The sequence below is a fragment of the Sylvia atricapilla genome, chromosome 18, assembly GCF_009819655.1.
Source record: "Sylvia atricapilla isolate bSylAtr1 chromosome 18, bSylAtr1.pri, whole genome shotgun sequence".
In the NCBI taxonomy this organism is placed as follows: Eukaryota; Metazoa; Chordata; class Aves; order Passeriformes; family Sylviidae; genus Sylvia; species Sylvia atricapilla.
The window spans coordinates 253,915-326,003 of record NC_089157.1 but is presented as its reverse complement, the minus strand read 5'-3'; the positions used below and the strand labels follow the sequence as shown (position 1 = coordinate 326,003).

Here is a 72,089-nt window from a genome sequence, read left to right as displayed (position 1 = left end):
TGCACTGCCACACGAGCACCCATGGACCAGTCCCCACCTGAGGATTTCCAGAAGCTTTGTCATCATTATTCAATTAAGCCTCAAGACCCTTGTGTGGATGGGCTGAGCATTATCCATCAGGGTTTCCTAGCTGTGGAAAGAGGAGAGTGTCCTTAAGTGCTTTATCTAATATTGCACAGAAATCCTAAAAGAGATTTAGGATTGTCACCCAGATCTTTGGATTACCGGCCTTTTTATATGCAATTTATTCTTGATCAAAACCATACAGTCCACCTCAGGGTTTTGCTCACAAGAAGATTTCTAACCAAGTAGAGTTTACACAGTTGCATTTTTTTCTAAGAAGAAAGAAAAGGGAATAAAAAGAAAAAAAGAAAGAATAAAGGAGCCAACTACCACTTCAACTGGCAATAAAACACAAAGTTTGTGTTTGGGCCAAGAACAGAGTTGATAAACTGTTTTGTTGATAGACAAATCAAAGCTTCCTAAATGGTGCAGGGAGGAGCACCCAAAAGTCTAATTGCTAATCCCAGAATTATCTCCTGAGTTCCATTTATGGAGCAGTAGGGTGAACATCCAACCCCATAAAGCTACAGAGCCATTCCCCTCAGTGTGACCAGGGTCTCACTGGAGGTTGCTTGGTGGGTGAATGCTGTTGCCTTTGGCATGACAGACCTCCCTGGGCCACTGTAAATTATTACAAAACTGTATTAATTTTGGCCTTTTACCCAGAGAAATAAAAGCTCTTTTGAGACTAAAGCCTACCCACATGCAGAAAGGGTACAAAATTCAGTGGTGGGGGGAAAAAGGCAGCTCAGAGCCAGAGGCAAAAAAGGGGATCCTGCTGCTGCCTGGCAGCAAATTCAGAGTCCTGACGACAAAAGGTTTTAATTTGGCTCCTGCTGTCCAAGCACAGCCCCTGTTAGGTCCATCTCCCCAGGCCAGACACTAAATTACGTGTGCCCACATCTGGCCCCTTGCTCCCCGGCCCATATGTCAGCCCCCAGTGCTGGTTACCAGGGCTTGGGAAGCCCCAGCCCCGAATGTCCCCAGCTCCCCCTTGCAGCTCTGGGGGTGATTTGAAGGTATATCATCCCAGCCACCTCCCAGAGGTGTTATTTGCCATCTGGAGCTGGGCAAGCATTCCCAATGAACGTATTATCCATCAAAAACCACACTTTTCTGCAAACTCAAATTGGTTATATTTGAAATAGATCTTGCTTGGGAAAAAAATAATAAAATAAAATTATTGGTGTTTGCAAAGCTAAATACTTCATTTTTCTTTTGAAATGGTGTCCTTGTTTTCAAAGTGACAACAATTGTTATTTACAGAAAGAATTTGAAAAACGTAAAACTTAAATCCAACAGAATATTTTCTGGGTTACTTGAGATCAGATGGTCAAATGGGAAAGAAATAACAAAACAAAACAAAACAAAACAAAAAAACCACACACCACCAAAACCAAACCAGAAATCAAACTCATTGCAATAATTTTCCTCTTTCCATGCCCAAAAAAGTTCACACCAACCCAATTCAGCTTTATCAAGTCCTACTAAAACCAAAACAGAGATTATGGGACACAGCTCTTGGTGCAGTAGGAGAGGTGTAATTGTCCCTATCCCACTCTCCATGGAACTGTGAGGTCCACATCACATTTGATCCCAAGGCTTTGGGGACTCAGGATTTCACCCTGAGCTAATTCACGCACAGACCGCACAAGAGGGTGGCTCTCACCCCACAAGCCTTCCTGGCCATTGATGCTGGTGTTTATCCCTGTCCCTGCTTTTCCTCCTCCCCAAACCAGCCATGGGAGGACCTCCAGAGGTTCCAGCTGCTTCCCTGGAAGCTGCTGTGGGTCCTGCCGAGGCCCAGCCTGCTGCACCAGCACCCGGGGACCCTTCCCAGTGCCCAGGGGTCTCTGCACACAGGGTGCTTGGGGATGGGAAGGGAAGGTCTCATAGCACAGTCCAAGGCTTTCTTCTTCTTTAAACGTGTCTACAACATGAAATCATCATGACTCCAGGCTGTTTACAGCTGTCACATCTGAAATGGATTTTGCCACTGTGGTGTCAGAAGGCTGGGTCTGCAAAGAGAGACGTAACATGCAAACCTTCAGGATAAGGAGCCAAATAATTTGTAAATTGAGCCATAGTCTCTCTGGTGGTGTGACATTAATTTAATTCTCTCACTGCCGTGCTTAGACAGGAACACTCCCTACCTAGATTGTGATCATAGGAAAAAGGGCAATAACCACGTAAGAAGGATCCCCAGGAAAAAAACTCTGGGCTTTTAAAGGGACTGTGCTTCTGAGTATTTACATTTCAATGGATGCAAAATAGTTTCTCAAGTACGCCTTGCCAAAATTCTCTGAAACACTCTTTTCCTTCTGTTTGATTAATCGTTTCATGCTTAGAGCCGTTTAAAATACTGCTACTTCTAGGGAGCAGTTAAATGTGCATCTCCTCAGATAAATGACAAACCTTAAGGCTTTGATTCACTCTTTTACTTTCTTAGCTACTTCAGCTCCTAAATCAGTAAATACACAGCACGGATCTTCTGGCTGTGTAAGGAGAGCTGGTGGATTTGAAAGACTAAAGCAATGTTGCAGGTTTCCCTGCTTCAAGTAGGGCTGAGAAATTACAAAAGCCAATCTAATAAAAAGGCATTTCTTTCCAAGTGTTCAGTGTGATTAAAACCCAGCCAATTAAAGTTGTGATTCAATATAAAACCTGAATGTTTCCAAATGTATAAAACACTTGACACCAACCTGACATCTGCCCTTTCCCTCCAGCTTTCCATATGGAAAAGAGATCTCCTTGCCATCTCTGGGCTGCTCTGCAGCAAAGGAGTTTGGACTGAGCTAAACTAGTTTTGCCTTCAAAGTCTTTGCCTTTAGCACAGGTCCTAAACACAGATTTGTTTCATTCTTCCACAATTCCTGAAGCTGCTTTACATCACATAAAAATGCACTACTGGCTCAACCTCCCTTGGCCTGGACCATCATTGGTCTGACAGAGGCAGCAGGAGATGCTGTTCAGAGAAAGCCCACGAGCCTGACCACTCCTCTGCAGCTCCTTCCCTTTGTACAACAGGCATCTCCAGCTGCTGGACGTGGGATTTTAACGTCATGTTCCTGCTCAGTCTTTTAGTGCCCATTTATTGAGCTGCTGTGCAAGCCATCTAAAAATTCCCCTTTGAGTCTGCTGATTTGCCACCTTCCTCACCTTCAAGCCTCTCCCATACTGCATTTCAGCATTCTCATCTCCAAACTGAAGTCACAGCCACAGGACGCAGGTTTTCCATCTCCATTTTACTACAGCACCTTCTCCAGGTACATTATGGTCTTCACAGGATTGATTGTACTTCATTGTGGAACTAGTTTTAAAAGATGAGCGGTCAAAGTGCAGTTTGGTCTCGTGTGTTGCCAAGGGGACTGCAAGGGCTGTGCTGGCACATCCTCAGGGCTGAGTGAGGAGCCCAAAGGCACAGGTTCAGGTCTCAAATGCTGTAAAGTTTCCTAATCCCAAAGTTGCTTCTTTCTGAGCCACTTTTCTCAGCACCATGAAGTCCTCCAGACACAGGAGGATCGTCCTGCTACTGAGTTATTCCCAGTCCCAGGGGCAGTTTGATCCTGCTCATCAATCCCAGCCCCACACTGGGTTGCACCATGTGGATGTGCCCACCCACAAATGCTGGGGAATCTAGTTCCACTCCACTCAAAGAGAGGAAAAGTGCCATGTCACAAACAACTGGCAGCTTTAGAGATGGCTGACATATTTTTGAACCTCAAGGGAAGTTGAAATGGTTCAAATTTCATTTCAAGCGATCGCTCCTCCTCCTGAGGGCTCACATACATCAATGCCACAGGCGGTGGCAATATATCTGTATTCCACGGGTGTCTACACACTCGAGGGAGGGAGAAAATGGAGCTGAAACCCTGAATAAAGCAGAGCAGACCCCCAGACCAGGCCAAGGAGCCGCTACACCATGTAATCACAGCTCCATTGCAGCCCAGTATTATTTTCATAATAAGGCCCTTTTATTGTATTTTTCATCCAGGTAAGCTCTGAAGGACTGTTTCCCACAGGGCAGCTCTCTCCTGCTCTCAGGGAAACCTCCTGTGTTTAACATCCGCACTGCAGGTTAATAAATGCCGCAGTGTCATTTCCTCCACTTGCTGGTTTAGCAAATGTCAAAGGGCAACAACATTGTAGCAGAAAACGAGTGTTGGAAAGGGAAACAGCAGGGACCAGTAACATCTGAAATGGTTCTACATCCTCATCCAAATTCTTCAAGGTTTAGTTCATATCCATGGCTATTTTGATGAAAAGCTCTGATTTAGTATCACTGCCCAACTCCTTGAAGTACTGAATACCAGCAAGTGGCTGGTGGAAACATTTACATAGAGGTTTTTTAAAATCTACTTTTTTGACACCCCGGACTTCCTGACAGCCTCCCCCTTTTCCTGAGCTATACAAAAAGCAGAGCACAGAAGTGGATTTGATTTGAAGTTTGTTAGAGATTCACAGGTCCATCTGGTATTTCCTTTTAAGAACCATAGAAAAAAACCCTAGTAACAATGACAAACCTCCCCTAAACTAATACTTTAGTAGTATTTCAAAGAGATAGATTGAAACTCTTTAACCATAATTCTCAGGTTACCATGAGATTCATATTGGAAATATCTGAACAATCCTTCCTCCTCTGTCCTGCACCTCCGTAAAAATATTATTATTGCTAATTATAATATTATTATTATTATTGCTATTATTATTGCTAATTATAATACATAACATGCTCTAATGTGTCCAAGTAATTCACTGTGTTTACCAGAAACATGAATTCTACCAAATAAGTGCACGGTGTGATAATTTTTTGGCAGTGGAAAGCTGATTGAGCAGAGATGGCATCAAAATTATATTTTCCCTGACATATTTTAGGGTTATAGTCCTTGAGTGAAAAGGACACTGCCCTAAACCAGGCCAATCCTCACATTGCAGGAGTGAGCAAGCATGTCCCCAGCACCCAGCTCTCCCCAGAGCTGACCCCACACACCCTTTTCAGGAGGATTCTACCTTTATAGAAGTGCTCTAACATAAGAAAGGCTCTTTTACTCACAGCTTGGAAGCAAAAATGCAAACAGGGAATTTGAGTCACTCAGGATGAAGCCCTGGATGGGAGCCCCCCCGTGTAAGGACCAAAACCCCCCAGCATCAGCTGAAATCTTTCAGTGAGGATTGCAGCAGGAGAGGAGCTGTGGGGGAGTGGCAATGGATAAATCATCAGAGAAGGAAGGCTCCACAGTGACTTGCTGAAGCAGAAGGAATCCTCGAATGGCCTTGGAAGGGACCTTAAACAGTATCTTGTTCTGCCCTCTGCCATAGCAGGGACACCTCCCACTGTCCCAGGTGCTCTAAGCCCCAGTGTCCAGCCTGGCCTTGGGCACTGCCAGGGATCCAGGGGCACCACAGCTGCTCTGGGCACCCTGTGCCAGCCCCTCACTGCCTGCAGAGGGAAGAATTTTTCGTATATATCCAATCTAGACCCGCTCTCTGTGGGTGTGAATCCATCCTGTCACTACATGAGCCCTGGGAGCCAGGGCAGCCCAGGAGTTTGGTCCATCCCAGCTTTGGGAAAGCAAAAGCAAAAGCAAATGGGTGGAACATGATCTTCCACAAGGAATAATTTCCCACCCATTTGCCATCTCACAGGCAGTGGATGGGCCACATCCTGACAGGAGCCCAGAAATGGATGCTGCCCTGACCTAACAGGAGCAAGGCCTCCAGGCAGGCTCCAATTAGTCAAAATTAGTCAGCTGTGGCCAGGGTTTGTCTTCCTTTAAGCACCGAATAGTGTGAAAGCAATAGCCCTTTTCTCCCCGTTGCCCACTCAACCCTTTGTGGCCTTACCCCCTTCCCCAGGGAGCCTCCTCCAGTTTTGTTTTTCCCCTTCCTGCGCCACGCCAATCAATCATTAAAGTCTCTGAGCAGACCCATTATCATCCTGGGCAATTCTTAACTCATTAGCCTTTAAAGTTGCTGGACTGCAGAAAAAAACCCCAAACCAAGCAAATGCTGAAGCACGATGAAAGGGTGTTAATGTTTTACCCCACCGACAATTACTGAGTCTGTAGGACAATTATTACGGATATTTCCATGGGTTTACTGTTACTTTTTTTCCTGACGTGAGGTCCTTTGCGTGGCATCCAATTAAAAATAGAGGAGCTTAATCTGCAGCCAAGCTCAGAGGCCAATTTGAATTCTCCCCCTGTGAACTTTCAAACATGGAATCATGCCTGTTTGCACCGATGGGATCCAATATCCTGCCTTTGCAATGGACTTTTTACGTTTTGGCAGGCTGCACGCCCAGGATTGTGCCAGACTGCAGCATTAATAATTCACTACCTGATCTGATCTTTCAGCAGGAAACACAAATAAAGATGACGTTAAGTGCTGCTTGGCTTCCCCTCTTCTGCCATTCTCCTGTTGTGTCTTCAGATTGTGCTTAATCTGATGGGAATTTAGTATTAAATTAACACAAAAAGTCGCATTTTAGGAGGTCAAAACCACATCTACAGCTGAAGAGAGAAACTGAATTTCCTGCTGAATTTCCTGCCAACACTAATATTTTAATTTTTGTTTGCATCTCTGTGTAAGAGATGAAATGTGTTTAGATTAGGATGCAGGAGAGGACAGCAGAAATTTTAGATTCCCAATGAGCAGTGTATTAACACTTTTTTCCTGGCTGCATGAAAAAACAGGTTACCTATGAAGATGAGAGGACATTTTCCTTCTCGAGGGGAAGAACTCCACTCTCTAGCAAGATCTGGAAGTTTTTTCTCAACATCGCAACAGAAGGAAAACCTCTTGTACGGGTAAATTCCAAAACATGTTTGTGTGGCTGAAAATGCTTTCTCCAGTGCCAGGTGTCAGCCAGGCACAAACACATGCTCAGCCAGGGGCTTGTGGGCCCACGTACTCCCAAGAGCTTCCTTCAGTGACAAAGCTGCTCTCTTGGAGTCCCCAGCACCCAAAGTGACCTAAAAGCTTTAGCAAGCCACTAGTTCCCCTTCCCAGAGGCTAGACTTTGCTCAAAACAAAAGAAAACAGAACAACTAACCAACTAAACAAATCCCAAGAAAACTGGAGAAGATAACCTCAGTTTTGCAGAACAGTCTCATTCACATTGTTTTGTAGAATGTGCAGTTTTCCAGGTGGCCCTATGTACTTCCTATTTGATGCCTTAATTATTGTGTCTCAAAAGCTATTAGAAGGAAGGGAAAATACCATGCTTTTTTTTCCAAAATTGACTGTGCTCCTGTTTAGCATTCATCCACTGCTCTGGTGCTGTTATCACATTAACACTTAGAGATCCCAAGCAAGGTCAATGCCTTTGTCTGTCAGCTTTTGTACAGTCAAGAGACAGTCCTTGCCCCAAAGACCTTAAAATATAAATAGATAAGACAGACAAAGGGAGAAAGAAAGGAAACATTTCTATCATCGTCACAGATAGGAAACGGGGAGATAAAATGGTTTGCTGGAGGTCAGTGACACAGAGCTGGGAAAAAAAAAACACTCTCAAGTCTCTGTCAAGTGTCTTTAACCATGAAGCTGTCCAAAATAAGCCTGTATTTCCTCCAGCGTTTCATTTAGGTCCCTACAGAGATGCCCAGAAAAGGAGGCTACAAGGAATCAGTGCAGACATTCAGAGGCTTAGTTTTCAAGAGGAACTTCTGAAAGGGATATGGCAGAAAGAGCAGAAATTTCACCAATAAGCCCAAAGGCAGAGATAGAAACTGGTGAGTCTGGACTCCAATGCTAAGAACACACAGGTCAAGAAAAGCAGCCTCAGAGCTGCTCCTCAGTGCTCACATTAACAGAAAAGAATGGGAAGTGGTGGTCAAGAAGTCACTCTGCAAGAAATATGTGCAAGAAAAATTTAGGGCAGGATGAGATGATGCAAGAGCTTGAATTGATCTGCCTTTGGTGTGCCAATGATAGCACAAGGATGTGCCTGGTTTAGTTCCACATTTCCAATAAAGACTGATACATTGAAAAGACAGTGGAAGATATTTTGGGCAAAATTGAAAGAACTGAAGAATTAAGTTTATTGCTACCCTTTACACTGGTATACAAAGTCAGAGAAGAAAAAAAACAAAGGGGAAAAACTCCCCACCAGACTCCATGGCATAAGACATTCTGTAGAAGGATTTGCACTTCAGCTCCATTCAGTGACTGGTGTCTGCCTTGTCATGTGAGATTTCCCATCCTTTATTCATTTTTCTCCTTGTGTCATGATGTCAGAGAATGCTCCCTCTTTCTCCCTCACCAGTTTCTTTCTGTCCCTGTGCATCTGGGGGCAGCTGGCTCTGTGATTCACTGCGCACAGGGTAGTGGCTCTTAACCTGCCTGTGACATGCCAAGCAGGTAATGTTAGAAGCTTTATGTTGAAACAGAGTTTAAGAGTCTGTTTAATTAACCTAGGTTAAGTTCTGCAGTTTCTCCCTGCTGTCTCTGCCTTCCTCTGAACGTAATCGGTCAAGGGAATTTCTGTGGGTTTTTTGAAAGCTTTGTCCTCACAGCGTTGTTGGTGTTAGACCACAGCAGGGACATCTGTAGTGACACATAAACTATGCAGCAGTGCAGGAAAAAACAAGTCACATCTATTTCACCAAAATCTTTCAGTATGGGGTTTGTGCTCAGCTTTGTTGCAAGACTCTGTGCTGGCACTGGTAATGGGGATTAATGTTGGCATTAGAGTGCAAGAGAGCATCCTGGTCCACACAGCTGCAAGAAGAGCTGGTCCCAGCTCGGCTCTGGATGCTTCCCTGGCCCACAACAAGCAGTGCTGGCTTTTGTCTCAGCCTGGGTGAGTGATGGAGTAAAGCCATGCCTGGATCAGGCTGTGCCTGTTGGACCACGGTTGTCTTGGTTCCATGGCTGTCACTCTGCCAGTTCATGCAGCCCCAGGGGTTTTTGCTTGGCTTTCCAGGGACACTGCAGAGCCACAGGCATGGTCTGCTTTCCAGACCCTTCCCAGCAAGCACAGCACCACACACAGCCCAGTCTGAGAAATAAGATGGCTTAGAGAAACGAGCCCAACACCAAAATGAGAAACACTGCCTGCCTCACATTGCACACTCTCAGTTTCTCCATTCCTAATGCAACTCTTGGAATATTTTCTTGTTTTTTCCATCCTTCCTCACATCTATTACTCTCCCATCCACACTTCCCCCAAACCCTAATATCTTTCAACCCCCATCTAAATTTTTTTCTGAAACAGACGGAGCCTAGGGATCAGGAGAGGGATCCAAGACCCTTCCTATTTCTAATGATCATGAAGATAGTTCATCTTGCAAGAGCAGCACCCAGGGATGCCGCAGTGTTCTGTCCTGCCTGCATACCCACACCTGTCCTTTGTCACAGCTGGGCTGCCCAGATCTGGAATTGAATCCCAGGAGGACTGGGAGGAGGTTATTTTATCTGTTTTCTCTTCAGAGAAAGGCAAACAGGATGGGCATTCATCATTCTTGAGAAGGAAACATTAGCCAAGTCAAACACACGGTGGATTCTGAAGAAACAGGATGTCCAGGATGTTATGCCTGGATTCACCTTGGTCCCTCCTCTTATAATAAGGACAGAATTGGAGGGGAAATAAAGAGATGTAAGTACAGGACGAAGAAAATTTTCAAGAATCATTGGCCAAGTCTGTTCTAATTCAATGCAGGCTCCCCACAAGAGAAAGGGGGCTTGGACTTACTGCTGGCAACCATCACCCTTAGCCACAGGAGTTTACCATCACCCATCCTGATGTCCACTCAGCCTGAGTCCCCCCTTCACGAACTATGCCTGGACCGACTCATCCATCCACCAGAACATCCTTGCAGGGCCCACTGCACAAAGGTTTTCCTCCTATTTACCCTGTGGTAGAGCCCCTGGTAAGACAGAGATATGGCTGGAGGAGGAGCCCACACATCTCCACGTGCAGCCAGACAAGACAAAGGCACCTTGGCTGGAGACAGGAGCAGAGGTGCAGTGACTTGTCCCCACTTCACACATGATTTTGTGGCGGGGGTGATGTAAGGACTTGGCACAGGCTCCCCAGAGGAGCTGTGGCTGTCCCACCCCTGGCAGTGCCCAAGGCCAGGTTGGACAGGGCTTGAGAACATGGGGCAGTGGAAGGTGCCCCTGCCATGGCAGGGGGAAATGAGATGGGCTTTGAGGTCCCTTCCAAGCCAGGCCTTTCTATGATTCTGTGAAAATGTGGCTGCCAAGAGACAGGCAAAGAGAGGTCCAGTGAGCACAGTCAAAAGCAAGGCTCTGGATTCAAGGTCATTACAGCCCTCTGGCAGGAGATGTGGCATTTTGAAGTTTCTGTTGCTTCCCAAGTCTGACCAGCACAGAAGGTCCCAGAAGGAGCTGTGGTCCTGCCCCTTCAGCGAGGTTCTCCTGCCAGAGAACCAAGAAGAAGAGGAAAGTAATTAAAAAGCATTGGGGAGAACTTAATGGAAGTGGAGGATGGCTCTGTTTGAGCTGCAAGTCAAAGTTTTGTTTGACCTCATTTACCAGTTAGTCAATTAACTAGTTCAGAGACCTACCTACTGGCATGCACCTCAAAAGTTTATTTCCTTGCCAATATTCTGGGGCTTGTATTACCTTCTGTAACAATAACACTGTAAAGTTAGACCTGCATTAATGCTGAATTGCAGAGATTTCACAAAAACCAGCAAACAGTCCTAATCTGGCCATCCAGGCACTGGTTAAAACAAACACCCCTGAGACCAGTGCAATAAAGATTTGACACTTGCAGGCCTGCCGTGATAGGCCTGTGTTTGTGCACCAGTTTTCCTCATTTAACCCAGAACTGCAGATCTTTACCTCCACCCTAGACCCTTCCTGCCACTCTAGCAAGTGGGTACCAGCACACAACCCATGGAGGTTTCCCTTGAGCCAATCTTAGCCAGACCTTAACCAGAACCTGCTTCTGGTTTAGATCTTTTAGCAGCTACTTTTAATGCCAAAACACAATGTTTGTCAGCTGATAGGAGATGTGCACATTTCTCATGGGAAATGAGAATTTGTTTTAGACAGTTTTTGCTAGGAGAACACATTCATTAAGTGGGGTGTCATTCCCACTTTTCCTGAAGAAGCAGTTCATGTTTCCTTTGGAAGTTTTCATTCTTCCAGTAAAATCAGTTTGTTTTTAAGCTGGAAGCTTTAGTTGTTTTGGCTGAAGCAGCATGTTATTACCTCTGGGTTTTAACAGTTTAATTTTACTGCTTCAAAAAAACATTTGAGAGAAACCTACCTAAATAGGAGCTTTTATCACAAAAGGCCATTAAAAGTTCTGTAAAACTTTTGCCTGAGTAAAAATTGCTCTTAAATAAGGCTATAGTCCTGCTCAGATTTAACTTCTCCCTGTTTATTTTATTTAGTTTCTGCAGCGTGGTTGCTGGCAGGAAATTGGAGGCAATCCCAACCTCAGATTTATTAGCATACCTTTCTTGAACATGCTACTAGAGATTTATGATTGTCAGCTTTGACTTAGCAAACATTTGAATGACAAAGCTTCCAAATGGAAGAGTTTTCAAAAATCTCTCTCCAGGATCAGCACCTTGTAAATTTCCCTGTCACAACTGATTCTGTTTGCACTGTTCAAATTTATTCTGATAGTCAAGTTTGTACTGGAAATGGAAAGTGAATGTAAGCCATTATTGAGAAATACTATTTTAAAATAATGGGAAAAAACTGAAGCAGGTTTATGGAGGCATTTCTGATTTTTAAATTTAAATAAAGCAAGCAAAATTTGGAGATTTACAGAAGATAAAAAATTTACACAGGAGATTCTCACCACAGGTCATTCCATAGTGATTTTCTGCTTCCAACCAGCTCTAGAAGTTTTTCAAACATAGCAGGAAAAAAATAAGGAGTGCTTTGCAATCTCTCTCCTCCACTACATTTCTATGAATTTTTTGCTAATTGTTTGTCTGTACCAGGACTGTCAGGATTGTCTTTGTATCAGGATTGTCTTTATCTGGGCTCTGGCAGGGGCAGAGAGGGTGTCAAACACACAAACCCCAGCCCACAGCCACCCTGCTGCCTGCAGGGAACCCCTGGGTAAGGAGAAACCTGGTCTTCAGGAGAGCTGCAAATATTCCCCTGAGCAGCTCAACTCACCTTCTCCAAGCCAGAGGAACTGTTGGATTTACCTTGTTTTATTCTGCTAGAAGAGACACTCTAAGAGGTGAGGCAGGGAAGGAGGCAGGAATGGGTTCTTCCACCCCAGGATGCTGAGGAAGAGGCTGGAGAGCTTCTGGGACACCCATGGAACACTGGCCCTCAAGTGCTGCTGGTGCTCTAATCCAGGGGTATTTGAAATTTCAATTATTTATGTGTTCATGCTGTGGGTTAATGCTGACTGACACTAAAACACTGCCTAGATTTAGCTTCATAAAAATTTTATCCCCACTATGAACTGCAAGTCTTTCTCCAATTTCATTTAAAGGAAACAGAGTATTGAAAAGCCTACTGAGGAATTCATGAGCAACTAGCTACAACCTCACTTTTCCTCCTAGCCAAATCCTGGGACTTCATTACCATGGCAACATATCATAATTTTAATTCCCTTTCTGATTGCCACTGCAGAGAAACCAATATGTGTGCTTGCTTTCCTTGAAGCCTGCCATGCACTTTGTAGGGCATGTAAAGGTTCACAGCATTTGCTGCCCAGGGCTCGTGATCCAGAAAAGGATGCTGTCTGGTTTTTTTGGGTTAAACACCCAGAAAAGTCGATAAAATTCAGCAAACCTGGCTCAGACAGCTCAGGCAATGCCTGTGGTGTTCTGACCTCTGGGCATCTCAGTCAGGCACAGCCCAGGAGAGAGGAAGACCCTGGAAAGAACAAGCTTCCTGAACATTGTGGCGTTTTAGGTGTTACACAAGAAGGAAGAGCAGCTTCCACCAGGGAGAGAACTGGAAAAGGCATGAGAGGTCTTGATGAGGACACAGGGTCTCCAGCAACCATCAGTCCCTGGTTCAAGGTTTCACTTATTTTGGAAGTATTCACACTCCAAAGCACTTACAGGATTATAATCTCTCTGCTGGAATCTGAAATAGGGCCTAAAACACCAACAGACTGATGATTATCTTAATTATTTATCTAGTTCACATAAAATCCCTTGTTTGAGGCTGAAAAGCCTCATTCAGACTCAGAGCCCAACAGGGAACTCTGACAAGGGGTCCCAGACATTTGATGCTGCTCCACACATAGGGTCAGTGAGCCCTGCAAGAATCCAGACAAGATGAGCTAGGGGTGCAGAGAGTTGCTCCATCCCTTGGGAAGGCCCCATTAATGCTCCATCAACCCACAGAGCTGGTTTGCTGCAGCACCCATCCCCTTCTCAACTCCTCTCCTGGGCTGAGCTCCAGCCTCAACTCTCAGTGCACCCCGAGGAGGATGGACACGGTGGGTGTGTCTGCAGTCGGCATTCCTGCGGGAATTACACCTCCCTTTGGCGGGAAATCCTGGAGCTGATTCCCACAAGTCTCCTGGAAATTCCCAGCAGCAGCTCTGTGCACCAGTAATTCCCCATGATGGGGCAACCAGAAGCACAGGACCCATGGGTAAGCTTCTTCTAGTGCCCATCACACAGAGGTAAAGGAACAAAGGAACTTCGGGAGCTTGGACCTCTAAACTCACTTGAACTGCATTATACATGTGTATTTATCATGTGCATAGATCTAATATTTAATACATATATGTATTTATAATGCCCCATTTTATTGCAGACATCTGGAGAGTCACAACTCATTTAAGCACAGAAAAGGCACAGGAGATTCACCTTTCTTTAAGGGCAGGAATGAAGAAAAGACCAGGTTGAAATAGTGGAATATATGTAGCTACAAGCCAGCCTTTTCCCTCACCTCTAAAAATCCAGCCTTTCTGCTTATTTTAACCCTTAGAAGGGTTAAAATTTCTGAACAGAAACCACAGTGTTTTCCTTCTTTTTTTCTGAGATTTTTTATTTAGTTACTCTTTTATTATTGTTCTTCTTCATCTAAAAAGTGATCTAAGTAATTACAATCATAAAATGGATGTGAGCAAAATGGGTACTGCGGGGTTTATAAAACATAAATTTCCCTTTTCTGGGAAATTTGGTTTCTCCTGCACTTAAGCCTTTAAAACTCTGCCCAGACTCCTAAGGTGGCACAAACCCCACAAGGCCTGTAAGGCCTGGAGAGGAAATCACTCCAATATCCAGCTCTCCTCAGCAGGCACAGGACTGCAAACACAGCACTGAGCACTGCTGGGGGATGCTGCCCTTGCTGCAGTGGGGAAGGCTCTTCATTCAGCAGAAACTAATTAATGTCTAATAAATGAGTCTGGCAGCACTGGACATGCACAGAAACATCTTTGGTGGGGGTGAATCCTGTAGCTGAGCTGGGCTTGCTCAGACCTCACTGATCACCCCCAGGCTGAGTGTCCAACCTGCACTAGGTCACACACACCAGCAGGAGCCAGCTCCTCAGCCAGCAAAGGACCAGATTTGGTTTAGGCTTTTTAATTATTTTTTAAACTGTTTTCTGAAAATAACCCAAGAAAAACCTTCCTTGATGTTCACTAAGCTGTTACTGGCAAAATATCACTGATGTGAAAACAAGGAATCTTTCTTAAAGGTTGAATATATCCAAAGTGCTCTAGCCTTTTCTTTTTTGCTATTCCTTCATTGATTTTCAAACTGGTAACTGCTCCCTGAATTTTAATTTATGCAGAAAGGGGAAATTCCACTATGATTTATGAATGGAAAACACCAGCTCTCAGCCTGAGAGATCATGTAACCTCCATTAAAAACTAACTTTTATGTCCAAAATACTAGAAAATCCTCAGGGTGTGTCAGGTCTGAATGCTGCCTCCCCTGGCTCCAGAGAAGCTTCTCAACCCCCTGTGCAGTGGCAGGTAAGAAGCTCAAGCCTGGCTTTGTGTCAAAATGTGACATTACTTCTTCCACAGTGTGTTTGTCCCCTCAGCACTGTGGCACAGACAGTACCCATTCACGGGAGATGGCAGCATTGGCAAACTGGGGACTGCAGGTCCTCTACGACTGAAATGGGCTGCAGTACATCCCAAAAAATTCACTCAAGGGTTATGCAGGGGAATGGACCAAAATCTTCTCTACAGATCCTTCCAGAGCTGTTATTCTGCCCAGAAAACCAGAGAGGATTTTTTTTTTGAGAAGACTTTGCTTCCCAGCTGCTTCCTGTCCACCAAGAGGGATGGAGCAGCTCTGCTGAAGGAAAGGCTGAGAGGATTTGGATGGTTCAGCCTGGAGAGGAGAAGCTTTGGGCTGAGGTCCCAGCACCTGAAGAGAACCAACAGGAAAGATGGAGAGAGACTGTTCATAAGGGCCTGGAGTGCCAGGACAAGGGGGAAAGGCTTAACGCTGACAGAGGTAGGTTGAGATGGGATCTTGGGCAGGAATTGTTCCCTGGCAGGGTGGGCAGGCCCTGGCACAGGGTGCCCAGAGCAGCTGTGGCTGCCCCTGGATCCCTGGCAGTGCCCAAGGCCAGGCTGGACACTGGGGCTTGGAGCAGCCTGGGACAGTGGGAAGTGTCCCTGCCCTGGCAGGGGTGGCACTGGGTGGGCTTTGAGGTGCCTTTCAACCCAAAACTTTCTGGGAATCTGTCATTCAATGATGCTCAGGACATGAAGATACAACCCTGAGGTGCCACACAGTCTCCCTGCAGTCAGAGCAGAGAAACAGCCAGTGCCAGAGGATGGTACAGTTCACACTAAAGCAGAGGCCCAAGGTGGAGAAATTTTCCTCCTCCTGATATACAGAAAGCAGTGATTCAGCATGTACTTCTACACAAAACTTCCACCTGCAGCAGCAGCTGAGACAAGTCCCACCTTGACCTCATTCTATCCCATTTCATCTGTTGGGAAGGACCTGCAGGATGAGTTTGCCTCTGTCCTGGCTCTAGGGGTGAGGGTTGCAGGACAACCAACCTCATCACAGGTGACAGCAGGACCCTCTCAGGAAAGCGAGGAGCTCTGTGGAATCCTAGGAATAACACAAGATGCAGAGAAGTACCTGAGCTGACAACAGCATGCCTGGTCTCCACAGCAGCTTGATTGATCTTTGCTAAAGGCATAAATTATCCTATTTTCTCCTCAGGTTTTCTTCCCAAATCCATAGCCAAGTGCAGAGCATACAGTTGTTTGGACCTTCAAGAAACTCTATGAAGGCAGAGGTGGTACCAACAGCTCTGTGAAACAACATGCAATTTTACACTAAGTAAAAATTTTTTTTGATGTCCTGATTTTTTGGCAATGTGAAGCAGCCAAGTCAGTCAGACCTTTCATTTCTCTAACCAGATTTAAGGGATTTGTAATATTATACTCAGTTATTGGAGAACAGGAGAAAATTGTTTGTGTGATTACAAGCCTGTTATTTATTGTACATTAAGAGCACAATCATCTAATGCAGGATATTTTAGCCCAGTCTTAGGGAAGTGGGAGTGGAAATCAACAGTCCTGTCCCACCGAATGACATAAACCCACTCTGATCTCAGAAGTCACCTCTCGAATACTAAAGAGCTGGAACATAAAGGCTTTTAAAGAATATAGTTTCCAATTAGGTCATTGGTTTCAAACAGAGGGTGTACTAAATTAGTAACATTTGGTGGCAAATTTCTTTGAAGTTCTCATTAATCTTGGTCTTGGATTTGAACTTTTCTTGGCAATGTTCCTTATAGAATTTGGATCCCAGTTATGTCAAAACAACTGATTAGCCCCACGGTTTGAAGGCAGGCGGGATTAGGTAGGGCGGGTGTTAGATTTCATGAAAGGCCTATTTACCTACTCGTTTAGCATGACCAAATGGGAGGGCAGCCAGCAGGGGAGACGTGCTGGAAAGATTCCAGCACTCCTGTCTAATTAGGGATCTCCACGGCGAAGGGTAGCAATGGATTTGTGAGAGCAGCCGCTGTTCATATGCAGCTGCCCACTGGGTCTGGGCAAGAGCTGAGGGTTTCCCTTGACCTGTGGTGCCTCTTCTGCATAATTGACTGCCCACTTCCTCAGCTCTTGGGAAATTACTGGGAAGGAAGAAACGCTTTAGGGGAACATCTTTAGGTGGTGTCCTTTCTTCTTGGTGAATGGCCTAAAGCAAACTTCCCCCTCAAATCGATTGAACTCTTTCCATCTATTCTAACACATTCAACACCAAGTTTCTGAATAGCTCAGCATCACCAAAACCAAGAACTCTTAAGAAACTCAATGGGAAGTTCTCATGTAGCCTCTGTCTAAGGAGCAGTAAGTTTACTTAATTACTTAATGAACCATAACCCAGAGGAGAAAACACACGGTGAGTCATGGCACTGGTGAAGCTTGAGAAGTTCTCAATGAGATCTGCAACAAGGAATCAAACCTGGGCACACTGGTGTCCACCATGCACATCTCCTTCCTGAGGCTCCAATTAACCAAGGAACAAAGCAGACACTGAGAGGCCTTTCCTGGAAATCACAACCCAGCAGTGGAGATCTGATAAGGAGAAGGCTCAAAATTGCATGAGAGAAGGCTTCTGTCATCCCTGGGGACATCTGATCCCAAGCCAAGACAGAGATCCAGCCCTGGAGGGTGCAGGGACAGTGTTACAGGTCAGCTGGGTGCATGCAGGCTGGGCACAGCCTCCAGCCTCTCATCACCTCCTGCAGCTGCTGCTCACTTTAGGGCGACCAGGACAGGCAGGAACAGCAATTCTGGGTGGTAAAGCTGCATGAGGCACGAGCCGGCCTGCTCAGGGCTTGGGAGCTCCCTGAGAGCAGTACCACTCATGCCTGTGCTGGGAAACTGCCCTGCAGTGGAAGAAGCTCGAGAGGGAACTGCAACTGGTGCAGCAGCAGCAACACTTGGTAGGGAGGAATGAAGACACCAGTAGAATGCTCAGTCACAATAACATGGTATAAAAATGTTACACTAATCTTTTCCTTGAGAGGAAAAAACCCCAAAGCCTCGGGATTCTGCTTTAATTTGAGGAAATTGTTGGTTCAGGTATTGTTTACGTAAACCTCTTTCTTCCATCTCTAGACGACCTATCTAAAACATTTCAGCAGTGATCAGAAAGTCTTCTCTTACAACAAAATGCAGTGAGTATCTGAGCACAGCATTTGTTCTCATCATCCCGTTCACAGCACGGATCCAGCCTCACTGGCTTTAGCAGGAGCTCAACATCAATAATGTCTGTGCATATGCAGAGGCATTTGCAGGATTGTGGCCACAAGGTTAGTAATAGGACTGACTTTAATAAGCCTAATTAGGGTCATTCTGCAATAGTGTGAAAAGTAGCACTGATAGTTATTGGCTGGGGAGGGAGAAGTCACAAGTACTTTCCCATAAGTTGGTGACCTCGGGGTAGGACTTCAGAAATCTCTCCTATAAAACTGGAGCCACAGAAAACCAAGTTGGCTGAATTTAGGAATTTAGAGCAGCCATGGAAATACTTTTTTTTCCTCAGCAGAACTGTTTGGCTCTGAACCATTTCTTCCACACTTTGAGGCTCAGTAATGTCCCTCACATAATAATGTCAAAGCATGAAAGAAAATAACCAAGAGGTGGGGGGAGAAGTGTGTAAGAGCCATTTTTGAAGGACTAAATTCTAAAGAAGGGAAGATTTTTAGGGTGTTTAATAAAAGTTGCACAGGTAGAAAAAAACCTGTCTTGTGGCTCTTGCTTTCTTGCCTTCTTCAGAAATACAAGCTGCAGCTGGAGGACTGGTGGCACAAATCCAGTTCATTCACCTTCAGGCTTTGGGATCTTGTCTTGCCACCATTAATCAAAGTTTTCTGAGCAGAGCAGAGCCATTTCCTCTATTTCTTCCTCAACCCTCTGACACTGCCACACAATCCCAGAAAAGTCTGAGTTTGAAGGGACCTGCAAGAGCAGCTTGTTCCATCTCCCTGCCATGAGTGGGGATGCCTCCAACTAGACCTGGATGCCCATTGCCCCTTCCAGGCTGTCCCTAAAACAAAACCAGAACCCAAACCACAAGGTGCTGAGGGCTTTCCAAGCACTGCTTCCCTGACCCCAGCACAGGCACAAATCTCCAGCAGGTCCAGAGACCACGAGCTGTCCCTGAGCACTGCAAGGAGACACAAGCAGCCATTAGAAAGCTGGAGGGAACCTCTGTGTCCTTTCCCGGGCTGGACCAGGAACTCCCCCGAGCCCCGGGATGCTGCCAGTGCTTCCATCAGGTTGAGACAAGGGCAGGGAGCACACGTTTGCTCTGCAGGAGAGGGAAGGTGGGAGTTTTCCAGGGTAAAACATTTCCTCTGGTTCACGTTCAATTAAAAATCATTCGGTGGCCGACAGCAGCTTCTCATCTAGCATATCGTGAAACCACTATTGCAGCACAATTTACAGCCTTTTTGGGGAAAGGAGAACTCGGTTATTTAGTAACTTCCCTGCTCGCCTTCAGGAAGGTCAGATCCTTTTGTTCCCTGCCAGAACAGTGAGAGCTATAAAGCACGGGAGGGAGAGGGTGTTGTGCTCAGAGCAGTGCACCTGGCTAAGCCTGCGCACAGCCCTGCAGTGCAGGCAGGTCACGCATGGAGGGGTGGAATATTACGGGCTTGATTCATCAGCGCAGGGAGCATCCAGCAGTGCAGGAGCGCAGCTCAGGAGCCGAGCGCTGCAACACAAAGCGCACGGGTGGGACACACCTTGCCGACACTTAGATAAAATCTGCAGCTTAAAACCAACAGCTCAGTGGGCACCAGGAGGATCTGATCCCCATTAGTTTCCCTTTGGTAGTCTCTTTTTTGTCTGTTAAGAGATGGAAAAGAGCAGGGTGAGGTTCAGGTTTTCTCCCCCGGAGAGCAGCTTTGCTCCCAGGCTGTTGTCAGCAGCTGCCTCGGCTTGCAGGGCACTGTGAAGCTTGTATGGGCTCATAGACTGCAGAAAACCCAGGGCAAAGCTAGGAATGAGATTAACTTCCCCCTCCAAGAGAATACTTATTAATAAATTTTGAAATCCTAAGAAAAAGAAAGTTAGTAACATTATTTTTATAATGCCTTGTGTCCAAAGTTTCATGGATGTTTAACTGTTGTCATTTTTGACACCTCAAGCAGGTTCATGTGACACAGACACTACAGGGAGAGAGAAGCCAGCTGATCACACGACTAATTGTTACACTGTTTTCCCATGAACCTCATTCAATTTCCAACCAGGAGCTTAGGGAATAAAGGTCAAAAAATCCTCCAGACACAGAAAATTCACAAGAAAGAGAAGGAAACAACTTCCATTGTTGCTACACATTTGTTAACATTTCATTTCACAAGAAATCAATACGGCCCAAACATTTCTGCCAAAAACACAAAGGAACAACGGTTCAAGGGCTGCATAACATGGAAATTTTTTAATCAAGGTATAAAACAAATGCTTTCCCTCTGCCTCCTTGTTTATTCTGAAAAATATTTGTCCAAGAAGAGTAGAAACTTTTCTCCAGGAAGTTTGCTGACGGAAGATAGCGGATGAACAGAGGATCAAGAAAAGCATTTTGAACAGTGCAGGCAGAGATGTCAAAGCAGCAGTTCTTCCCAACATCATCTTCCCCTCCATTTGCTTGCTCATCCTGACAATCAACATCTTATTATGCAGCCCCTGTGTTTCTCTGCAATTTAAACAAGAAGTCGGTAATGGTGTGTGATCTTCAAGGTCACTTTTGGAGAGCTGTCTTTAGCCCAGTGGCCACCATCTATTTAGGACCAAAAATGACAGTGTCACTAAAGCAAATCACATCCTGGGTGTATAATACACTGCAGCAAGTACACTGGAAATGATCAGATGGCAGATCCAGCTTGGCATATCTTTGCTGTCATGTGCATGAAGGAGGTTTCTGGAATCAGGAAGCACAGGGGTGTAGCCTTCAGAGAAAGGCTTTCATCTATCTCTAGGTACGCAGATTTAGGATTGTAGCATTCTCTTCCTATTGTACATCAGCCTATTTGGAATGTATTTCTTTGGAGGTTCTTTACCTTGCATAAAAAGAATTCACTTCTCCCACATATAGGTGAATACTACATTCTGCACATTAAAAGATCCTTTAACCTGTTCTAAATTTCCATTCTTTCTTTTTCCATGCTCTCATCTGAAGAGAATAATTTTCTTCCTCCACTCAGTAACTGGGCCCTGACTGCTTCAGCCAGCCATTTCCTGGGGCATCACCACAATTCCTATGATGTTTAATGATGTCACCAAGGCCAGGCTTTGACATCACAAAAGAAACAGGTTCTTTTGGAGAATAGATGGATTTATTTATTTAGATTTAACTAATGTTGGAAAATGCCACATCATGTGTACTTATGAAACCATCAGGAAGGATTTTCTTACCTCACAGTGAGACAAATCAAGGTCTAGGAAAAGGAAGAATGTTTGGCAATGTATATTCAAGTCAACTTGAAGAGAATCCTTGGAGGAATTGATGGTCTTAGTGATGGTGAAAAGAAGGTGATCTAGATTCATTGGCCCACTGGAACACGGCAGCAAAATGGTAACAAGGTAGTGAATGGAAGAGGAACATATTTAAATTTAGCTTCCAGTAATTTCCAATGGGCAATCTTTGATGCCTTTTCCCTTTTCATGAGGACATCATAAAGATTTGCAAAATCATCATAACCTTAATTCATGCCGAAGTTCATATACTCTCAGCTCTGCTTTGCAGATAAATCTAACACATCCTCAGGCAGGGCTGTGTCCCTGACTTGACTGGAGGTGGCAGAACCAGCTCCAGAGCACGGTGTGCTCTTGAGCTGGGTGAGCAGCATTCAGGCTGCAGAGAATCCTCTTCACAGTGTCTGAGCAGCATGCAGATTCTTGGGGCTTGCATTTATTAACATGCCAATTCCTTGGTTAAGATGAAGAGGGGAGGAAATCTTTCAAACAAGCTTGTAAATGGGATTTTTTTTTCCTTAGCAGAATGACAGCTTTTGTATGTTAAGTGCGTTCCTTCTGGCTACAGTGCACACACCAGGAAATTTTGAGCAGCATAATGCCATGTGTACAGGCTGCTGACTTAGAAGCTTCACAGCAAAACCTCTCATTTTCACCCAGGATTTCTCCAGAGCAATTGGGAGAGGCCTGGATAAGCTGTGCTCCTCGGCAGCAGTGGGACCACCACATCCTCTTAGCTGGGCAGAGGAGCACAGGAATGCCTCAGGGACACCTGGAAGAGTACAGCAGACACCAGCGGTGACAACCACTGTGACCAAGAGACACTCGTGTTTCCTGCTGCTCAGTTGCCTCTCAAGGTTCAAGGATCTGTTTCAATAGGAAACAAACAGTTCAGGCATGTCACAGTGATTTAGACTATCTCAAATGTCCCTAAATCTTCATGCCTTGCCCAGTTTTATGGGGTCAACTGCCCCAGAACTTCAGAACATTTCAACCCCACAAGGCTGGGAACTGGACCAATTTGCCAAGAGCTCACAGACATGAGATTAAAACCTAAAACGTTAAGACCCTTCTGGGGTTTCAGTTTTCCCTCACTTCCTCTCTCACTGGAATCAGGAAGTGCAAAGAAGCAACTATGGAAACAAAACTTAATTTCTTTTCAGAAAGTTGCTTGAACTTTCAGAACCTTATGTTCATTCCCATCGAGGGCAAAGATCCAAGATAGTTATTCCTGTACTTAAACCAGGTTCAGTCCTCCTTAGTAATTAAGGGCACTAGATCAAAAATTAAATTTATTGTACCAGTAGCACAACCACAACGGATCTTCATAAAATTTAACCACACAGAGAAGTGGGTTGCCTGAGATCTGCCATTCAAGCAGGCTTTATTGCATTTAAATATAGAATCATAAAAAATAAATTAAGAATGGGAATGACCCTTTGTCTACCTAGAGGCCCAGGAAAGATGCCTCTGATACAGTTTGCAAATTAGCATTTTATAGGGCCTGAGATGCTGCCTGACACACAAAATACTTTAAAATTCTGTAAATAATGTAAGTAAATTAACAAGAGATAGTGACTGCAATGAATAAAACATAAGTTAAGTACCTTTCCATTTCCTCTGAAGCCTAGAGGAAAAAAGTGACTAGATTCAGCTCTTTGGGGGAAAAAAAATTGCAAGTACTTGCTACGTTTGGTAGGAGAACACACAGATAATTCAGAGGCACACTGAAAAGTCAGTCTGAAGCATCTTCTATTTAACTGTGAAAAAGCCAGGGGTTTGTGGCAAGGACAAGTCCCTTAGGTTGAATTTTAGCCTTGTCCGGCTAAACTCAGTCCAACACCCATCAAGTGCTTGGAAAAATCATCAGGGATGAGTGTTCCTCCTTTCTTGCTTCCTCTGCTCGCCCTTCACCCCCCCAGGTTCTTCAGAGAAGGCTGGGCATGGGCACAGCCCAGGGCTTCGTCCTTCCAGCAGGGGCTACTGAGCCCTGCCAAAAACTGCACTGCTCTTTGCAAGGCTACTCAGAGCCCAGAGAGCCAAGGGAGAACAAGGAAGCCCAGGTCTGGAGCTGTGAATTGTGAATGTAGTACAAAGTCCATGACCATCACCAGCCCCAGACCCATTCCACATTAGCACATTCCCCCTGCTCCCCTAAGCCCATCTGGGAGCTTAGGCACAGCCGAGATGTCCCAGCATGGTTTTGTCAACAAGGCAGCATGTAGCTGTCAGGTAGATTTCTCTGCAGCCAGAAGTGAGCTTGGGTCTCCTTTAGATCAACCATCATTGCCTAGCTCCCTGCAGACCCTTTAAACAGAGACCAGTGCCAGGAGGTTTTGACAGGACACGGGAAATAAGCTGCCCATCAGTTCAAAAAGCACATGTACCAGAGGGGAGCTCTGAGGTCAAAGGCACACAGTTGGTGAGGCATTTGGTTGACAAAACCTCTATTTTTCTATTTACAGTTTGGATTTGGCCTCGAAGCCCTAAGCTGACATCCTGGCTAGGGCAGAGTGGGAATCTTGCAGCAGCATGCCGGCTTGAAGGCAAGAGCCTTATCAGATGGGCTGGAAATATGACAGCAAGAGCCTCTCCCAGGATGTTTTGGCTTGTGATCCAGGAAGAACACCTGGAAGCCAAGAGGAGCCTGGAATAGATTAAATGAGTTGGCCAGACTTTCTCATCTTGTTAACATGCTGCAGGCTTCATTTGTGCTTTGGGCAGGGATTCAGAATGATTCTTTATTTGATTCAAACCAGATAGTCCATCACAAATCCCAAACTCCTGCTCAAATCTGCATCACCCAGACACTGTCCCTGCTGAAAACAGTCTTTGTGACAAGAGCATCTGACAAAGTCAAACAGCACACACACATTGGGGTTTGGTTGCAGACAAAATCTAGCACAATATTCCACTTTGTCTCTCCTTTACCACTTTTCATCCCCCTTTTTCACTCCACTACATTTAGTTTCACTGCCCCAGATCACAGGAAAGTTCAAACCATGCAAGCTCCCAAACCATGCATCAGGAAGTTCAGCTGTCAGCTCTACAAGGAGAGATACCACCAGTACCTCCTTGGAGAGCTCGGCCCAGGGCCACAACACATGCCATGGCCAGGATGGGGCTGGGACACTGTGTCCCACCACCCCAGACCGCAGCTTGTGTAGCTTTTCCTTCTGAACAGCAATGTTTTCTCTCAAAAGCATGGAACAGACTCCAAGGTCTCATAGAGGTCATGTTTCTGTAGCCATCTCATGTCTTCAGGAGATGTTAGAAGCTGGCCCAGGTGACACCAGTGAGGACACAGACACACACACACTGCCACAGCTCTGTCCTTGGACCCATATCCCTGTTTCACCCAGCACTCACGGAAACTTTCTCTCAGGGAATACAGTGCCCCATAAGATAGACACCAGTCTGAATTTAGCTGAGCAACAATATTCAACTAAGAAAAGCATAACGTGGTTGGGGCCCAAGACAAGCAACACCACAGACGTGAAAAAAAGTCTCTGCCTACGCTGTACCTAAACCAAGTGGTAGCGGACCAGGGAAATCCCAATATGACTGTTTGCATCTACAGGTAGGAAATAAAAGGCAAATACTTCAAGAGAAAGGCAGCTTTTGCCCTTTCTCCTGCCACAGACCCAACACCTCATCAACAATTTCCACATGGTTCATGCTGATGCTCCAAGCAGGCTCAATTACCAAACCAAGAAAAGGGAAGGATTTTATCAAGTTCTGTTACTGCCAGATCTGCCTGTGTGTAAGGCATTCCAGTGAAGATATTAATCAGTAGCTAAATGGTCTGAAGTGAGGTGTATGGCCCTGCTGCTAGGACAGAGCTTGGCTCATAGGTGAGGGAAATAGTTCTGACCTGCTCCCAGGGAAGCCCTGTTGAGTCTTTGCATAGCCAGCTTGAACCAGGAAAACATCGGGTTCTACCCCAAATGTTGTCATTTACCCATTTTATGATTTTGGGCAAGGTACAGCCCCATTTTTGCCTCAGCTTCTCTAATTCAAAGCTAAAGTGAACCCAGCCAGCTTCTGAGAACTGCCTTAATGTTAATGGGGAAATAATAAAAAAACCCAACAACATTATACCCTCCCCCAAACAAGAAAGAAAACTAATACAAAAAAAGCCAAGCAAAGGTTTTACAGACTGATCACTATGATGAGCCAACAACCTTCTTTTTCTATTGCAACAGTAGAAATCTATAAAGACACTCACAGGCTCCTGCAGCTGGTAATGGGAACACACAAGAAGTGTAGGCTTCTCTGTGTAATGATTTTGGTCAAAGTTGTCCCTGCCTAGGGACTTTTCACTTAGAGGACACAAGGATTTAAAGTTCATTGTTTTAAAAGCAGACAGAATGGGTTTGTTGTTGTTAAAACCATTTTCCATTGAGAACTGCCCAAATAATTGCCCTTTTCTATCCCCCTTCCCTGTTCTCCACCCTTTGTAGACCTAATTCAATACTAATTCAACTCTAGCTTTCCTTAAATGCCATTGAAAGCCAGCAGGAAAACTCTGTCTGTCAGAATTACGTCTGTCAATGTTTTTGGAAAGTCCAGATTTCTTGTTTTCTCTAAGATCAGGACAGGAGTTCACAGTTAACTGAACCAGGAAACCTGGCGCAGCTCCTGAGTTCTCAGTTTCATTTTAGCACTTCATTGTTTGGGAGAGGATTTGTATCCAGAGACGCTTCTGCCATGATTATGGTGCTTTTCTGGAAGACAAAGAGGCTCAGTGAACCTCAGACACAGAATTCCAGAATGGGTTGGGTTGGAAAGGACCTTAATGAGCCTCTCATTCCAGCTCTCTGCAATGGGCACCTTCCATTAGACCAGGTTGCTCGAATTTATGTGTGAATGGCTGGGCCAGTGTTTTGAAGAGAATTGTCATTAAATCCAACCTAAAGCTGGCTATTTCAGGCTCAGGGACACTTGGATACTGGCTGAGCAGCCCAGGGCGAGCTGCTGACATGCACATTGCTGCTCCAAGGAAGGCAGAGCTCAGGGGGGCTCCTTTGCAAAGACTTCCATAATTCGCTATTCCTGAAGCACAATCTGCTCAGTTTACACCCTGAGCTGTTCCTGGAGGAGACCTTGACTTCAGACCCACCTGAGCAGTGTCCAATGCTGCAGAAGGGGCTGCAGGAGCTGTGCTGCAAGCCCAAAGTACAAGATGGTGCATAGGACAGAATTAATCCATCTACTCTGAAGAAGAAATTCTCCTTGCTAGGGAAGGAAACAGCTTTGCCTGATGAAAAATTAAAGAACCCCTGGCCTGGTGGTTTCCCCCTGGGGTGAGTTAAAGCAGCAGCCTGAAGAGAGAGGCAAAACTTTCCCCTCACAGATTAACTGCAGATATACTGCCCATCTCAGAGAGGTTCCTCAACAAATTGCCCTCCTTGTTCCCCTAAAATCCAGGGGGATTTTCATCTCTTCCTCTCTCCAGAACAGAAAAAACTGAAAGAAGAACAAATCTCAGTTAATTTTCAGTTAATATTTTGCTGAGACTGAATTCTCGGAGCTGCACCACCCCAGGCTGAGCCAACCCAGAATCTCCCTCACGTGGCATGAATGTTTGCCACTCTGATTTTGGAGGGAAGAGTTTAATGTGGGCATTTTCTGCTGACTGACCAAGGTTACTGTGTAGTTACTGAGAAGAGAAGCAGTTCCTTTGGGATTTCACCCTTTCCCCAGGTTCAACGGAGTGGGAGCATTGCCCCCCTCAGGACTCAGCTGTGCCAGGAGCAGGACAGGGGTGACAGAGCCATTCCCAGCTGTGGGACTGCAGGGCTGGCACCCCACGGGCAGAGCGGTGCCTGTGCCCTCCTTGCCCTCCCCAGCTGATCTCTGCCATCCCAGCACATGGAGAGGTGGGGGAGAGAACTTGGCATGAGGGTTCCTGCCCCATTAAGCACCACTGAGCCCCTGAGTAACCCCAAAGGGGCTCCAGCAAATCGGGCAGCAGTGAGGCCTGAAGAACAAGGGGGGCTTTATTCAAACACCTGCAGCTCTGCTCCCAAACAAAAACAAAGGCACGAGCTTTGCATTTTCTTCTTTTATTACCCACCTTAAAAAAAATAAAACACAACCCTGGTCAGCCACGGGATTCCTGTTTTTATGGAGCCCATCCTGCCATGCTATTGCTCCACAAGGACATTCCTAATGCCATTTAGAGGTCAGGGTAAAAAGGAACCCCGGCCACTCTGTAGGCAAGGGTTGTGGAGGAGTCATTCCAAAGGTGATCCCAGCAAAACCTAATTCTGCCTGGCCACATGGTGAGGCCAAAACAGCAATCACTATGCATCCTGGCTGTAAAATCAAATTAAATAAAAGATCCCATTTCACCTAGGGCCTAATACTAATTTGTGTAACATTTCCATTATACAGTGCTGCCTACAGAAAACATACACTGAAGCACTTTGACAATTTAACAGGGAACATTCCAATAGGAAACATTATTAGATTTTCCCATTAAGCTGCTCGGGGCACGCGCTCACTTAATAGACATTAATTACATTAGCAAGGCTGCAAATTCAGTCCTTGTGGAATCCGAGTGACTTTTACAAAATTGATTCAGTCCTGAAATTTCTGTAAGGACACAAGGAAAAAATAAAAACAGATAGAAAATTGGAATAAAGCCACTATGTCACCACTTTCTCAGCAGTGGCTTTAAAACACTTTAATGTACTGGCATGTTTTGCTTTCACATTTCCAGAGTGGAATTTTCACAAATTTCTCAGCTTGGCAAAATAATCTGAGACAGCTCATGATATTAGAATAATAGAGTGGAAAGAATGGTTGAAACAGCAAAAAAAGGCTGAGTATTTCAGTTCAGTCTATTTGTGAAAATATAACATATTTCCTCAGCATGTGCTTGTGCCCTATTATGTTCTACGGGGGTTTAAATAACACTTTGAGTCAAGAAGACATATCCTGATTAGCCTAAATCAAGATCTAATTACAGAAGATTGTTGACAAATCATTTCAGACAACATGTAAATGCAAGTGAAACAGTATATTGCTAATACTCAACAGAATTACTCTTTCTGAGATAATTAACTTTGGCCTGAATGTAGCAGAGCCAAAATTTAGGGCTCTACATCCACTGAGAGCTCACCTCAGCCATAGTTTGGGAGAATTCCCAGTTTTCTGCTGACTGCTGAGGGAGCCTACACAAGGATTTGAGATTTCACAGCTACAGAAATTTACTTCTGGCTCTGTCATTGATATTTTGAAACTACAATTCCTCTTCAGTGGTGCTGCCTACCCCTACACAAAACTCTGTATCCCAGGAAGATGCAAGAACCTTTAACAGCTCGGTGGCAGCCTAAAAGATGACCCCCACTTGCAGGCAGGGAATTTGCCAAGGGCAGTGGCAGAACTGAGGCTCCAGTGTGCTCCCAGGGACTCCAGCCCTTCCAAGGGTAACCCCCGGTGCCTGCTCCTGGCTCAGGGAGTGGCACAGACCCAGCAGATCCACCTGGGCTGGTGAGAACTATCTCTTGGCTTGGGGCTCTTCCTTCCTGCAAGCACACGGAGAGCACTGTTATATATATTATAATATATAATGCAAGCTCCTAAACCTTAATTAGTCACACTGTGCCTTAAATCCAGCAGTGAGCTGATGACTTAGGGCTCTGGGCAAACCTTTCTGTTCATTTAAAGATTTCAGTGTTAGAAATGCTAAGTATAGGCACTTGAAGCATATCCCTACCTTAATCCCTTCCCTTACTCTGAGTTGACAAGATTCCTAACAGATATGTTGCATTATAGTTAGGTTAAATTTAAAAGAAGATTAGGCCCGGATGTAAGTTTCTGGAGAAGTGGGAGGTTATAGAGCTCATCACAGTGGCACAGGAATGCTGGACTCGATGATCTTGGTGGTGTTTTCCAATTTTAGTGATTCTGTGATTCCAAGGTAAAGGACCCACCCGAGCCCATTTCCCCCAGCCCAGGCTGGGGAACACGAATTTTATCCCCCTGAGGCTTCAGTGCTGTCATTCCTGGCTGCTGGGTTATATCCTTGATGGAGTTTTATCAGCCTCAAGAGGGGGAAATCAGCCCTGAGGTTCCCTTTCATTCTCACTGCTGCAGGGCTTGGTAGCTGAAATAGGACTCTGGTGCTGGGTTACTGTTTCCCATCAAAGTGACACAACGTGTGACAACGTGTGACTTCTTCCAAAACCGGTGACTACACTAGGAGTGAGCGTCCTGAAGAAATGTTGGGATTCCCCCAGAGACTGGTGATCCTCCACAGCTCATTATTTTGAATTAAACACAGCATGGATACACACCTTAGCCTGGCTTACCTCCATACACAGGGTACATGGAGCACTGGAAGCTACTCTGATGCTCCTCCCATCAGTGTGGAAAAAGCAGGATCAATGTTTTCCCCAGCCAGGAGAGACCTGCTCTCCCAGGACCTTCCCAGCCCTGCTCCCCTCATGGGCTTTAATCCAGGTCTCCCAAGGTGTGAAGTGATCTCATTTTGAACTGTTCCAGTGAGAAACCAGCCAGGAGGAATCTCAGCCCTGTGTGCCCTGAGGTTTTACTGTGGGATGTCCCTATGCCCAGGAAGGTTGTCTCCAGGTGCTGTCCACCACCTGGGCTGTGGGGCTCTGGGTGAAGGTAGGAGACAATGGAAAGGGCAGGGATTTCATCCTGATGTTACTGGGCAGACCCTGAACTTGAATGGGCTTTTTGTAACTCTGCTCAGCCCCTTGGATCTTTCCTTGACCCTTCCCCAGCTGCAGGCCCAGGGCTCTGGCTGTGCCCCTGTCCTTGGGGAGGGATGTGCCTGCACCCCCCACACTCTGGACACTCCAGAGAGGAACAGCCACTTCCCAACATCACTCTGAGGAGGCAAAGCCAGGAAACTGCTTGTCTCAACAGCGGACTTCTGTCAGCTTTAAACAGACAGGCTGGAACTGAAAGGCACCATTAGCATCCCGTGGCCCAGGCAATTGCTCAAGTCCTGTCGTTTGGGCTGAAGTGTCATTTAGACTAACTGGCCTTTTCCAGAGGCCAAACACTATTTGTGAACCCTCCCTTAAAACTACATGAAGCCAATGACATTCCCAGTGTGAAGTCATCCACGTTTAAAAGATCTAATTAAGCACATGATAACATCAACATGACTTCTGCTCCACTCCAGGAGCTGTCATCACACAGAACCACTGTTTCCTGCAGGTTTTATCATGAAATCCATTATATTTGGCATTTTTCTTCAGTCCCTGCCATAAGGATGCACACTATTAAAATGCAACTCTCAGCTTTCTAATTTAACTCCATTTCTACCAGTAATACTTCGAAGGAAATAAAAGGCGGGGAGGGGGGCTCTAAAAATGACCCACTTGTAATTAAGACCTTAGAAGTAGAAGCTCTCTCAGCAGGCCACTCTCTCCTTGCCATCATGTCCTCATTTGCAATAGCAAAGCTGGGCTTAGAAGCATGAAAGGTATTACTTAGCTCAAGTGATGTGTCAGGAAGGCAGCTCTGGCTGCAGATAATCCACTGAAATCAGCACTAAACCCCCCAAAGCACAGGGCTTGGGCCATCTCCAGCCTCGAATGGTGTGCTGGGACAGCTCAAGGGACCAAGCTTGGCTTGGCAAGAGAAAATTGATTCTTCACAAAACCAGAATGTTCCACCAAAGAAAGTGAATGAGTGTAATTACGCCAGGTGTTTTATCCAAAAATAAGCATCGTGTGGGAAACAGAACCTCACTCAGCACCAGCAAGTCAAAGGGCTGGAAAGGAGAGATAACCAGACCAGGGCTGGAAAACAGAGGTTTCTGGGCTAAGCCCAGTCAATGCTGCCTTTCTGACAAGTTTTCCCAGTAGCCTTTTGCAATGGGAAAGAAACTGTGGGTTTGAGGAGCTGATGGCACTAAGGATGGCAAAAAGGAAAAAGTCTTTGAAGTGTGGCTCAGCAGCAACAGGCTCTGCTCAGCCCAGGACAGCCAAGCCAGCACAGTCAGTGGGCACTGTGGGGGACAGGGGAAAGACATTCCAGCCTGAAGGATGTCTTCTGTCTGGGACAGAAGATTTGTTTCATGCCCCAGCTGAAACCCAGATGCTGTTTTTCACATGGCAAAGGGCCTGCTCTGCTCACAAGGTGCACAGAAAAGGGACATTTGACTGACAGCTGTGGGCCTCCTCCAATGGGCAGTTCCACAGCTCTAATGGCATTGGAGGCACAGCTGAGCCTACTTCTAGGAAGAAGGGGTAAAACTGAAAAAAAACCCCACTTTTCCACCTCAAAAAATGCCTTTGCATCTATTCATATCCATGCTCTAGATAGGCAAAAAGGGAAGGGAAAAAATCCTCAATCCATGGGAGCAGGAGAGATTTCTGCCCGTGTTGGGAGCCGCTCCCTGGGGAAAAGCAGGCCGGAGACTGAATGAGAGGGAGAGGAAGCTGTTGCATTGGCTGTGGTCCTCTGCTGAGCAGAGAAATGGCTGCTCATGGACAGGCCTCAGAGCAGCTCAAGTTCCTGCTGATGTGCTGCAGAGAAAACACACTCTGCCCACTTTATCGGACCTGCAATAGCAGCAGAGATCAGCCCTGTGGGTGTTTTGATCCAGACTCACCTGAACCCCAGCAGGTGTCCTTTCAGGGCTATAACTGACCCGGATCCCTCCACCCTCCTGAGCCAGAACAAGGAACTCGATTTATCTATGCCCATTTCATTGACTGGGGAGGTCTTGGTGTGAGGATACAATGGACGTTTTATTCTCCTTGAGCTCCAAGGCATTAGAGGAACATAACCAAATCCACCATGATCTGTAGCACCTTCTGAACAATCCTCTGTGGAAGCCAAAACTCGGTACAGGTGTGTCCCAGAATTTTCTCAGCACAGCATTCTAGGGTCAAGGGAGCAGCCTGAGCAAACACAGACAAGGAGACATTATCACATTTTGTTTTCCTTTATCCAGTGAAAATTGATGATCAAGTCCTTGGAACAGAGATTAATGTCAGAGGGTCATAGAACATAGGCTAGAAGGGACCTTGTGGTAATCTAAATCCATCCAACCACTCCTCAAAAGGCTCATTTCTGGCAGATATTTGACCTCTTCAGAATAAGAGGGAAGTTTCCAATCCATATTTTAAACAAGAATTTTCTTTGTCTAACTACAAAATACTTAGTTCTTTTCTCTTATGTATAAAATGGCTCTAAAGGCACTTAAGGTAATTTCAAAATGGAATCAAACTCTTCATGAAAAGAGATACTTGTGAACTTCTACATTGTTTCTATCACAATAATTCATCTTGGAGCAATAAAAACTCCAGGAACTCATTCTTCTCTTGTTTTTAACCTTTATGGTCAGCCGAGATATTGTTGTTTTCATCTAAAAATATTTAGAATTTCCAGCAAAATAAATTATTTCTACTTCCACAGATGTGACATACTGTGGCACCAGGGGAGCAGTAAGGACACAGGGGATTTGCTCTGGAGAGTTTTGGTGCAATGAACTCTTTCCACATTTTTCCCTGACCTGGTTTCATCCTGAGTTCCTGCTTGTGTGGAACCAGGATAGGGGGGCTGGCAGGGAGGGAAGGAAGCATCTTCATACTTCAGTGAACATGTCTGAGAGTTGCCAGCAAAGTGTGAAGCTCTGGGGTGACTGATGTGGAAGTGTTATGCCATATTTCCCTCCCATAATTACAATTTCATCATGTAATAATAATAGGTTGTGATTGATTGTGACCCTTCACTACTGCAGAATGTTGGTCATCAGGAAGAGCTGATTGATCACTGGAGCTGTCATTTGACCATGCAGACCCCTTCCAGCAGCTTTTGGAAGGAGACTGAAAGTATTTTAAAATAAATTAGCCTTTAAAATATCCCAGGTCACTCTCAGGTGTCTCTTACTCCTTTCTACCCTCATCGTGCCAGCTAGCAGAGCAGCAGGTTGCTAAACAGCTGTTTCAAATGGCAGCATTTGGGTGCTGTAAACCTCCAGAGATCCTTCTTCACCTTAGACCCCCTCCAGGTGGGGAGACACTGGTGAAGGAGAGCAGAGATCATCCCTCAGGCTCCATAGGGACAGTTTCAGCTAGTGGCTTTAACACCAGGGCAGTTTCTGCTCTCTAATCCTGCCAGAGAGCAGGGGCCCAATCCTCAGATGGGATTTGTACCTGCTTAAATGCTTTAAAGAACTGTGGGCTGAGAGCCAAGAATCCACCTTTGATTGCAAGCACAGCCACAGGCTCCCTGCCCACCCCTGGGTAAATCCCTTTGCACTCGTGAGGGATGGAATTTCTCCTGTCTGAATGGCAATGTTTTTGGAGACAAGGACTGAGCGTTCCACAGAGTTGTTGTCCATCCATCCCAATGGGATTCAAAGTGACCAAATACCTTTTGGAGATTCCTGCAACAGCCACAAGGACCTTACACTCCAGGCTTCATCTCTTTGCACCGCTATGAGAAGCTCAGCAGCTTCCCAGGTGACTTCAGGCACTGTGTGGTGTCAGTACATTAATAAACAGAGCTCTGCTCTCTGACAGGGACACAGCCCTGCACTCTGCCAGAAGTGTTGTCAAGCAGCTGTAACTGTAATTGTACGCCTGTAATCGAGCTCTCAGAAGGATCTGCCCTGAGGTGAGCCAAGGAGAAATTTTACAAATGAAGATAATAGATGTTTGTGCCACACACACACATACACACACACAGAGCTACGATCACTCACTTGATAAACCCACCTTTAGCAGTAGGTGCAACAGCCTTGTCCGCCACAGCTGAATTAGGGTCTCTCTGGTACATTTATGCCTCAGCAAGCAGAGTGGGGCTGCTTCTTACCCTGCACTGAGCCATGCCTGGAGCAGGCCACAGTAATCCATGTAACAGCATCTTCATCCTACAGATATTCATATATTTCTGCAGATTTCCAGACAGAATTCATTATCTGCAGGCATTCACCAGAACATCTGGAGAAACAGGGCCAGCCACATTGTTAACATCAATCAATTCTGCTAGCTTGAAGTCAACACAACTTGCCCTTGACAAGAAGTAGTCAATCTTTCCTAAACTATAAGCTATTCCTGAATTTATTGTTTATTCACAGGTTACATCATTATTTAAACTTTAAAACAGGAGAGTGAAGGTGGTGAACAGCAAAAAAGATACACATGGATCCATCTGTAGTAGCCAAGTGCTGATTCAGAATTAACAGTTCTGTCAGGGTAAGGGAAGGCAGATTTGGGACCTCTGCTCTCAGGATGGAAACAACACAACGGTGGTCTGGCAGGGTAAACAGCTTGCCAAAACCCCTCCATTGAAACAATCCAAGAGCATAAAGGAAGCCTTCCAAAACGCAGAAGTTTGTTTCAGCTTTTTAGACAACCTCCTAAAAGGCTTGTGAACCTCTGAAGAGCCAGCAAAACCACCCAAACACCCGAGGCTGAAGTGTTCTGAGGTAACAATTTCAGAAATCGTTGGTCCTGAGGCCCAGATCCTAAATAGGCTTCTAACTAACACTGTAAGCAAATTGCTTCTGTATTTTGAAGCTAGAGGCCATAGAAAACTAGTCCTCATCAGTATTCCATAGGAAAATGAGTGCCAATGGACCAAGTTGCTGTTGAAAATAGGATTTACAGGATAAGAAAAGTGCCTGATGATAAATCTTTTGGAGTATCTGCAAAATAACAAGATACATCCAGAAGATTGAAGTCTCCTGCCACTATTCTTCCTTGAGAGGGTAGAAAGTGGGGTCCCTGAGAGAGTCAGGACTTCTGGAGGTGGCCTTCAGCAATGACCCCATGGTTTGGTCTGTGCAGACACCAATCCAGCCCTTCAGCATCATCTTTAAAGACCTGCACACAAGCACAAGGGTTGATCCCTTTTACAGGTGGGGTGGGCTCTGCCACAAATGGCAATGCAGACACTTAACAGAGGCTTCACAGACTCCTGTTCCACAGGGATTCCAATCTCTGTGTCCCAAATCCCAGCACCTTGACCTCCTTACTCCAAGATATTTTGCACAGGACCCCTGACCCCACACAGTGTTGTTACGTTGGAATTGCACCCCTGGCTGCTCACAGTTTCTCACTGATGATACAAAACCACTATATTTTCCAGCACAATACTCAAGCAACCAAGTTGCCAAACATGTCCTTAATCAAAGATGCATAAAGCAAATACACACAGAGAAATGCAGTGAGACCCGAGCGCTGCTCCCTCTCCACGGATGAATAATGCCAGCCCCAGACATGGCACGTGAATTTCCCGAGGACTGACAGCCAACTGGATTTCCTGTACAGCTCCATGACTTCATGCATGCGTGGTCTTGTCAACAGAGCCAATCTGCCTCAGCACCACAGGGCTGCTCAAGGGGGGCTCAGCACCAGCTGGCCAGGCCTTTGCTGCTGTAATTTGAGCTTAGAAGCTCCATAAATGCAGGTCCCACCAGATGCCATAAACCCCACAGGAACCAGTGAAATTAGTTGGACAACTTCAGCTGCAGCATGTGAAATGGGGCTGATTTGTACCAAACTGAGGATTTGGCCCTCCACATTGGAATTTGATAAAAAAAGCTTGAAGAAAAATTAATACAGTATTGTTCTATGTCCCTGAGGATTACCTGAGCAGACCACAGCCCATGCTGCAGATGGAGATGCAACATGTGGAATGGTTTGGATTGGAAGGGACCTCAAGGATCACCTAGTTCCAAATTCCCTGCCATGACCAGAGACACCTTCCACCAGACCAGCTTGTGCAGAGCCCCATCCAATCACCTGGACCTTTCCAGGGATGAGGTAGCCACAGCTTCTCTGGTCACCCTGTGCCAGGGCCTCACCACGCTCACAGGGAAGAATTTATTCCTTATGCTTAGTGCAAACTTGCCCTCCTTCACTTTGAAGCCATTCCCCCTTGCCCACGTGACTGTGACCCCAGGTTTTGTGTAGGTGTCTGCTAAATTCCACACTGCACTTCAGCAGGGATGCCATCCCTGTGCTCTCTTGGTGCTGATGGGCCCCAGGAGATTTGTGCTTTGGAGCTTACCCCTGGCAGTACTTGGCCTGAAATTTACTCTCTCCATCATTCTCGTGATCAATGAAAGCCAGGGGCTGTTTGACAGCTCTGCAGTCAATCCTGGTTTAGCCCATGACTGAACAACACTTCAGGTGGATTCGGATACCAGAACAGCCCAGTGGCCTCAGCACGTCTCCCTGTCTGCCTGATAGAATTCACTGCAGGTGTGCTCAGGTATCCCCTGGGATATTGGGCTTTTACCTGCTTCTTGCTGTAGAGACACTTCCAGCTGTCAAGGTCCACCCCCCAAGTCCCCACGGTCCCATCTGCCTGCCTTCTGCTGGGCCAGAATTAGCACAAGTGTTGGTGCCACTCCATTCTCCAAAAATATGTTTTCTTAATTTTTTAACTGCATGGAAGTTTCTGCAAAGCAGGTTTTTGTGGGTGAAGTGGATTTTCCATAGGAATTGATGAAAATCTGGGAAGGAGAAATGAGTCGAAAACTCCTTTGCATTTTAGAGGCATTTTCCTTGTTTGGCTTTTTTATTTTCAAGTTTTGCTTTGGCTTAGGAGGAGGGGAGAGGGGACATAGAGTAAGAGCAGCTCTGCATCTCCTACAGCAGGATATAAACAGCATGGTCTGTCCTTTGCCCACTGAGATGTGGGATCCTGGACTGAGAGCAGGTTTGACAGAGGCTCTCCCAGTCCTCAGCAGAGACAGATCATGGAGCAACCAGAGTCCTCCAGCCTCGTGGGCTGCAACTACATGAATTTGATTTACCTGCACTTTCCCTTTGCTCCTCCCAGAGCTCAGCTTTAAAAATTCAGCCATGGAGCCTGGTCATCCAGGAGGGTACAGGTGAAAACATATGCTGGTTTGGGCAGGGATATAGTTAATTTTCTTTATAGCAGCTGTTATAGGGCTGTGATTTGGGTTTGTGCTGTAAACAGCATTGATAACCCAGGGATGTTCCTCCTATGGCTGAGCAGGCTGGCACAAAGTCAGAGCCTTTTCTGCTTCATCCCACCACTTAAGGGGCTGAGGGGGCACAAAGAGCTGGGAGGAGACACAGCCAGGACAGCTGATCCAAGGGGTATTCCAGACAATATGGCTTCCTGCTCAGCAGAGAGAGCTGAGGAAGAAGGAGAAAGGGAGAACATTTGGAGGGATGGTGTTTGTCTTCCCAAGCCAGCATAACATCTGATGGAGCCCTGCTGTCCTGGGGATGGCAGAGCACCTCCCTGCCATGGGAAGTGGGCAATGCATGAGTGGCTCTGATCTCTTTGCTAACTGGCCTTTTGCTTTACATCTTGAACTCTCTTTATCTCATGCCACAGGTTTTCTCAGATCTACTCTTCCAATTCCATCCCTCATCCCAGGAGGGGACAGTGAGTGAGTGGGGCTGAGGTCCTGGCTGGAGTTGGACCATTTCAGAGAAGAAGACAATGGTAAATCCTAGCCCACTGTCACCATATAGCCCTTGAAAGGTGTTAGTGAAACACCAGTGAAATGCTGAACTGTAGGTGACTTATCTTACCACAATTTCACTCCATGAAGTGTGAGTTCCATGACCTGTGTCCATATTCAACTTAAATTACACATCTGTTGTCAAGGTGGGCATGACCCACTGAGCTCAGGAAATACCCACATACATGCAAGGTACCTCTAAGAAGCCCCAGCCCACGCAAAGGACACAGAAAAGCACTATTTGTTCCTGTGCAGTGCTCCGTTTCCCACTCTCCACACTACCCTCCAGCCATCTATTCACTGCCTGCAGCTCCCTCCCAGCTCACCCTTTGAAGGCAGTGGATCTCTGCCAGCTGAGACTCGGCCTGCCTGGCACTCCTGGCTGTGCTCCCTCCTGCTTTCCCCAGGGAGGTGCTGGAGCAGCTCTTGCTGCCCGCCTGGGTCACCTGCTCACCAGGTTACCTTGCAGCAGCCCAGGCTGGCTGGCAGGGGCAGTTCCTCCCACGGGAGATGCAGAGCTCTTGGTGGCTGAGGGTAGCAGGCTCTGCTTGCTAAAGTGCTTGGGAACAATGGGATTTCTTTTGGGGGTCAGGCCAATACATGTGAAGCATCATATATAACACTTTCTTGCCTTTCTAAATCCCCTGAGTTACTTTTCTCTGTAGCTGGGACTGGTCCTGTCACACACAGAGTATTTTCTGGTGGCTTTAGATTATGCTCAAAGACTACACTGCTACAGAAACCCCAGCAGAGCACACACTTCCACATTCCAAGTTCACCCCTGTTCACCCACGGGCAGCAGAAAACAAAGGTTCAGCTCCTTGCCCTTGGAGCTACCTAGGATTCAGGGTGGGGTACTGGAAGAAAAAAAACAGTCCTGCTTGGGAGCATCCTTGGGGTAAAAACCAACACATGAACCAAAGCACTAATGCAGAAACACGAACACTTCCAATAACCAGGACACACATGCCTGGGACAGAACTGTGGATGACTCAAGTGAAGGAACCAAATTTTAAACCTCAGTACAGCTTGTATCTGTGGTAAGAGCCAGAGATCCTGGAAGAAACAGAAAAGCCAGTGATGCTCAGTGAAAAACACTTGAAAAAAATTCCCTGAGAACTACAGGAAAAGGCCTCTTTTTTGATAGGATAAAAGCCCAAACCAGACCCTGAATATGCAGTGTGGTACTAGAAGGAATATCTCAGGGAGCACGGATAAGCTAAAGTCCTGGGTAAGACCTGGGTTAGAGCCTACCAGAGTTCCTGGGAACGGAGGCTGGAGTTGTGCCATGAAACCAAAGCTACACTCCCTGCCCCCTTTCAAGGGTGATGCAGGATTATCTAGGGATTCTCTCCTTATTAAAAAGAAAAAAAAAAACTTTGCTTCAATGCCAAAAAGTTATATAAAAATAATTAATGGCCAGATTAATGAGAGAGAGTAAGTAATTAGAAATCAAAAATGAGATAATTCTGTTGTAGACATGAGTGATGGTAAGAAATAAATTTTATTTGGCTGACACTAGTTAATTAGCTGGAATTGTGGCGCTTTCTTAAATTTTCCTTGGTGAAGCTTTTAAGGTTTTGACACATCAATTCCCAGCTAAATAACCTCAATGTCAAAGCAGCCAGTTGCATCTTCTCTGCCAAGCCATTTTTGGAGCATATTATTTTAAAACTTCATCCCTTTGTTCAGGATTTTGGTGGGTACCAGTACATGGCCTGTAATTTCTGGCAAAAGCCCAATATCCAGATTCTTCCTGAGGGCAGCTGGTACCAATATTCTCCTTACCAGCCCCTGGTGGGATGGGGAAAAGACCAAGGCAAGAAAAATGGTGATGCCTTCACGGCTGTAAGGCCAGGACCCTCAGCACTGCTGCACTGCTGTTCATCAAGCATCTGAGAGGATTTCATGAGCATGAATTAGGGTTCACAATTAGACCTGACTTTATAAATAGTTGCAAATAATATTCCTGGAGGACGATGCTCTCCAGTTCTTAAGCAAATTGCTCCAGTGAGAATGGCTGATTCTTGCAATCCTATTCGTAAGCCCCTTCTCAGCGGGAAGAGCAACATGAGGAGGCAGAAGTCAAGATCTAAAAGTTCTGCAGTACTGAATCCTGGTTTGCTGGAAAATAAGGGAAAGAAGCAGGAGAAAAAGAGAATAAACAGCTTGGTGAGAAGAGCTCAGAGACAGTGAGACCAGCCAACCCACTGCACATGTGGGACCAGCTGCTCTCCCAGACAGTCAGCTGTAGGACCCTGCATCCATCAGGTGTCTTAAAGAAATTAACCTCTTAATAAAGCGGAGGAATCCTGATCTATATGAAGGTCTGAGGACTTGCAGTGGCCATAAGATATTATCTTAACTGAAGGTACCAGAACAAACTTTTGACACAGGGATTCCTCTCTCCAATAAAAGAACCATTTAACAGGTGCTTGCCTTGCATAGAAATATTTGAATGATTAATAACCAATTAGTCACTATGTTGGGGGTTAGGTTTTGTTCCTTTTTACTCTAAAGATTTTTTTTTCCCATAAGTTACCAAGGAGACTAAATGTCGTACTTAAGACTATATAACAAAACAAAGGGATGGCCGAAGCTCGGAGGGGGGTGGGGTTTTGGGGCAGACAAAAAGGACAGAGTTTCAGGTAGCCAGGCTGTCTGGTTTTCGGCGTTCGGGGAGAAAGCATTTGGGCTCTTGCTGGAGGATTTCACTGCAGTCCAGTCTTGGAAAATCTGCCATCATCTGCTCGCCCTGGAATTCTGAGCTTCTCTGCCGCCCTGCGAGAGCTGGGCCAGCCCTGCCCTGCCATCGTGGTTCCATCAGCGCTGCTCGTCTGCTACAGTGCCCCTGCATCCCCTGCCCTGCCGGGACACCCTGCCCCTGCCCTGCCGGGACCCTTGCCTCTGCTCTGACAGGACATTTCTGCCACTATACAGTTACCAGCCCGAGACTTTTTTTCCCCACTATTCCCAGCCTGGTGCTCTGAGGATCCTGCAGAGGCACCGAGACCAAACTGCCCTGGGTTTTTGTGAAGCAAAGTCCTCGAAGTTCTTGGTACTGTTTTTTGTTATCAATGCTGTAGTTGTGTTTGTTTGTTTGTTTTGTTATATATTAGTAAAGAACTGCTATTTCTATTTCCAAAATCTTTTGCCTAAAAGCTTTTAACTGAAAAAATTATAATTGGGAAGAAGGGTGGTGGTGGTGGTTTACATTCTCCATTCCAAGGGAAGCTCCAGCTTCCTGGCAGATACCTCTCTTCCTAAACTGAGAGACACTATTATTACCTTTCTAAATATGTGCATTTGGAAAAGTTTTAACATCATGATTCTTAACCACACGGAGAAATTGGAGGATAATAGTTTAGCTTCAAATAAAGAAATTTCAAGGCAGATCTAGTGTCTAGGTAACATTTTTGAAGGGTAGAAAAAATAACAAAAATTGCAATGCCCTGGTAGTTGGGGACCTGGAACTGCCAGCAGCACAAACTCCCAGCAATTTGAACACCAGGCACAAGGAAAATACACTCATATATAATAAAGACATCTTCCTGAGAACAGGCCCCAGTGAAAACCTTCTTAAGCTTTAAGGTGCTTTTAATGAATCTCCAATATCCACAAGCCCAGGTATAATTTTATTCAAACTGGGAGTAGTTTTCAGGGACATACAGAGGACAGGAATGATGCTGAACCCCACAAGGACTCCCCTTTCCTCTGCAGCACCAACCCCCCTGTGAAGGAAAGTCACCCACATTATTTCCAACCCAGAACTGAGCAGCTCATATAAAATACAGAAATGAGGGACACGGGTCCATGAGCTGTTGTAAAATCAGGGTGAACTCAGATCCAAACTGCCTCCAGGACTGACATCTGCTGGGGCATTCACACCTGGGTTGGAACGAAATCAAGGGGAGGTGAGAATGAGGTAAGGAGCAGCTTAGCTCCATCAAGCTGAGGTCATCCAGCTGTGCTGCTTGAAAGTTACATGGGAATGTTAAAGTAAAATCTACATATTTTAAAAATGAGACACCTACAGAGTTTAAGCATTGCCAGAGTTTGGGAGCAGCTAATTACAGCCCTGACCAGCTGGAGGTTTCCAGGTTAAATTCTGCCTAAATTTTTTAAATTAAATCTTGTGCTCTGTTCTGATTCCTTCTCTAGAGGGTGTCTGAAAAATGGACAATCTGAAAGAGTATCATCAATTACTCTGCACCACATGCAAGGCTTGCAAAGAAAAATTAAATTATTTAAATTCATTTTCAGTGGCATTTGATACACTACAAAGATCTGTATAATTCTTCAGGTGTTGCTTTGTTGCACTGCCCTGTGACTCTTCTGAATTTAATGATAATGAAGTTGTATGTCAAAAGATGCTGAGTGTGTAGGGAGCAACAGCAACCACGGGCCGCAGAGGCTGGATCAGCATCACCACAGTAAGGGCAAGGCTTTGGGAAAGTAACTCGGCACTGGAGGGGTTCTCCACTGCAGCCGTAAAGGACTGAGTTTGTCCTGGAGCATCCCTGAGTCCATCCAGTTTTTGCAGCAGGGCCGAGGATAAATCCTGGGATCTCCTCCCGGACGTGGCAGTGGATGCAGGCGTGTCCGGCGGGGCACATCAGCCCCACGCCTCTGACGGCAGCTTCCGAACACCTCCGAGCCCGGGAACAGCCCAGGCTCCGAGCGGCTGCCGGGAGCCCGTCCTCCTCGGGGAGCGCCGTCCGTGCTCGGGGAGCCCCATCCCCGCTCGGGGAGCGCCGTCCGTGCTCGGGGAGCCCCATCCCCGCTCGGGGAGCCCCATCCGTGCTCGGGGAGCCCCATCCCCGCTCGGGGAGCCCCATCCGTGCTCGGGGAGCGCCGTCCGTGCTCGGGGAGCCCCATCCCCGCTCGGGGAGCCCCATCCGTGCTCGGGGAGCCCCGTCCCCGCTCGGGGAGCCCCATCCGCGCTCGGGGAGCCCCATCCGTGCTCGGGGAGCCCCATCCGTGCTCGGGGAGCCCCATCCGTGCTCGGGGAGCCCCATCCCCGCTCGGGGAGCCCCATCCGTGCTCGGGGAGCCCGTCCCCGCTCGGGGAGCCCCATCCGTGCTCGGGGAGCCCCGTCCCCGCTCGGGGAGCCCCATCCGTGCTCGGGGAGCCCCATCCCCGCTCGGGGAGCCCCATCCCCGCTCGGGGAGCCCCATCCGCGCTCGGGGAGCCCATCCCCGCTCGGGGAGCCCCATCCCCGCTCGGGGAGCCCCGTCCCCGCTCGGGGAGCCCCATTCGGGGTATGTCTGTCCCCCCGGCCCCAGCACGGGCTCCTGGGCTTGCACCGCCAGCTCTGGCATGGACGTGCCAGTGCGAGGACGGCACTTCAGCCCTCCGGAAAGAACACAGCCGCGCCTGTCGCTTCGTAAAATAGAGTTTTATTTGTTCATACAAATGGTATGAATTATCAGAATTCCATTTTCCTAGAAACATCTTTCTCTGTGTAAAATTAATTTGTGTTGTACATACCACAAAATACTCCATATACTTTTTTTTTTTTCTTTTTTAGATTTTCTTTTTTGTGGCTTGTTTGTTTTTCTTTCTATTTTGTTCTTTTTCTTTTTTTTTTTTTTTTTACAAATTGGCTACTACACTATAGAACCATGTTACAGACAACACATCACTAATAGCTATACTGCACTTCTTAATACAAGACTGAATGAAACTCAGCCATAAATTAATGTTACAATTTGAAAAAAAATTGACCAACCAAACTTCTACTCACATCTCCAAGCTTAATTTAAAAATAAGGAGGAGGTATATATAAAAAATGTACTGATTCCAATATTAGCAACCAGATGAACACCACAGATAATTCACCTTCATTGTCATATTTGTTAGGTAAGGCTTTTTTACATTAAAAGTCTAGTGCAGACTTCATTATGAAGGATATTGAGTCAGGACTAATAATTTGCTTATGGTTAGAAGAGCGATTCTTCACTCTGTATTTCCACTCTCCAACAAGTTTACTCCAGACAAGAGCTCTTTGTAGCAGGGCTTGATTATACAAATTGAGCCCACACTCTGCTGTATAGCTGAGGAAGGCATTGGGATATTAAAAACTCGTTTCCAGGAAAGCAAGGAAGACAACGGTGATGTGCAACTCTTCCAGCCGGCACACACTCCAGGGGGATGCACCTGGAAAGGAGCCCGTGCCAGCACCCAGGTCCTGGAGGCTCCACCACTGAAACGCTCTGGGAAATGGCACAGCCACAGCTGGGAGCTCACCCAAGGGCCAGGTGGAGAGGTCAAGCTTCTTTTGTGCATTGCATAAGCTGCAAGAAGGAAGACTGAGGTTTTGAGAACCAAAAATCATCTTTTTTTTCCCTCCAGGAAGTATTTTCTTCTCAGTGCCTGTAGCTCCTCCCCCTCAGTCACCCAACAGTGGCAGGGTCTGGGATAAAGCAGACACACTCCTGCATTCATCAGCTGTCGCGGCAGCAGGAAACAGAGCCAGGGACCTGGCTGGAGTTGATGCCAAACCCCTCAAAAGTGCATAGATCCATCCAGCTGCTCAGGCCTGCAGCTGGATTTTGCAGGACAGGAGGAAAGTAGAGGCTGTCAGCAGGTCCCACATCCCTCCTGTACCCCCTGAAGTCGGACTGCATTGGCCTAAAGTGTCACTTCTTCACTGGAAGTGGCTCAGGGCAAGAAGGAATACTTCCATGTTTGTGGAAAGATGTGTTTGGAGACAAACCCCAAGGAGGTATTTGCATCCTGTTCACAGCAGCTTTGTGGGCAGCTCAGCCTGATTATGTTATGCTTAAAATCTCCCTTTCCCTGAGGTCGCCCACGTGCAGTGAACCCCAAGTGTGAACCCACACACCGTGGTGTGAGTCCCTAAATCCCTTTGGAGGTGTGACACTGTTGAGCCAAACCAAAGTCCTCAGGTTCAAACAAAGCTCAGAAGGGCAGATCCCTGGCACCTGCAGCAGATCGCAGAGCAGAGTCTGCTCTTTGCTCTGTCAGAGCAGGACTAGATCAAGACCCAGACAGAGCAGCCCAGCCTCTAAGGAACGTTTTCATCACCCAACAGAGAGATGGAAGGGGTGGGCAAGAGTGAGGAGGCTGCAAAAGTAAAACAAACATTTGGGAGACACCACTGAATGGGCCCCACCACGGCTGGACACAGCTCAGCAAATGGGCAGCTCCCAGGGCGAGCAATGGGTAACTGGAGAGGTGAGGGCCTGGATTTCTATAGGCAATGCATATGAAATTAGATGTTCTGCCCATTGGTGCTTCTGTTGTTTCCAGTTTCACTCACACTGCTTATGGAAGTGCTCCCATGGCAACACTAGGAGATGCTCAGTGCATCATTTCAGTGCTATAAGTGAGGTATGGGGAGTCCTGCTGCCCAAAGACATCACAGCTCTGTTTCTGTTAAAAATCCAGTGAGAAAATCACTTCTCAAATCTTCTCTTAAAGTATTCCAGTCAGGCTGGCAGAGCCCCTGACAGCAGTGATAAGGCAGTGGGCACAGACAGTGCTTATCAGGACCTTCTGAGCTCACAAAACACTGGCAGTGCTCTCAGGACAGCCCCCCTAACCAGTCCTGGAGTCCCATAGCAGCTGGTTACACCCGAGGAGAAGGGTTTCATTCAGGTTAATGGTTACATAGTTGGAGCTTTCTGCTCTGCCCGGCTGCCACCCCTGTGCTCCGCCAGGGCACCCAGGGACTGCCAGGAATACCCCAACCCCAGCGGGCCCAGAGTCCCCCCTGCCTTCCTACAGATTCCCCCTTTTTGGTAAAGCAGCACTTCTTCTTGGCTCTAAGCAATGATGCTCCTTGGGAGAGACCACGGATGGGGTGCTGGACCAAAAAGTGATGGGAATTAAGAGGGCTAAGGGTGATGTTCCCCAGTCTCATGCACTGAGAAGTGCTGTGGGGGCCAGGGGGCTGGAGGTAACAGTGCTGTGTGCTGGGACATGCTCCATGCTGGGCACGATGCCAGGCAGACACCTGAGGTTTTCCCAGTGGTTCTGCTGGTGTCTTTGGTGGTGGAGGGTGCTCCCTGTGCTGCAGCACTGCCACCTCCCAGCAGGGCCTAACGTGGAGGGGGTATTCCTGGAGTGACACCTTCTGCAGGTCACACTGACCAGCACCACATGTCACACACAGACAGCATTTTACATTGGTCCTGCAGTAAAGATTTTAAATGCATAGAGCAATTGTGGGAAAGAACCTCCTGGACAAAAAGCAGGAAGGAAAACTGTACTGAGGAGAGCTCTGCCCATGCAACAGGCTCTGCAGCTTCTCTGCTGGAAAAAGAGCACATTGCCCTCCTGGCAATCCTGAGCAGGAGCCCTGTGGCTTGGGGTTCCCACGCTTACAGCCACTGGGAAAACATGCTGCTGCTCAGCAGAGGTATGTGGGGTGCAGGGATGCCCAGCCTTCCTCCCACCTCACCCCAGAGAAACGCTCCCCAGGGCCATGGAACTAACCAGAAAACTGTGGGATGAGGGAGCACAACAGCAGAGCAGAGACTGGGACACTGGAATAGGGAAAGCAAGTGTTTATAAAGGCCAGATACCCGTAACAAAAATAAACTTGTGCTTTCCCTCCCCCTTCCCTCCCTTGCTTCTTTTGATTTTTAAATACAAATTTTGTTTAGGAAAAGTGGAAGCACTGTCTGTTACAAACCAAACCAAAGAGAAAGCAGAAGGGGAAAAAAAACAAGGAAAGGAGAGACATTAGAATTAAACACCATGGAATGTTAAACAGGTTACAGGCTACCATTCTAGCCAGTGCAGTTAGGCAGCTTAGTGAATTAATTGCTTAGGAATTAAAAATAAATTATTATAAAATAGATTTCTGTACATTTTACATACATATATATCTCTTTATATAAGCAAACCACACTGGGTAAATAATAACAGGGGACTTTCCCATGCCAGGCTCAGTCCCAGCCAAAGTCCTGCCCTGTCATCTGGTAGAACTTCATGTTGAAGGGGCGGTAGAAGTCCCGCAGCCTCTGCACCACCTCCTGGTCGATGTCAGGGTGGGTCCTGCCTTTTGTCTTCCCCAGGCAGTGGGGTTTGCTGCTGCCCTCCGCCTTCTTCAGGCACGGGAAGCCCTTGGTTTTGTTGAAGTAGAAATGTTTGTCAGTGATGATCCTCTTGAGGCCCAGAAAGTCCTGGACCCTGCCCAGCTCCCCCGCGGGGTCGCTGATCAGCCTCTCCCCGCTGACAAAGAGGATCTGCCCGATGGGGAAGTAGAGGAGCCAGTTCTCCAGGTGCTTGGCGTAGATGCCAATCTGGATGGCGCTCCACGAGGTGTCAATCAGGCCCGTAGTCCTGTTTTTGAAGGTCAGGCTCTCAAAGGTGGGGATGTCAGGCTTCTTGGAGAGCGTCTGGGTGTAGTCCGAGATGGCTCTGGTCACGGGGTCCCGCACCACCACGATCAGCTTGGTGCCCTTGGACATGGAGGAGATGCGGGCTGGGGCCTCCTTGGTGACAAAGTAGCTGGGGGTCTTCTCCATGGTGATCTGCCCCTCCAGCGTCCTGGGCATCAGGTCCCTACCAGCAAAACACACAGACACGGGTCAGAAGGACAAGGAAGAGGAACAAAAATATCCATATGCATTTACATGAATGTTTGCACATAGATACACAAGAATTCTTTTTCCTAAAATGCCTTCACAGAACATTTGGATCATACAGAGAAATCCATTTCCCATTGATTTAAGGTTGGGGGGTGGGATTCTTATTAAAGGTCACTGTATTAGAATCCAGCTGAGTAATCCCCCAGTTATCCATGAGTGGATTAGCTGAGCTACACTCTGTGCCTGGACCATGGCTGCATGTACCACACCAGCTTCAGACTGGTCAGGAGGGGTCCTGAGCTGCACCAGGTGGCTGTTCTGGCTCATGTCAACACCACTGAGACCTCAGCCACAATCCAGAGCTCATCTCCCCATGGGAATGAGACGATGGTACAGCAGAAGAGCAGGAGATCACTGGAACACATCCCCTTCACCTTCCCTCAGCATCCCAAATGCAAAACTTTTCCCAGTTCAGGCAACAGGGTGCAATTTCTCCCTGGCTTGCCAACAGCAGGACTTCACTCACAGGTGTCCTCTTGCACCCAGTTTCACCTCCTGCTTTATTGTTCTCTATCCCTTGTTTCCTCACATGAAATAGAAAGGGCATCAAGAGCTGCCTGTGGCATCTTCAGCACACCCCAGTCCAGGAGACAATGCAGACAACCCCACCCCAGCACCGCTACACAGATTACAGCAGGTCAGGATATGGGATACATGGGCTATGGATACTGGGGAGAACACAGCCTTAGTGCATGGGCAGGACATACCTTCACAAAGTAGTTTTAAAACTTAAAGCTTTCAGCAATTCCACCTTAATCCCTGGCTACTTCTTATTAGCCACATGGGTAAAGAGCAGGGAGCTTGCAGAAATGATGGAAATGGAATAAAACAGGAAGAGTATTCTTTTCCTATCATTCACTAGACAAGCTGAAATATTTTAGACCGTTTTCCAGCTCTTTCCCTTTATAGCCCAAATGGACTCATTTGCTCTGGGTTGTGAGACAGTTGAAAAGAAAGGGTAAAAGGGGAGTCAGGCACAAAATTAAAGCTATAAAACTTGATTAAGTTTTCAAAGCATCCACCCAGCACAGAGAAATAAGCAGCCAGTGCATGATGTGCAAGCCTGAAGCTGTGCTTCCTGCAGCCACACAACCCTGCACAGAGGCTGTTCCCAGCAGCCATCTCCTCCCTCACTGCTTTTATACTTTCACAGCAAAGATCACCAGGGCTCTTGTGATGAAAACAGCCACTGATCATTTGTACTAAAGAAAATGGTTGCCCTGATTAAGAACTCAAGTGAAGAAAACTGACCAATCTGTAATGAGGGCAAATAAGAGGGGATCCAGGAAGGAGAGTCTGTTTGCATCGAAAATCATAACCTGTCTGTGAAATTTGGTCAATAGCTATTTATGCAACTATTGGTGTGCTCACACTGTTATTTTACTTCATTACCTTCTGGCATTATCTTTGTGCAAGGTGTTTCCTGGCAAGGAGCACCCAGTGGCTGCACCTCCATCCTCCATGTGAGCTGTGCCTGGAGGCTGCCCCTAAAGCCCCTTCTCCATAGTCCCAAGGCGGGAGACCATCCCTGTCCCAGATCTCGATGGCACTCTGGGAGAAGTGGTGATGGACAAGCTGGACTGTGGAGGAAGAGGATATCAGCTTGTGGAAGCCTCCAGTCATGGCCAGAGGTGGTAGCAACCCTAAAGGCTGGGATTTCAAGTCCACACAAGTGAAGTTTCACATGCAGATAAAAATCACGCTGGTCTACCAGACACCTGGGATGGGAGAGCTTCTGGAAGGCAGGAGCCAGTGCATGTGCCAAAAACAGCAACCAGAATAAAACTCTGACTAATCCTTTACCTTTCTGGCCAACTCTGCAACCCCATAATGCTGTCACAGAATAGGGCCAGTCAATAACGCTCAGAGCAACTCTTAAATTTGTCGTGGGCTGATGTAGATTTCAACATTTGTTCATTAAGTGTTGTCTCCTTTTATGGCCACATTAAATCCAAGTTCTACATCCTGCACTGGCCCCGAACTGCTTTTCAACTTGATTTAAGAGGTTGTTTTCCACCCATGAAGTCCTTAATGGCCTGGGATCTGCCTAGAGAAGAGAAAGCTTCCCAAAACATTCTCAGGTTGCCCGCATTGCACTGAAGCCCTTTAGCTTTAGGTCAGGTTCATTGGATTGCTAGTTGTATGGGGCCCTGCATTTTGGGAACGATTTCTCCTCCAGGACTACTACAGCCAGTATTTATCAGTCTCGTGGGAATGATGCAAGGTTTATTTTTCCCCTCCTTGCACAAGAAAGGCATTGGGTAGGACTGGGCTGTGAAACAGGAGGAAATTGCTGGGGATGGAGTGCCAAGTCAGTTGATCCAGTTGGGAAACACAGGTTCCTAATTAGCATTTCAGCAAATACAGAGGAGCACACCATAAGTGGAAGAAAGCAGGGAGTAACTCTTTACCTAAGAGGCATCCATCGGCCTGGTGTCAGCCCCTTTGCAGAGCAGCTCATCTCCTGAACCCACACTGCAGATGTGCCTGAGAGCTCAGTTCTGGGCAAGTCTAAACCTCCCAGACTGTTATTTTTGGAGAGATTATATTTTCCTGAATTCTTGGCAATTTAAGAACATTTTGTTGGTGACCCATCATAGCAAGCAAAGCACAAGGCAAGAACAAGGCACATTGACACACCTACTGCCCTGAGGTTGGCCAACACAGGCCGAGGTGAGCAGAGGTAGAAACAGAACTTTCAATCCATGTACCAGACCTGGACCCACCAAAAACAGCCCTCAGGCCCTTGCTCCTGCTCTCCCTGCATTGTACCACATAGGTGCCAGGCGTAGCCCAAAACCAAGACCTTCAAGATTGTCTCAGACTCTGCTTTGTTTGTAAAGTGGCTGCATGAAAGGAAGATGGCTGCAATTGAAGCCAAATATTGTGGCCCATGGATGTGGTTTGAACCTCTGACAACACCACATCCAGGAAAGCAAAGTTTTATTGCATGGGCATGTCAGTTGTGAGGAGCTTTCCCATGGTTTCCATACCCTCCCACAGAGGCACCGTCTATCATCCTGGCAAGCAGAGACAGCAGAGCCTCAGGGACAGAAGGAACTGGTACGTTGGCTGGTCTGAACTCACAGTGGTGGAAAAAATCACCAAGAAAAATTTATTCCATTCAAGCCGCAGCTGGAGAAGGGCAACTTGGCCCAGCAGAGTACTGCAGCTCCAACACAACACACTGGACATATGTTTTGGTGGAAGGAGGACCAGATCCAGACTGAACATACCTGCTTCTGGAGCTCCAAGACATGAAGGGCCATGCTAAGCTACAGCTGCTGCTTTGGGAGGTGAAAGAGGAGCTGTGATGGTGAGAAGCCACAATGCCCTGGCAGGATGCAGCCCAGTGGAGAGAAAGGAGTGGTGTCCAGCAGAAACCACTTTCAGCTCAGGGGTGGATGTAGATCGCCTTGCGGCAGCTTGTGACCTCTGGGGAGCCTCTGCTTTCATGGAGGACTCAACAGGCACCACAGAGACATGGGCAGCTCCTGTCAGCACTGCCTGGCACAAGGTGAGAAAGGCAGAGGCGCAGCTACCACTGCTGTCCACAGAGAGCAAAGGGAGACGACAGAGGGAATCAGGCTGTGGGAAGATGGGGAGCTCAGCTGAGTCCCAGGGCTTGGTAGAGACACACTGAGGGCCATAGCGGAAACTGTGGTAGAAAAGCCATCCCTCCTGCCTTGTTATCCTCCTGCTTCTGGCAATCTGGAGTTCAAAGACTTCTGCAGACAGCATCCAAATCATCCCATTTCATAGCAACTATGAACTGGCTAATCCTTTCAAACCCCACGAATACTTCTGGCCATGAGAACATCCCACAGCAGAGAGTCCCAGCACCAAAGCACTGCCACTACCTGTCATTTGAACTCTGTCCCCACTTCCTTGCCTGGGAAGGGATGAGGCACCAGCTTAGTGAGCATGGAAGAAGGAAATGAGGATGAGGAGCACCAGCAGACTCCCAGCATCCTTTATTCCCTGCCCAGCAAAGCACTGGTGCGGCTCAGCACTGCTGACTAGAGCAGAGCTGGCAGCAACTGGGTCCCAGCAAGGGGAGGAAGTTGCTCTGTGAGCACAGCTATGAATTTTGCACAGCTGTGAATTTTGCACAAAGAGAAATCCCCTAACCCTGAGCTATTAACATGTCAAGAGGGACAGAGGAAAGCTTTTCCTTTAAAGAACATTTCCTCAGTGAAGCCTGCACCGTTCGTAGGCGAAGTGATAGGCTTAGTCTAAGATGGATTGGCCTACTTTACCTATTAACCACTTAAACTAATGTAATGAAGGCTCTCTTCATTCAAACAGCCATAATCCCCAGCCCCACGCAGCTCTGAAGCCTGGAATAAGAAGAGATACCAAGATGAACTCAGCCAGGCTGTTGCTTGGAGAGGCACTGGGCAGGGGATTTTATGGGGGCTTTTAAAGTTTGAACTTCTCCAATGTGAAAACCTGACCCAGAGTGAGATAAATTTACAAAGTGGGGATGACAGGTGGCCACATGGTAATCCAATCCTGAAGCCTAATGCCCTTTGTGGCAGATTTTGTCTGCACAGAGGGGCTCCAGGCTAATCTGCTGCTACTTCTCAAGGAGGAACAGGCTGGGGGGGCAAGGGGACCCCCACAACCTGTTGCTGCATTATTTGCCACAGGTAGGACAGACCAGTGCAGGGCAGAGCACAGCAGTGGTGTCTGTTTTGATCCCTGGGGATGTCTGTTGGTCCCCCCATGCACCTCCTGGCACAGCAAACACCTGCTGGGATAAGCCCATGGGGGGCTCAGCCTGGGGGCTGCAGACAACTGTCTGCCTGTGGCGGGGTCACTGTCAGGCTGCCCAGCCAAGGGCCTGGCACACTCAGGTATCCTGCTGCACAACAGGAGCCCCAGAGCTGAGCAGATGAGCTTTCCTTTCCAAGGAAGATTTCATCTGGGATATATTCCTATCCAGCACCTGGAGCCACCCAGCATCACCCCGGGAGATGTTACCCCTGTTCCAACAAGTTCAAGTGATGAGTCCCACAGGTAAGTTTTAAAATCAGGTTGTCTGTGATGCAGCTGCAGCAATGGCACCTTCAGTCCCAAATCCCTCTGCTCTACACCACCACACTGCCTCAATTTCCCCTCGGCAAAGGTGACAAAACTCTCCCAGAGGAGATGGACAGCTGTGTAAGTGGTGTTGAAAAGCAGAAGTGCTGTTATGGTCAGGAATAAAGCACCACAGCACCTGGATGCAGCTATGAGATGCAGGCTGTGGAGCACTCACAGCAGTCCCCCACAGCAGCTCTGCCAGCAAATACAGCAAGAACTATCTTTAGTGCAGAATGCTTTCCCTCCTTCCTCTGTCTTGCCCCCATCCCATGGGCAGTCTGGTACCCTGTTCCCATCCCACCATGGTCCTGTTCAGTTTTGATCCAATCAGGATCCCACCAAAGCCAAAGGACTAATTTCACACCACAGTCTATCTGTCCATCTGTCACCTTAAGTCAACCATTTCTAAGGTGTGCAACAGCCCATTCTCACTCTAAGGGCTCACCCCCACTCTCTCTCTGCTGCTTCTCTGCCTCCTCTCTCCTCACCATCTCAATAAATAATCTAGGCCAAGAGAGATAATTCTAATATCATGAAAAAGACCTGTAGACACCCAGGGAAGGATGGGGTGGTGGCCTCCATTGGTGGCAGTTTTGCCTTCCAGCTCATCCCCTCTGCCAAGGTGATACCAAGTTGTTCCCAGTTCTGAGGCAGCATGTTGCTGTCAGAAAGCAGGAAAAAGGTGCTGTAAGAGCAGCCAGGGGCTGGATTAAAAGCAGACAGTTGGAGCTCTATACTGGCACCTGACCATGAGCAAGAGCTCAGAGATGCTCTGGTAATCAAAACCCCAAAGCATCATCAGCTCAGCTCCTGAGGCCACCACACTGGGTCCCACCCTGACCCTACCAGGCCCTTTTCCCTGCATGTCTGATCACACAATCATTGAATCCTAGCAATACTCCTTAAAAGCAAGAACTTGACCAGCTCTGGGAAAGCTGTTAAAGTTAATAAAATGTTTTAACTGCTTTCATACAAACCTGCCACCGTGCAACACAGGTCAACCTGGCTTCAAAATTACCTTCTTGGCTTTGATTCTGCTTTCTGGTGGTGGCAGCAGGATGGGGGAATAGAGGAAGATGGAGGAAGAGGAAGAAATAGAGAGACAAGAAGCAACAGCAAATTCTTCTTTGGGGGTGTGAGTGCTTGCTGCTTATTATTTGATACATCATCTTACTAAAATTTTCTTGGCTTCAGCTGCTGTCGCACCATAGACCCGTACAATAGCAGGCAGTCTCTCCTCTTTTATGGCTGGGGTAAGAGCAACATGTGTGCCTTTGTCTCAAGCAGAAGTCTGTTGTTTGAGTTGGCAAATTATAGAACAATAAAAAGGAATGGTTGGAACCAGCCCTCGACCCTTTTTGAAATGGATGTACCCTATCCAGTTCCGTCAAACACTCGCCACATACCGATTACACAAACCAGATGATGGGAGTTAATGAACTTCGAGGGTGAGGAAGGAATAGGCGAAGGAGAGGGAAGGAGGAAAAAAAAATCTGTCGGCCTGAAATTATGTTTTTCTCACCCTCCTTGCTCCCTGCCCTCAAATCTGCTAGGTGCCCTTCACTTGCTGGGGAATTTTGGGGATTAAAGGAGGGAGAGGACAGTAATAGTGTGTGGAGAGTACCCACCATGAAGGGACTTCAACGGGACCAAAGAGCTGGTGGCCATGGGCAGCATCACCACATACCCCACAGGAACAGGCTCTGGTCTGGTTGTGGAGTGTGATCTGTGCTCCTTTGATGCAGATAAAAACCCAACAAAGCTTTGGGGAGCGAGGAGATGCGGGGCAGCACCAGAGGGCCCTTTCCTCCTCACTCCACGTGGCACAGTCAGGATGCACCAAACAGCCCCAGCAAACCAAAGCAAGCAGTGCCCCAAGGAGGGGGCAACACACTGCTGCAAATACTAGGGCTTAGGAGTTGTTTGGGGGTTTTTTGGGGGGAGAGGTGAGGGGTTTATTTTCTTTTTTAATAAAAGACTTTAGCCACCTCTTCAAAAGTCACTGCATTCAAATCAGACCTAGGAGTTACCACAGAGACTTGACCCTCTCTATGCTGGGACACAGGGAGTTAACCCAGCCACAGAGTCAAACAGAGTTTGCAGCAGCATCCGAGCACCAACCTGGACAAAGTGGGGCCTGATCCATGTACAAACCCTGGAGAGTTTGTGCCTCTGGGAACAGCAATGGGTATAATGAGCTTCACCAGCCTCTGCTGCAAAGGCAGCCTCTTACCCTGTGCCAGCCAAAACACATGTCCCACCCAAATGCCTCCCCTACTGCACGAGATTAAATTGGTTAATTAGAAGCAGTCCTCATAACCAAGATATGACATACTATCCCTCGCAGGGCTGCTGCCTTCTGTATCAAAGTGCCATATATGGGGTACTATATAGCTGCAACCTATAGGGAGGAATAACTCAGCTCAGCAGAAACACTTGGTGAGAGTTTTGCCCACACAAGACAGGTTTATGCTTTCACCAGAAAGCACAATAGAGAAGCCCAGGTTCCACAAACACCCCTGGGAGGCTGATGAGTGATGTCACCATCACTCCAGGCACATGCCCATACCTTGGCAAAGGATGCAAAGGTATAAAGATGGTCTTGGAGGTGGCTGATTGGAGCAATCCCCCTTCCTACCTGAGCTCATGCTCTATGCAGGGCAGCCTCTGGGAGGAAGGGTTCAAGAAGCTGAGACCACCCTGGAAACTTGGGAGAAGTGTATCCTCCTTGCAGATGCTCACATGAATGTGCCCACAGGGTCCAGTCCTCTCCTCTCCTGTGGCCTGGGATATCCAGCCCTGGCCAGAGCAAGAATGGGGCAAGCAGCACAGTGTCCCCCATTGCTTTCCCAGCCTCCATCCAAATTCAGCCTCAGAGCCCTTCTTTTGCCTGATGGACTTTGTCCACCTAATAATCCTAAATCAATCGCTCTTCCAACCCTTTGTCTAGGTGGCTGCCCCATTTCTGTAAGTGTTCAAGGCCAGGTTGGACGGGGCTCTGAGAAATCTGGTCTAGTGGGTGGCATCCCTGCAGGGGATGACATGAGGGGATATCCAAAGTCCCTTTCAACCCAGACCATTCTATGATTCCTCCTGAACCTCTGCATGCACAGCCTACCCAAGGAAAGGCTCCTTGCTTTGCCCATTTTCACCATCCCTGTCCTCACAGCATAGCCCCAGTGCTTGCACCATCACACCAGTCTGTCCTTCCTCCCCATCTCCAGCCTAGCTCAGAGTCTGGCAAGTACCAAACCTTCCCCCAAGAGATCTCTTTACCAGGCTGAGGACTCCCAGGCTACTTGGTCATTCCTCAAATAGAAATTCCTCCAGCCCTACAGAACTCGGAATATTGCCACTGTCACTGGGTAGATCATGCACCAACTGAACACAGGCTGCATGGAGCTTTCTTTGGATTAAGAAGGGCCAGATTTCCAATTAATTTTTCACCTCTTCCCCACATAACAGCACGAGAAGTTACAACCACTAAGCAAGAACTTTCCCTCCTCCTTTGCTGGAGCCAGGCAAGATATTCATCAATGTCCCCAGTTCATTACACAGGCCCTCCTCTTCTCTTTATGTAAACACGGAAGCCTCTTTCTACTCCCCACCATACTTAAAAGCTCTGAACTTCCACTAAATAATTATCTTCACTGGGGGGAGAGGAGCAGCACTTTACATATCAAAGGACTGCTTTGAAGGGATTTACAATAATTTAAGATGAAATGGTAAATATTCTATTCACTCCAGTTCATCTTCAGTAATAATTATAATCCTATTAGCAAGGTCCCAAGAAAGTGATTGCATTATCATCTAGTGAACATCTATGTGGATTTCTTGGAGGGTGGGATGGGGGAGGCCAAAGGCGAGTAAAGAAGAAAAAGCAACAAAAGATGCAATTGCCAGCATCCCCTTCCCCAGCAGGATTTGGGCTCAATTGTCCCGATGCCTCAATAGTGCTTCGCTCGGAAAATAAGAGCTTCTGAGCGCAGTAAGGGGGTGGGGCTGAAATGAGCATCTTATTCCTCTGTCACCGCCGCTCCTTTCACGGCCGAGGGTCCCCCTGGTGCCGCTCCCGCAGCCCCGGGCCGGCGGCAGAGCCACAGTTAAAAGCTAATTGCTGTTTATGGGTAACTTCTTTAGAATATTGCCCAGCATCTCTGGGCTGTGCTGTCCACTGGTCAAGTGATGTGAGATTAGAGTAATCTGTCTCCATTTTCCCCAAAAAGGACAAAAGACTGGTTTTGTTTAAAAGCAGAGTGGGAAGTTCTCGGAGCGAAGCTCATAATTTAAGGGGGGGGAAAAATCTCCTGAACTCAGGAAATATGACTGAACTAACTGGCAAACTGGGACTAAAGCCCCTTTATCAGCAGATCGCAGCACCAACTACCTACAGCAAACTGTGTTTATTCCTGCTCCACCGCACCTCTTCATACACCCCACTGGAGTGTTTAACCGGAATTTATCCCTGCAGGAGTGCCTCAGTTGCACCAGTGTAATCCTCTTCATTCTCTTCTGGCCTGGAGGCCACCAGTGAGTCCCCAGCACTTCCACCAGGAGCAGGCAGCTCAGCTCTGCTTGCTCTGGGAAATCAGCAGCTATTCAACTACTCCAGAGCTGCACCATTTGCAGGCTTGTAACAAGCCAAGATTACTGTCACAGTGTGCAAGAGCTTATAGCAAAGCTGTAGAAACATTTTTTCAATAAATTAAATAGACAACAGCCTGAAAGAGAGGAAAGAGGAAGAATTTTAGGCATCTGGAGAGATTTCAGTGCTTACAACTCATTCCTGCTAAAAAATAAATTCTCTGGACTGCCTCTTACTCTTTTGCAACAAGAAAGACCAGCAACTTCTCCTCCCTTAAGAATTTATAGCCTACAGTTAATACTATGTGTACTAACCTCCTACTGTGTAAAGATTTGATAGATCCACTTGCAGATTCATTGCATGACAAAGCTCTGCTCTTGAAGAGCACTAGTTCAAAATATCCTTGCACCAAAGATACGAATTAGGTGATAGATACGAACTCAGCTTTACTTAGGTAGCACCAATCCTTCCCTCATGGGAAGCTAAAACCATCATCTGGACTGGGTCAGCCCCTGCAAGCACAGGACATCCTTGTCCAGAAAAAAACCTCAGAAAGTAAGAGAGTCAGGGTCTGGAGTTACTGTCTTAATTGTGGAGACAAAAACAAACAAAAAACCCCCACCAAAACAAAACCAAACCAACAAAACCCCACAACAAACCAACCAACCCGCAGCTCTTGCAAGGCTGGCTCAGAGTATGCCTGTGGAAAGAAGCCTGGCTTGGAAGAGGCTTAAAAGCAGACGAAGAAATCATAATGGTGGGATATCCAAAACACATCCCTGGTACTCAGGTGACAGGAGGGTCTCCTGCAGCAGAGGATGCGGGACTAACACAGTCCACAGTAACACAGAGATTGTAACACAGAGGTGCAATCAATGCAGGGCAATGGTCACATCTCAGACCCTCCATCATCTCTAGGGCAGCAAGACACAGCCACACTGTTTCTGTAGCCGTGCTGCAAGAGGGAAGTTTCCCAGAAATGGAGTTGGTTCAAGAGAAACAACCTCCAATTTGGGCCCTTCTAGGGTGGGGTCCGTGCCAGTTATATAGATACAGATTTTTATGGCACACACTCATAAATTAATTTTCTGGTTAAGTAACCATGTAGTGACCATGGCAGCAGCCTCTCTCCAGACACCAAAAACCAGCTGAATGTGAGTGGCCAACCCTGGTTCACAACAGCTGACACTCAGAAACACCTAACAAATTTCTACCCAGGAGAGCACCACAAGGAGATGAACTTCCCAGGCTTTGCCTCTTCTCTGGGGCACTGCCAAGCCTCCTCATTTCACCTGCCCCAATTCTGCTAGAAGGGGGAAGAAAAACCCAACCCACATAGCAAAGAGCCAACCCCAAAAGGAAACACGTGTCAACAGCCCCTCCAGCAAGATATGGGTAGGACCATGTTCCCTTAATGCAATGTTCATAAATCACAGCCCTGCTGAGAGGTCTTTTATGTTTTCCCCAACACAGAAACAAGTGCCCTAATCTGTGTGCCTGCACGGGCAGGTAATGAGTTACACTGATAATGTTGTCCTTTGTTAAACACCTGCATGAGTGCCCCAGCATTTGCACAGTGAGGACTTTGTTTGCCACCTTGAGACACATTTCTCCTAATTAAGCCCAGCCTTCCTGCTCTGGGCCTTTACAGCCATGATTAGAGAAAAAAGCCTCCTGATAAACTTTGGAGACCTGAGTGATACCCCAGCTCCCACCCTGCAGACCATAACCCATGCTGGCAGAGTATCCCCAGTGATTTGTCTGCCCTTGGGTAAGACATGCCAAAGTCAGGCTTGAAACACTGTGCTGAGTTAGAGCCTCAAAAACGGAGTGGTGGCAGCTCTGCTCCTAGCTCTTCTTCCTCACCATGGACATAGCAAAGCAAGGAGGGGAGCAGGGACACTTTATTCATCCAGCAGCACTTTTCCTCAGTGCACTGGCATGCCCTGGAAGATCTTCCATGTCACATCTCAACCAGAGACCACTAGCTCTTCCATAGCATGTGAGAAGGGATCTCACAGGGCGGCCAGGGCCAGACCAGGCTTAAAACAAACCTTGAGACACATTTAACATCTGCAGTTTTTCAAAAAAGGCATGTAGGATCTCCAGGAATTCACGCTCTGCATTTAAAGGGATCCAATGGGTAACCAGCACCCCGAAGAGCAAAGACCTTCGAAACAACACCTCAGAAAACAGCCAGCTTTCCATTCTCATGATGAAAAAAGAAAGTTCTGTTTTTTCCTGCCCTTTCTGATCATGTACACATGTTCCACAGGCAAAGTAATGCCAACAAGGTGCTGCCAAACCTCAGCTGCACGACTCCACCTGCCTCTTCAGCAATACCCAAACCAGCCTTGAAACTCTGCAGCACAGAGGCTTCTACTCAACTGTGGTAAAGGGAAGAGGATGCCCCAGCTCTGACCAGCAGAAGACCTTCCCCGAGGCCAGTAACAGCAGGGAAGAACAAATCCACCAGAGAAGAACTGGGAGGGTGCTCAACCAACCAAGCAGGTCCTGTACACACCAGCTGCTCCTTACCCTCAGCATTTCATTGAGCAGGTCAAGAATTTAAAATTGGTTTAGATTTATTCCCAGCTGAGACACCTAATTAACTTCTGAAAGTCTCCTGTTTGCTTCTCAGAAGGGAGGGGTGGCACCAAGCACAACCTGAACCATCAGTAATCTGGGCACTGGCCGGGTCAGTGTGACCCTCACTGGGATGAGCTAATTTTGCCACCCACTGGAACAAAAGGCCTGGCAAATTAACACACTGGTGATCCTCTCAGTACTGATCCCTAAATGCATTTTAACACGAATAGGATTGTCACTTCAACTCATTTGTTAATGGATTTCTGATTCACTCTCATAAAGGGTAGCACTGGAAATCAAGATCTCTCCACGGTAAACCGATCAGGGCAGTGAGACATTTGTTCAGAATGAGATTTTTCCCACCATCTCTAGTTAGGCCAGGATGAAGGTCCTGACTCTCCCCTCCCTCTGACAACTTGCATCAAGCATCAGAGATGGAAAATACAATTAATTTCCAGGACAAAACCCAGCGTGCCCATTGAGGCAATCAGGCTGCAGGCTTTGGTGCCACCATATCCCTGGGTCCCCAGTGACACTGCAGGACTTGGGTAAAGCAGAAGGAACCAAACCAGCCTTGGGAAGAAGATAAATTCCCAGTTAAGGAGAGAGACAGGTGCCAGTTAGGGAAACATGAAGGAGCAGGTCTGCCTGCAGACTGCCTTTCTGCCCAGTCATTACCTGGGATCACGGCGTGTTCATAAACAGTCAGTGACATACAGCCAAAGCTTTAAAGAGCAGGTTCAGCTGGTAGAGATGCTCTGCTGCAAGTACAACAGATGCAAAGCACTGCTTCTCATTAAAAAGGTATTCACATAATTAGAGACTTCATATTGCCATGCCAATGATTTGATCTAGTCCAGAGCACTCAGGCAGTATTTAAGAGGGCCTGCTTCCCATTTCTGATGGCTTGGGTTGACTTTGTGTGTAACCCTGCCATCTCCTCACACCCCACACATTGCAATGGCAGGTCCATGGCTATGGTGACAACCAGGAAGCACCTTATGAGCAAAACTACATGTGCCAAAGCCCACCAGCAACCTCCAGCATCCCATCCTGCTTTCATCAACAGCAGATTTCCTTCCAAAGCCAGCCATGGGGCTGAATTATCCGCAAGTCCTTCAAGTCCTTGTATATAAAGAGCACTGTGGGCCAGTCTGCCAAGGCCTTAGAGAACAACCCAAGTGAAATGACTTTTCCCTGAACACCGAGGACTCTGAATGACAGCTATTGTTATTCAGATGAAATCAAGTGTCAGATTAACAAATCAATGGGCATAAGAGATATAAAAAGGGCGACCATTGAAGCTTTTCAAATACCCAAACATACGGACGAACCAAATGTGAATTGTAATTGACTCATCCACACCTTTGATCTCTAAACTCTTGGGTTCTCAAAGAGACAGCTCAACCCCTCTGACCTGGCCTGAACCGATCTGGGCTCCATTGTGAGCCTCAAAACGTCCTTTCTCTTTACCTCCATCCCCTGGCTGTAGATGCAGTCTGGTGCTTGAAAAGTGAGAAAAGCCAGCTCAGCCTTGGAGAGCCAGGGAGCTGGACAACCTATACGACCAAAACACAACCCCTCACATGGAGCCCATCACCCTGGGCATCTCCTCCACCAGTCCTCACCCCTGGTGGTGGCCCTCAGTCAACCAGAATGCATGAGGAGATGGCCTAGGAAGCAGGAGGAAACACGGACAGTGGTGATGCTCATTCCTCCACTGCTCCTGAAGCTGGATGTGAAGTCTCTTTGGTTTTCAAGGATATCCCTGGGAAAATCAAGGATCAGACTTTGCTGATTGGTTCAGGGCACATATGTGCCCCTGCTGTAGAACCTGGGCCAGTCTGAAAGAACTGGAATCTGCTCCACCTTTCTCCAAGTGCCTTAACAGCACATAATCACTTATGCTTGATTAGAAAACCTGAATTTTTAAATTTTTCCCTAAGATGTTTCTGCAGCTACATTGAAAATAACACAGAATTTAAATATATGTTATCCCTAAATTTTTACGTTTGGAGAGAGTTTTGGCCAGTTTTATAAATACATGAGAAAATAAATAAAAGCACATTATCAATTTTGATATAATGCAAACCTCAGCTCCCCAGGAGTCACAAGTCAAGCAATTGTTTGGGTTTAGTTTCAAGCTGCATTACAAACTTAAGAAACTTCTGGGGAACCCAGCCCAGCTTATTCTTCCCCCTCCACTCTGCAAATGCTGCACAAACATGCCTTTGAGGAGGTTTTCAACCCCATACTGAAGCTTCCCCACGTTCCCCCATGATTTGGAACAAGCTGTCCAGCTTGGCCCTTGCTACACTGAGTCTCCAAGCAGCAGGAGCTTTGGAAGGGCTGTTACTGGAGGCAAATGCCAGCAGCTATTCCCAGCACGGGGTTATTCCCAGCACCAGGCCCTTCACTCTGGGAAGGCTGAGCCATTGCCCTGTCCTCTGGCACCAGGAGTGGGTTTGATGGGGGAACTGGATGAGCAGAGCAGGCATTGCTCTGCCCCTATCATTTTTGGGCTGTGACTCAGCTGTGCAGCTGTTTAACCCAACTGGTGAGCCCTGCTGGAACAGCCGAGCCTGCGACAACTGCAGGGCTCACCGCGGAGGAGCCGCGGAACAGGAAGACTGTGGGGAAGAAGGCGGAGAAGAGGAAACTCATGGGCTCTTAAGCTAATTTAGGAGCACATGAGCTTTCTGTTTATATATAGCCTAATTAATTATTACACTGCATTGAGCAGCCTGACCCTGAATCATCTCTCGGGGGAGGCAGCAGCAGCTGGGGCAGCGGCCAAGTCTCCGCCGTGTGCCCGGACACCCGCGCTCCGGGAGCGGCGGCCGGCGATTACCGGCCCCGGGGCGGACTGCAGCTCCCGGGCCCCGGCGGCTTGCGGCAAACCCGGGCTGAAACCCTAACCGGCTATTCCACTTCTGCTTTGGCAAGGCTGATATCTCCTCTCAAGCCTCCCTTCCCTGCTCGACACGCTGTATTAGCTATTCCCTCTGCCAAAATCAGCTATTTTCCAAATGCCGTGCGGACAGCCCGTGACTCATTAGTTACCTGACCAGCTCAAGAGGGAGATTTAAAAGTGGAAAAAAGAAGATGGTACAAGCTTTGCATTAAGTTGCAATAAGTCCAGGGCACTGCACTAGGAAAAAGGAAGATGGGCTTTGCTGAGCATGTCCTCGGCAAGGGGCAATGCCCAGCTGCCTGGCTTTTTGCAGCTCACTTTGCCTGGTCCAGCCACAGTAAATTCAGAGCAGGAGCCCGGGGATGCTCAGAGCCACCCAGACATCCACCACGGCCCCACTGGTCCCAGGTGAGACCTTTACAAGGTTGCTTCATTCCAACCCACTTGTGGAAGATGGGAGCCCCCAGCACTGGGACACTGGCTCCGATCTGATCTCCGATCTCCACAATTCACTGAACGTGGCACCAGAGGTGTGTGCAAGTCGCTCAGAGCAGGGGCACAGCACCTCGGTGCCAGGCAGCATGTCTTTTCCAACATGCAGAGGTGCAGGGCACAGCACAGTCACAGGTCCCTCTGCAATTCACATTTAAGCAACAGCATTCCCAGCCCTGTGTATAAATCAGCTGAGGACCGTGTACAGCCACTTTGGGACCAAAGGACTGCGACACACCTCCTGTTTACTTCAACACCTCCTGATTTCCTTCCAAGTCTAATATACCTTTAGAAAAACAAACTGAAGGCATGCCAAAGCTGCAGGCCTTGCCAGTTTTTGAACAAATATTTAATAGCTCAGTGAAGCAGCAAAGCACTTTATGAGGAAGATGCTGAGGTTTTGTCTCCCCCTAGTGACAGGAGGATCCATGCTCTAAGCCTGCTCAGCTACCACAGCCCCCGGACCTGATTTCAAATCAAAATATACTGCAGCTTAACCCCAGTGCAATTGCCCTTTCAATAAATGAGCAATTTTCCAAAGATTTCCTACTCCCAGTGCCATTCACCCAAATCTGAAGTTTTAAGTTTTCAAATTCAAGACTTTCAAGCTTTAATGCAAGTTTGTATTTGATAACGAAATAGGCTGAAAGCTTGGGGCTTTAATATAAAGCTTGTCAAGCTGCTTTATTTATTGAAGTTAATAATTGTAATGGATTTTGGTTTCTGTGGGGATGCTTTCTGCACAGTCACATGGATACTCACTGAAGGCCTGATCTTGGAGCCCTTCCCTAGGCAGAGTTCTGGACTGCATTAGACACAGTTATGTTTGGGGACCTGGTTCAGCCTTTGTCACCACATGCTGCCGAAGACTCTTCTCCTCATCAGAGCTAACTTCCCACATGAAAAGGGTATTTTTTAAAGGGAATTGGTGTAGCAGAATACAGTCATACTCAGTACTGTTGGACCATGTTTGTGGCAATGCAGGATTTGTCTTTGTGTTCACTTTTAGGAAGGATCTATCAAATGCACACATCCACCTATAATCCTGTACATCGGCGTATAAAATGAAAACCCTGCACAATAATTCTCCCTTTCTTCTGGAAGAGCTGCCTGCTGCACTGACAGGAATGCAAAGTCTGCACTAGTTCCAGAGAAAGGTTATAACTGCTCACTTTTACTTCAAACCAAGCCACTTTGGTGGATTCACAGAAATCCCCAGCAATACCAGCAGAGAAGACTGGCCAAATTACAACTCTGATCTATGGACTTTTATCAGCACAACACTCACAAGAAGACCAGGACAAGGGAAGATGACACCCAGCAGCACAGGGATAGCAAAGCTGGGCTCCACGTGTAACACTGTACAAGCCACACCAAGGGCAGGGTCAGCCCCACAGCCCTGCACCCCAGGCAGGCTGCAAATTAAACTCTGGGTCAGACCTTCTGCCAAACAGAGCCATGACTCCCTTGATGCCAGGGCTAGGTCACACCATCCCTCCGTAGAGACGTTCTTCCTCCCTTTTCTGTACAAAGAGGAGAAAACAAAACTGCTGTAGAAGTGGGCTACTTCCACGGCATTTCCAAGGAGATTAATGCAGATGTAAGGCACTTAGAAGAATCTGGAATTATTTTTCTCTAAAAAAGTTTCCCTAGCACCATGTGGCAAGCCAGTTTACAGCTCCCAAAAGTCCCTCCTCACCTCTGGACATTCCCTGTACAAAGGTATCACATGTTCAGTCATCCTCACTGAGTTAATTTTCCTCCTCCTTCAGTACTATTCCTAAGAGGAAAACCACCATTGGGAACACTCAAAGCCAGTGTAGCACCAGGAGAGATCGCCCATTGGATCACTATTATGAATGGACTAATGTACACTGCACATCCCCGCCAAGCAGACCCTGCACTCCTTAGGTGGAGAGAGAGGGATCGTGCTCCTGACCTCCATTTCTTCCCCTCATCTGACCCACAGCACAATGTGATGCCCTTCCCCACTTGTCTCTGCACCCCCTCACCACCTTCAGACTGGGAGAAACTCCTTGATGGCAAAGTTACTTACACCACACGAATACCTGTCCTGAATTCACCCTGCTTTTCCTCTGAGCCTTGATAATCAATATGTTTCATCACAGGGCCCCTTGTTTCCATTAAGAAAGTGAAGATAAGGTCCATTTACTCCATTGCCTTCTGGCTGCTGCTGGGCTGAGCACCTTTAAAAAGCACATGGTGTTTCTCGCAAGCTAATTAAACACACAGCAAGCTGCTGAAAGACCTGGAATTGCAACAGTTAGGGCAAGCCCCGGTACAGTCATCAGCAGCAAGTCAGGACCCAGCACAGCACTTAGTCATTTCCCACAAACCAAGGAAGAAGCCTCTCCAGCCTGTCCTCACACACCATATGGTGACAACAGGTAGTAGTTGATAGCCCCTGACCCACTAATTACATTACTGAGACAACGTCCCCACTATATGTTGTTCTTTGAACCCATATGTTACCCATCCCACGTGGCCCTGGCCCATTTGTTATCAGCTGAACCCACTGGTCACCCACAGTCACACCACCAGGAACACGAAACCCATGCTGAATGATCACTAAAATAGACTTCTTCCTAGTTGGGATGGGTGAGTAGCTCAACCAGGCTCAAGTGAACAGAGCGCTCAGCAAGAGAGGCCCAAATACAGGACATTCCTATCACCAGGCAGGTTGGAAATACAGCTCCAAAGAACAGAGGTTCGGGTAGAGTTTCTACAGGCACTGCACCCAGAGCTTGCTGGATGCTTTTGAAAACAAAGCCTTGCCTGGAAGTGCCTTGAGATATCCAATGCTCGGTGTGTGTTACAGACACCTGCCATGGCCCACTTGAAAAGAAAAAAATACTAAATCCCAAAGGCAGAGCCAAGCCCGTGGGTTTTCATTCCCATCATTTTCATGCCAAGGAGCACAATGCTCCCAGCAGGCCGTGTGGTCCCGCGCTAACACGATTAGCCAGGCAGATCCTCCATCCACATCCGTCACCCCCAACGCTTGGTCAACTTTGAAAAGTTCAGCAGCTCAACAGGTGAGGCCATGAAACCCGATCACAACAGACAATGTCATCCCCCCAGCGTCGTGCTGGGAAGAACTTGTCACGTGCGTCATATCGGACAACATGCTTGAAACAGAGCGGTGCACTGAAACCCCAGCAATACGAATAATCTTTGCCATCTGTTTGAACAACTCAACCCTCCTCAGATCTAAAGGAATGATCCCATGCAAACACAAGGGCCTTGCTGACTGATTATAGCAGCCCAGCCCTTCTTTTTGGGGGCCTTTTCCTCTCAACGTTATACAGAAGCTCAGGACATGTCATACGGAGCCGCTGCAGTGGCCAAGGGGACACTGAACTCAATGCATATTCTGAGGGGACCATTAAAATCCCCACTTGCTTAAGCACAACACAATGCAGGTCAGTAGTTGAGTTTTAAATTTTTTCACATCAAGAGAAGAAAATCTCAACGCCAAAATTGTTTGGCAGAACCTTCCCAGGGAACACAACTGTCATTTAGGAGATGCCTGTTCTGACCCAGCACAACTCAAGGGACTGCAGTGGAGGAACCAGACTTTGCTCAGATTCAGTCATTTGCACCCAAAGTCCAGTTGGGGATACCAGGACTGCTCCCAAACTTCCTGGGGCCAGTCAACCAGGTGACACTGTGGAAACTAGCCACAGTTCTGTCTGTGCTGCTCAATGGGAAGGCAATTAAGCAGCAGGCATTAAACCTTCACTAAAGCTGAGATTATAGAGAATGGCCAAACACAGGGGCAAAATCCTGCCTTGCTTAAGATTTGGATCATCAGACTCTCACCCCAAACTTTTAACCATCATTTCTTTATTCTTCCCTTGCTCCCAGCCTGGCCCATTGCAAGCACCAGCTTGTGCCCCACACTTTCTTTGGGGGGAAAAAGGAGGCTCATGGGGGAAAATAAAAAAACAATAAGGAGGTTTCTCCCTACACAGGAATTGCTGGCAAGCAGGACTTTGCATACTGAAGTCCAAGCAATTTGGAAGTCTTAGAAATGCATGTTTGAAACAGTTTATCACACACCACCAGACCACAGGGCCTGATCCTACTAATCCAAATCACCCAGTCTCAGCAAGGAGAATGAATCAAGGCAACTTAGCAGTAGTTGGAAGACAAAGCACCAGCATTTTAAGAATTTTCCATAAGAGAAAAGAGAAAAAGGACAAGAGGTCTCCCTGGTGGACTGCTAAAGGCAGAGGAGCTCAGGCCAGTCCTGCTGTCGCTGTTACAGCTGGCACAGCCACAGGACAGGGGTTCCTAGCAGAGAGTTACAGACTTGAAATATAAATCAGTGATGTGGAGTAGGGCTGGCAACGCCCAGCCCAAGGCAGGAGGGGCTGGGCATTACAGCCCACTGAGCTGAAATAATAATAAGAAAAAGAAAAAACCCAAAACATATAACACTAATGACAATTATTTTTTCTTACATGAACTATAGGACAACAGGCTTCAAGTCCCTAGGACATTTCAAAATGCATCATTGTTCAATCAAATGATGAAAATAATAAAAGAAACTCAACAACAGATTTTCTAGGCTTGCAAGAAATACTTCTTTCCTCCCACCAAGTTCTACAGTAAATCCCAAAGAGAACAATGACATCCCTGAAGGCTGCTCAGCCAGACACATGCACACAGGCTGTCGAGTTGAACTCCCTACTGCCGCAAAGACGGAACTTCTCTACTATCCAAAATCAAGGCACTTCATAGAATTAGTTTGCAATAGTGGCTGGATCCCATTTCTCCTCTATCATGGTACATATTTTCACTAGAAGCAGTTAACGTGCTGTATTCATTGGGGAGGGAACCCTGCAATGTGCATGCAGAAGTTATTTCCACCAAATTTTAGTTATCTCACTATTGGAAAAAACCAATTTAATTTTTCCTGTTTTCCCCCTGTTTTTCAGGAATGATACTCAGCACCATTTGACAGTGTTCTGCATTCCACACTACAGAAACAACCAACAGATTTCATTTCACTTGACAGAAAATGGAGCAAGGAACAAGTTTATGTTCCCTCCTTTTAAAGTTATTTTTAATCGATGAAAATTTCAGACAGAAATAAGTATTAACAATCACCTCCAAAAATAAGAATTCATCAAGCTAAACAATTAAATCTGATGTCTCTGCATCTTGAAAATCTGAAAAGAAGATTTTTCGATGGAAGGAACAACTTAAACAAACAAAAACTCCTAACAAATACAAACAAATTTACCCAGTTGGCTAAAACGCACTTCAAATGAGACAGGGTCAAAATTCTGTCTTCATCTTTTCAAATCCAAGCAATGGATTTACACTGCACTCCAAGTGCTGCAAACTCAGTAACTCCCCCAGTTCCAAAGTTCAGTTGATTCGAGCAAAGCATCTGAAAAATAGAGATGAGGCTTGCCCAGCTCACTGCACCATGCTGACATCACACACATTTTATAGCATCTTTAATCCAACTACTGAACTACTAACAAAATACAAACATATCTCCTTATTGATACTAAGATAATAAATAAAAGCCTCATTAGGTCTGGGAGAAATAAGCATGTTCTTGAGGAGTGCTGAGAAGCCAAGATTCACTGAATTCAGCAAGAGCTTGGAGTTACTTCTGTGTAGGATCTGACTTGTAATGACAAATTTGTAGGAACAAAATTCTGGGTATAATTTAATTAAGTTAGAAATAATGCACAATATATAACAACTTTTCTGCTGGTTTTCATCCTTCCCCGAGTATTTTGCATTATTTAGTCCCCCCTAACTAACCAGGTCCCAGTCCCACAGCCACCCAGATACACTCTCATCTTCGGGGTGAATCATACATGACTGATTACGGGACTTCCAGCAACACTTAGTCTTGCTGCTTGAGAGCACCACCATTCAGACCTCAAGATTTGTCAGATTTCAGCTAAAATAGCCCTTTTGCAAATATACTAATTAAAAACTACAGTGGATTTACAGGGATAGGGCCCGCACTGCTTAAAATTCAGCAGCTGATAAGGTGAAGTTTTAGGAAGTTAAACACAACTTTGATACCTATTCTCTAAATTTAAAAATAATGTGTATTCTTTAAATATGGCTTTCACCCACTACATCTGGGATAACAGATGAACTCAATCATAATCATTATTCTCTCCTTCTCCCCTTCCACCTCCTACTTGTAAAAGATTAATCAACCATTTTATGGTCTAATTTAGGTGCCTAATTAAAACCAGAATTCAACACATACAACACCATTTTGCAAATAAATCCTGACAGGTTTTCTGCTTCGTTTATGCAAGTTCTCCTTCAAAATGCAAGATTAGTACTTTTTTAAACTCAGCTGAATTTACAAAGTTTTCGTTTGGGCTGTTGTGGGACAACACATTACATCCTACACCGAGATGATAGAATCTCCTAAAACGAAACAGCTTTCAAGAATTACTTCCTCCTCATCAGATCTTATCCTACACTAATTCACTAACTGCTGAAGGATGGAAACATTAAAAAAAAACAGACATAAACCTAATCGGACTTGCCGGGTGGGATTTCAAGACTACAGAGGTTACAGTAATTCACAGCTCCCATCTAGCTTCAAAGTTTCCATCCTGCCTTTAGCATTCCTGTAAACACTCAGTAGAAAACACATATTCAAAATACTCCCGATAAGGAACTTCAATCGGAAAAGGGTGAGAAAGGCACCGAAACGGGGGTCGCCTCTCGCTCGGCGGCGTCCGATCGCTCTTCTCCTCCGCACACTCCGCAGAACCCACCCGCACACAGACAGCCCGGACGAGGCTGCTCCTCGCAAAATTACTTAGAATTACACCCATCCTTATAGGATGCAGGCAGACAATGTTAATTTGTTCCAGCCCAGAGGGTTCATCCCGTTCCCGACGCGCCGTTACCTACTACAGCCCGCACCGCTCCGGCAAGTCCGCGCCAGGCTGGGCGATCGCGACCGCGGGCAATCGATCAGCTCCAAAGATATTACGGGGTGAAAGAAAGTTAACGGAGACCTAAGCAGGGAGCGACTGAGGAATTTTATCTGAACGTGGAGCTGCCCGCCTGCCAGTCCCAGGCAGCACTCCCGGAATGGGTCAAACCCCCTCCAAACGTATCAAAAAGTTCCCAAACGGGTAAACGTTCCCCAATGGCCTCACACATACACACAGGCCAAAAAAAAAAAAAACAAAAAAAAAAAAAAAAAAAAAAAAAAAAAAAAAAAAAAAAAAAAAAAAAAAAAAAAAAAAAAAAAAAAACAAAAAAAAAAAAAAAAAAAAAAAAAAAAAAAAAAAAAAAAAAAAAAAAAAAAAAAAAAAAAAAAAAAAAAAAAAAAAAAAAAAAAAAAAAAGTCAAATCCCACCCCAATGGGTACAAAAGAACCAGCCAAATGGGTCAAATCCCCAGAAACATGCGGTCGCTGAGCGGACCGCCCGCCGGCCCGTGCAGAGCCGGGAGAGAGCCAGTCATCACTCAGCAACACCTGAGATGGAGAAAAACTACTCTCCAGCAAAAGACCTGGAAGTACAGCGGAATAAGAATGGTTAAAAATATTAAATTAATATTCAACCTTTATATACATATAAATACGGTTTGGCTCTCGGAAAACCTGCAGACGCCTCCCTGCAGCCTGGGCTAACGGGGACCGCAGTTGTGCTCTGAGTTTATTATATTTTTAGGGGTTGTTTTTCGGGACAAAGCATGTAGTGGAACATTTCTTCTTCCCCCTGGGCGCTCCCCAACCTGCTCTGGAGCCGCATCCCCGGAGCGGCGCAGGACGGCGGGCCGCGGCTGAGCCCCGTCCCGCCGCGGGGCCGCTGCCCGCCCCGGGCCGGCCCGTACCTGTACCAGGCGAGTCCCCGCTCGTAGTTGCGATCGAAGAAGTGGGGCTCGGCGCCGACGGCGCGCACGTCGGGGTGCACCCGCAGGAACTCCAGCAGCGCCCGTGTCCCCCCCTTCTTTACGCCGATGATGATGGCCTGCGGAAGCCGCTTGGTACCGGAACCGTTGAAGAAGCTGGAGATGGGGCTGCCGGCGTCGGGCGCTGCCCGCTGCTCCTCCAGGCTGCTCTCCTCGCCAGGCTCTCCCGGCAGCAGCGGGAGCAGCGGCGGGGCGGCGCGGGGCGGCGGTTGACCCGCGGGTCGTCAGCCAGCGCAGGAGCCGGCGCACGAGTAGAACATATAGAGCCAGAGGAAGAGCATGATGAAGAGCAGCAGCAGCCTCCGCCTCAGCGGCGGCAACGCGACGGGGACATCGAGGCAGCGGTTCAAGCGCTGCCCCATGTGCCCGCGGGCGCGCCGGAATGCATGGCTGGAGCCCGCCCGGCTCGGCTCGGCTCTGCCCGGCGCCTCATGGGCACCCGCGGAGCCTCAGCACGGCCCCATCACCGCCGAGTGCCCGGCGCCGCCGCCCGCCCAGCGCCGTCTCCCGCCGCCGGCAGCGCAGGCAGAGGCAGCGGCGGGGCGGGGCGCGGGGGACGGGCGGCGCTCTCAGCCTATCACTGCAGCGGGTTCTCGCATAATAAGAAGGGGCGGGGCGAGGGCCGCAGGGGACGCTCCTATTGGCTGATGGCGGGGAGGGTCGCACCGTCGAGGCGGTGGCTTCGTGGCTCGCGGTGGCCGCGTTCGGCGGCCCGGGGCGGCCCCCGGGGCTCGGTGTGCTGCTCGGCCCCCGCACGGCTGCGGGCAATCGCAGCACTGGGGGCATCGTGGTGTTGGGGGCATCTCAGTCATTTGTTTTCCTCTTCCTTATCCCCAAATACCTGTATAGCTAAGTTTCCAGGGCGACTTTATTTTGGTCTCTCAGTTCCTAAGGGGGGGATTATTAAAAAAACCAAAACAAAAAACCCCCACCAAAGATCTTAAAAAAATCCTCTA

The 72,089-nt window shown here is 47.1% G+C and overlaps 1 protein-coding gene across 1 annotated transcript; it reads right to left on the bottom strand.

The window, feature by feature from the left end:
• Positions 1–46,417: 46,417 nt before the first annotated feature.
• Positions 46,418–71,555, bottom strand: LOC136369196 (heparan sulfate glucosamine 3-O-sulfotransferase 3B1-like). The gene is given in 2 exon segments (XM_066331848.1): positions 46,418–47,435; positions 71,056–71,555. Coding segments are annotated over 2 exon segments (1,059 nt in total). The 5' UTR covers positions 71,496–71,555; the 3' UTR covers positions 46,418–46,816.
• Between the last annotated feature and the right edge of the window lie 534 nt (positions 71,556–72,089).